At 40.8% G+C, this 72,089-nt stretch overlaps 1 protein-coding gene across 2 annotated transcripts; it reads left to right on the top strand.

Annotated features, from left to right (window-relative positions):
- The first annotated feature begins 36,105 nt into the window (after positions 1-36,105).
- On the top strand, positions 36,106-60,107 carry Ubxn2b (UBX domain protein 2B). Of its 2 annotated transcripts, XM_032906284.1 has the most exons (8): positions 36,106-36,226; positions 40,901-41,004; positions 46,824-46,974; positions 48,260-48,343; positions 49,046-49,155; positions 53,021-53,158; positions 57,426-57,587; positions 58,718-60,107. In XM_032906284.1, exons 1-8 carry the CDS (start codon positions 36,143-36,145, stop codon positions 58,878-58,880), a joined length of 996 nt encoding a protein of 331 aa, XP_032762175.1. In that variant the 5' UTR covers positions 36,106-36,142; the 3' UTR covers positions 58,881-60,107. The 2 variants fall into 2 exon arrangements, with proteins under 2 accessions (XP_032762175.1, XP_032762168.1); XM_032906277.1 differs by lacking the exon at positions 48,260-48,343.
- Positions 60,108-72,089: the final 11,982 nt, after the last annotated feature.

Raw genomic sequence — 72,089 nt, 5'->3', positions numbered from 1 at the left:
CAATAAAAGAATTTGAGGAAATCAATAAATCCCTTAAAGAAAGACATGAAAAGAACAAACAGTTGAAAGAAATAAATAAAACTGTTTAAGACCAGTGAGGTGGAAATAGAAGCAATAAAGAAAATACAAACAGGGAATTTTGGTGATGGAAAAGCTAAATAAGCCAACAGGAATTACAGACACATTCATCAACAACAGAATACAAGAGATGGAAGAGAGACTCTCAGATCAGAATATATGATACAAGAAATAGGTACATGTGCAGTGGGCCTTATGGGGGACCTCCCCCAACACAGAGAGCAGCATCACAGGGTCTTTGATGACAGGGCAGCTGGTAAAGAAGATAAGTCAGCTAAGGGAGAAAGTGAGCCAAGCGAGACAGTCAGGTCTGCTAGCAAACAGGCTGCTTCTGTGGCTCTATTAGCAATCAGACCATTTTTCATGCTCTGACCGACTAGGAACAAGGTGATTCCTTATTTATACAGTTTCACAGAACGAAGACATGATTATCCAAGTGGCATAAAATATATGTTTGACTGTTCATTACATGTCCAAGGTTACAAATTCAGTAATAATTAGACAATACAAACAGAAATTATTATTATTGTTATCATTATTACTATATATCCAATTTAAAAAACTAAATAATGTCTCCTCTAAAGCAAATACATATATTATATGACAGCCTGCTTTTAGACTGGCAGTGTTTAATGTCTGAAAGCATTCTAGACAAACAGAATATCTGAACCTGTCTTTTTATGAGCAGCAAACACTAATTCCTAACATCTTTTACTCTGTCTATATATTTTATCATCTATAATATAAAGTAGAAAATGCTTATTTTAGTCAATCTTTCTTATTTACTGAGTTTTATTTCTTCAGGAGTGTACCCTGTATAACTCCTTATCTTCATTGTACATTTTTAGAGTCGTCTAAGAGTATAATAAAAAAGAGACCTTGAATCTATAACCTATTCTCTTGGCTAGTCAGTTGGTCAACTGTCTCTGTTTGCCCTACATCAATTATACTGTTTGAATTTGCTCTGGGGCAGATGCCTCAAGAAGATTCTTAGAGTAAGGGCCTCATCTAGCTGTGTGTTTATGTCTGTTTAATGATCTCCAGGGCATAAGGAAGACTTCCAAGTAGCAGCCAGATAAAGTTAATATTAAGATTTTCCTAAAAAGACTCAGACATTAGTCCTTCAGTGATTTGATGTGCCAGGGGGGTGATACCCAGAAGAAACCTTCACCTTCTCAGAGAAGGAAATGTGGGGAAGGGCTGGGAGGGGAGAAGGTACTGATATTGATTTGTAAAGTGAATTAATTAAAAAGATACAGATGTAATTTTTCTCAGGAAAAGAAATAATATGAATCATATGTCAGAAAGTCCTGAATACTCAGAGACCAAAACACAAAAGTTAGAGATAGAAGAACAGCGATTATAGCAGTCTGCTCAGCTTTGCTGGAACGATGTCAAGCAGCAGTGCTGACTTCATGACTCTTGCCATTTCTAGTGGATATGGCTATGCCATACATGAGTAAAAAAAAAGTGATAACTCTAAAAATTCCTGACACAGACGAAACTGAAAAATAATAGAGATAAGTGAAGGAGAAGATTCCCACCATAAAGTCCAGAAAATATTTTAACAAAATCATAGAAGAAAAATTACCTGACCTAAAGAAGAACATGCTGATAAAGATACAAGAAGCTTAAAGAACACCCCATAGATTGCACCTAAAGGGAAATTCCCCTCGCTGTATAATAATCAAAACACTAAACACACAGAATGAAGAAAGAATGTTGAAAGCTGAAAGGCAAAAAAGGTCAAGAAACATATTGGCCTATTGGAATTATACTTGACTTAGAGCCTCAAAGAGCCAAAAATAAAAACAAAAAAGTAGAAGCCTGGACAGATGTGCTGCAGACTCCAACAGTGAAGAGATGTCATCCCAGACTAGTATGCTAGAAAATCTTTCTATACCATAAGTGGAGAAAACAGATTGGTCTATGATAAAGTCAATTTTAAACAGTATCTGTCCACAAATCCAGTCCTACAGAAAGTACAAGAAAGAAAACTTCAACCCAACAAGATTAACTACACCAACAAAACCACAGGCAATCAATATATTCAAACAATCATAAAACCATACAAAGGAAAACACACACACACACACACACAAACACACACACACACACACACACACACACACACACACAAAAACACACTATCACCACTAATAACAACAACATAACAGGAATTAACTATATTGGTCATATTGATATTTCTCAATATCACAGGTCTAATTTCCCCCAATACAAAGAAATGAGCTAAAAAAAATAGATGCAAAAACAAAATCCATGTTGCTGTATACAAAAAAACACACCTCAACATCAAAAATAGAAATTACCTAAGAGTAAAATGTAAGAGAAAAAAGATTTGCCAAGCAAACAGAACCAAGAAGCAAACTGGTGTAGCTATATAATGTCGAACAAAATAGACATCAAGCCAAAATGAATCAATAGAGATAGGGAAGGACAACTTTATGCTCAAAGGTAAAAAAAAATCAACCAACATTACATTTCAATTCTCAACATTTATGCCCCAAAGACAAGGAATTTAGACATTAGTAAAAGAAATATCACTAAATCTTAAATCCCATCTTGATCCTCACACATTGGTAGTGGGAGACTTCAATACCCTACTCTTGCCAATGGACAGGTCACCTAGACACAAACTAAAAGGAGAAATAATAGAGTTAACAGACATTATAATACAAATGGAACTAACAAATATCTATAAGACCTTTCACCCAAACACAAAAAACTATACCATCTTCACATCACCTCCCAGAACATTCTCCAAACTGACAACATACTTAGTCACAACACATACAAAACAAAACAAAACAAAACAAAAAACACCTCAGCATCCTATCAAACCACCATGGATTGAAGCTGGATTTCAACAATACAAAGAACAGAAAGTTTACAAACTCATGGAAACTGAACAATTCTATCTAATGAGTACTGGGTTAAGGCGGAAATAAAGAAGAAAATTAAAGACTTCCTAGAATTGAATGAAAATGAATGCACAGCAGACCCAAACTCATGGGGCATAATGAAAACAGTGCTAAGAGGAAAGTTCATAGCACTAAGTGCCTTCATAAAGAAATTGGAGAGGCCTCACACTAACAACTTAACTGCACAGTGTAAGTTCTAGAACAAACAGAAGCAAACCCATCCAAGAGGAGTAGATGGCAGGAAATAATCAAACTGAGGACTTTAATCAATAAAACAGAAACAAAGAGAACAATACACACAAACAAATCAATGAAACAAAGAATTGGCTCTTGAGAAAAATCAATCGGATGGATAAATTACTATCCAAACTAAAAGACAGAAAGAGGATATCCAAATTAACAAAATCAGAAACAAAAAGGGAGACATAAAAACAAACATCAAGGAAATCCTAAGAATCATTAGGTCATATTTTAAAAACCTGTACTCTACAAAACTGGATAAAAACTAAAAGGAATTGACAATTTCCTAAATGGATACCATTTGCCAAAGTTAAGTTAAGATCCAATAAACAACTTAAATATTCCTATAATTCCCCAAGGAAATAGAAAGTCATTAAAATCTCCCAACTAAAAAATGCTCAGATGCAGACAGCGTTAGTGCAGACGTCCATTAGACTTTCAGAGAAGAGCTAATACCAATGCTCCTCAAATTATTCTACAAAATAGAAACAGAATGATTCTCCTCCAGCTGAGCAAAATATCCAAAGGAAAGTAGGTCAAGGTGAAGAAGGTGGCCCCGGCCCACACTATAGTCAAGAAACAGGAGGCCAAAAAGGGTGGTCAATCCTACGTTTGAGAAAAGACCCAAGAACTTCGACATTGGGCAGGGCATCCAGTCCAAAGGAGACCTAACACGCTTCATCAAATGGCCCCACTACATCAGGCTGTAGCAGCAAGGAGCCATCCTCTAGAAGCAGCTCAAAGTACCTTCCACCATTAACCAGTTCACCCATGCCCTGGATAGGCAAACAGCGACTCAGCTGCTTAAGCTTGCCAATAGCCAACATCAAATTGAATGAAGAGAAAGTCAAAGCAATCCCACTAAAATCAGGAACAAGTATTCAATACAATACTTGAAGATTTACCAAGAGTAATAAGGAAACTAAACAAGATCAGAGGGATCCAAATTAAAGAGGAAGATGTCAAAGTTTCATTATTTGCAAATGATATGATAGTATGCATATATATTACCCCAAAAATCCTACAAACGAACTCCTACAACTGATAAAAACCTTAAGCAAAGTGGCTGGATATTAGTTCAAAAAGAAAAATCAGTAGCCCTCTTATATACAAATGACAAAGGGGCTGAAAAAGAAATCAGGAAACAACACCCTTCACTATAGCCACAAATAATATAAAATGTCTTGGGTAACTCTAAACAAACAAATGAAAGACCTGTATGATTAAAAAAAAATTCAAGACTTTGGGGAAGGAAATTGAAAAAGATATTAGAAGATGGAAAGATCTCCCATGCTTATGGATCAGTAGGGTCAACATAATAAAAATGTCCATCTTACCAAAAGCAATCTACAGATTCAATGCAATCCCCACCAAAACTTCAACACAATACTTTATAGACCTTGAAAAATCAATAATCAACTTCATATGAAAAAAAAAACCACTTGAGAATAGCTAAACTATCTTAAAAGAACATCTGAGATATCAACATCTGTTATTTTAAGCTGTACTACAGAACAATAGTCATAAAAACCGCATGATATTGACATAAAAAAATCAGGTTGATAAATGGAACCAAATCAAAGTCCCAGACACAAATCAATACACCTATACACCAGATTTTTGTTAAAGAAGTCAAAAATATACAATGGGAAAGAAAGAAAGCATTTTCAATAAATGGTGCTAGTCTAACTAAATGTTGGCATGTTGAAAATTACAAAAAGATCCATATCTATCACCCTGCACAAAACTCAAGTCCATGTGGATGAAAGACCCACTGTAAAACCATGAACACTCAATATGATAGAAGACAAAATGGGGAGTAACCTTGAATACATTGGCACAGGATACAGTTTCCTGAACAGAGCACCAATAGTGCAGGTACTAAAATCTACAATTAATACATGGGATCTCATGAAACAGGCTTCTGTAAGGCTAAGGTCACAGTCAACAGGACAAAATGTCAGCCTATGGAATGGGAAAATATTTTCACCAACTCCATATCTGACAGAGGGCTAATATCCAAAATGTATAAAGAATTCGAGAAACCTGACATCAACAAACTAAATAATCCAATTAAAAAAAGACGGTACAAATGTAAACAGAGAATTCTCAACAGAGGAATCTCAAATGACTGACAAGAGGGGAATCAATCTGCAGTTGGGATAAAATATATGAGAAAAGAATAAATAAAAAGGAAACAATGTCCACAAAGAAAAAAGAGTATTCATGTAAATAATGCCAATGTCCAATTGTACTAAAGGAGGTATTCATTGCCACATACCTAAAAATCCACCTTCAAGATATAAATAATGCCTCAAATTTCAAGACAAAAATTATACAGAAAAAGAGAGGATGTTCAGAACAAATTCTTTGACTTAGTGACAAAGAATATTTAGAAAGCTCTCCTGACAAGGAGGGCAGAGTGTGGGGGTGGGGCTGACCAGAATTCAAATGCTAAGTGAGTAGCTGTAGTTAACTTCTAAAATGCAGATCTACAGAAATAGAAATTAGAATACTTGTGGAGTAGCAATGTCAGAACAGGAGGGCACTATTGTTTTTAATTAGCCCTTTAATACTGCAGCTAGTTTTGCAATAATGCTGGCTTTGACAGCTGCATTAACTTTAGTTCAATTAATTAACATATTTACTCAGAAACAAGTTGACCAGCAAAAAAATTAGTCTTTTTTTTTTTCTGAATGTCTGATTTTTGTCAACAAAAATACAAATACACCTAGAACTATTCCTAGAGTAGGGTGTTTAACTTACATACTCAAGGTCTTTGGTTTAATCCCCAGCATCAGAAGAAAGAAAAGATATTTAAAAAAAAAAGAAAGAAAGAAAGAAAGAAAGAAAGAAAGAAAGAAAGAAAGAAAGAAAGAAAGAAAGAAAGAGGAAGGGGGAAAGCCAAAGCCAGAGGGGCACTATACTATTCTAGAGAAATGATAATGATTCTGTGGTTTAGAGCATTTGTTGTCTTGGAAAAGACACAAGTTTGGTTGCCAGGCCACAACTCTCTGTAATGACAGTCCCAGTCCCACTGCATCCAACACCCACTTCTGTCCTCCAGGGGTACCAGGCACGCACATGGTATACAGACATAGATGCAGGCAAAACATTCATACACATAAAATTAGATAAATCTTTCTTCCTTAAAGTCCGTTTATTCATTCATTCACTTTACATCCCTTTGCAGCCCAGTCCTACACTCACATACCCTTCTCCTCCATTACCCTGTGCCCTACCCTTGAAAGTTATTTTTAAAGTTATTTATTTTGCTTACATGTATGGTTGTTTTGCCCACTGTATGTCTATGTATCATGTGTGTGCTGTACCCACAGAGGTCAGAACAGGATACTGGATCCTCTGGGACTGGAATTACAAATGATTATGGGTACTAGGGAACTGAATTCAGGTCCTCTGCAAGAGTAGCCAGTGCTCTTAAGAACTGAGCCATTTCACCTGCCCCTTTAAAAAAAATCTTAAAGAACAGAAATATTAAGAATATCCCATCCAGTGAACGAAGTAGAAATGTGCATCCTCTCTTCAAATGCCTACCGACTATGCCCATCACTGCATGTATGAACCACACATACAGTGCTTCCTTCTGAAGGACACCATGACTCACTGAGATGAGCAGAAATAAGTCAATACAGGTGCCTTCCCTTTAACGCACCAACATTGAAACTTTATGTTGTTTGTTTAGTTTGCAGATATTATAAAGTACTATTTCTTGTCTAATTATTGTGAATCGGATCACTTACAAACTATTTGAATTCCAGTTTTTGCTATCCACAGTGTTTTGGCTATACCTGCTTATCTCTCCCTACCTCCATTTCTTGGAAACCACTATTTTTTATTATCTCCACACTTTCATCTTTTCCAGAAACTCATTTAGTTAGAATCATAGATATTGGGTTTTCCAGTTTGACCTTCCCACTTAGCAGTATGCATGGAGATTGCTTTAAGTGTGCTCAGCCAATTTCTTTTTTTCTTTTCTTTTCTTTTCTTTTTTTTTTTTTTGGCTAAATATTATCCAATTTGTGTAATACTTAAGTTCTATTATCTGCTTAAGGATAATTTATCTATTTCCTACATTTGGACAGTTATGAATAAAGGTACTTGCTATGGCTTGAAATAAAATATCCTCCAGAAAAGTTTATGTATTAGAAGCTTGACTCTTAATGAAATGTTCAGAATTTGGACTTTGAGGACTAAATTGTAAGGTCTGAGACCTAATCACATTATCAGAAGATCAGCTGATCAATGGATTAGTAAGATGGTGGTATTATGGGGAAGTGAGGGAAACTAGGATGTGGTGCCTATTTGGAGGAAGTGGATCTCCGGGCATATCTTGAAATGATGTACCTTGCCTTTTGCCTTGTTCTCTTGTTCCGATGTTTCCTGGCTTCCTTGAGATGAGCAGCTCTCCTCTGTCAATCCATCTAAGAAGATGTTTCTGCCTTGTCATAGACCTGAACTCAGTGGTGCTAACTGACCAGAAAACTCCAAAAGTATGAATTACAACATATTTTTCCTCCTTTGTCGGATTGTTTATTGTCATTGACATTAAAGACATGAGCCGCCTTGCCTAGTCTAAATCCTCCCTTTGAGTAGTATTTATCAACAAAATAATTGCCATAAACACTCACTGTGGCTTCTTGCAGGATTGTAAGCTTTCAGCTGTGTGGTTAAATACCATGGAATAAGACAGATGAGTCATACAGCGATGCTGTTCATTTTACAGGAAAATGCCTGAGCCATTTGGCCCTTGGTTCAGAAATGAATGAGAGTTTCTGGACTTGGGGACAATCAGTGTTCTTGTTTCTTACAGTATGAGGTTTAAATTGCCTTTGTTCCTAACAGCCAGAAACTGGAAACAACCTAGATGTCCCTCAGCTGAAGAATAGATGAAGAGAATGCGGTACATCTATACAATGTAACACTCTTCAGCTGTTACAAACGAAGACATCACCCTGCGGCTGCAACAGGCAGCGAGATGGCTGTTGGTTGCTATTAATTATGCTGCCATTAGGGCAGAGTGTAAGATGCTTTTCAATTCTTAACCTTACATGTTCCGCTCCTCGCCGTCTTCTTTCCCTCCCTCTCTTTTTGTTTGTTTGCAATAAACATAAGTTCTTGTGTAAAAAAAAAAATCAAAGATGTCGTGAATTTTGCAGGCACTTGGATGGAACTTGAGAATACCTGAGAGAGGTAACCCAGTCCCAAAAGGACATGAATGGTATGTACTCACTTATAAGTGCATATAAGCTATAAATACAGGTACCATGCTATACTCCACAGACCCAAGGAAGCTAATCAAGAAGGAAGGGCCGAGCAAGGAAGCTTGAATCTCACTTAGAAGCGGGAATAAAATAGTCATAAGAGGCAGATGGAGGGAAGGAACTGGGAGGGATGGCTAGAGGCCATGAAAATTAATGGAAATCTGCAGTTGACAGGGATGAGACGATAGGGAGCATCTCCAGGACAAGACAGAAAGCTGGAATAAGGGAGGAGCCCAAGAATCAATGGGATTGACCTTAGCTGTGACTCACTACATTGGGGATATGGAATCTGAAGAGGTCACCTCCTGGAGCCAAACAGGGAACCCCAGTGGAGCAATAGAGACACCAACCCACCCACAAAATTTTTGACCCAAAATGTATTCTGCGTACAAGAAATGCAGGTACAGCAGGTGGAGAAAAGAGTGAGGGAATGGCCAACCAATAACTGGTTTAACTTGAGACCCATTCCATGCACAAGCAGTAATCCCTAACACTATTAATGGTGCTCAGTTATGCTTGCAAACAGGAGCATGTTGTCCTCTGAGAGGCTCCACCCAGCAGCTGACTCAGACAGATAGAGACACCCACAGTCAACGATGTGGATGGAGCTTGGCAACCCATGGAAGAGTAGGAGGAAAGAATGCAGCCTCTGAGGGGTAAGAACTCCACAAGGAGACAAACAGTACTAACTAACCTGGACCCTCGGGAGCTCTCAGAGACTGAACCAACTGAAGTGGGCTAAACCTAGGCCTCCATATGTAGCAGATGTGTACCTTGGTCTTCCTGTGGGTCCTAAGCAACTGGGGCAGGTGCTACCAGAATAGCTATCGCCTGCACGTGGGATTTGTTCTTCTAGCGGGGATGCCTTGTTAGCCTTGTTAGTGGGAGAGGCCGCACCTAGCCTCACAGAGACTTGAAGTGCCAGGGTGTGGCACGTCAAAGGGGTCCCGCCCACTCAGAGAAGGGGAGAGGAGATGGGGGAAGGATTGTGGGAAGGGGTGACCCGGGAGGTGGCAGTGACAGTAAAGTAAAAACAATTAAATTGAGTTTTTAAAAAGTTGCTGTCCTCTGATTGCACGTGACCCTGAGCACCTTTCTGTGAGATTATTTATCATCTGGATGTCTTCCTTGGTGATATATAGTTTAAGGCCTTTGCTATTCTTTAATTGGAATATTTTGGTCTTTTAATGTGGAGTCGTTAACATTCTCAAGGAATTTGGGTGTCATTCCATTGCCAGGTATGTGTTGTACCAAGACTTTTAAAGATTTCGTTTGCCTTCTCATTCCTTAGCAGTACCACTCGGGGAGGAAAAAGCTTAAATTCTAACAGAATTCAATTGCATTTTTCAATCACAGACAATGCTGCACACTGTGTTTAGCAATTCATGTCGTGTACATGGCTGCTGGCCACATTTATCTTCTTTCCACTGGATATTTCCATTTCCATATTTCCCAAATAATACGTTAAAGGTACTAAGTAGCTCGTTAGGCTGAAAAATTGGAAACCGGGCACAAAATGTGATAAGAAACCCAAGACAGTGTTTCATATGTGAGATGCTAACATGTGCATTTTAAAAACTGGTAACATGTCAACATTCTTTAATATGAATATATGCTGGGGGAGAATGGGCGATGGAGTACGGTAGTAAGGTATTTGCCTAGCACACAAAGGCCCAAAGTTCAAGTTCAACCTCCAAATCCCCAGCACAAAAACACACACACACACACACACACACACACACACCCACACACACTCACACACTCACACATAAACATAAACACACATGTACATGCACAGACACACACAAATGATGGAAAGAATAATAAACAGTAATTAAATAACATTCACATGTTAACTTCAACTAGGTGAAACTTTATTTTAGTAAATAGAAATAAAAATCCAGGGACATGTATGAGAATAAGTAATGGTTGTGGGTGTAAAACAAACTCAAGCAAGACTGGGAGAGAGAAAGCTCATGAAGTTTCTATGGCAGCTCAGAAGAGCAGAGTCACATGACCTTGCCTAGACATAGTGGTGAGCATGAGGCAAAAGGAATGCTTTTGCCCACAAATCAATCCCTTTCCACTTGGCTAAAGCAGACCGGTGTTCTAAGGCTCCCTTCACCTCTCAATGTTGCTTAAATCAGTCATAATATATAAATACCCTTCATTATCTAATCTATTCCACTTCTGAGCCTCGATTACGAGACGGTTGATACCACTTATTCAAGCCTCTTAGGTTTGGTTATTTAGAGAGTAAATGTTTTGATAAGATGGATTTATTCCTTCCTTCTTTGAGAGGGAGGAAGAAACTATGAATGTTCTCTGAGCTCATTCCCCATCTCTTGTTTATATAATACCTCCTAAATCAGCTCAGATTACTGCCTGTCCTATTAAAAACTTTCACGGACAGATCCCATGTCTTGCCAAGGGGATGATGAATAGCAACTCTCTCTGTAAGTGATTTCTCGTTTTTAACTGATAAAAATTTAAAACAAAGCAGAATTTCAAAGAACTTTTCTAAGTAGCACCAAATAATTTGACTTGTGGCTTTTAATGTTAACTACATAAAACCAATGAGCATTCGGTTATGGAGTTTATGAGGTAGAGCCAGTTTCTGTAGAGTGTTTTAGATTAGCATTAGTATTCTACATGACATAGCATCAGTAGACATTGTACACATGGGAGGGAAGCATCATTACAGTAATAGTCCATTGTGTTTACTTCCAGGATCGCCTTTAACATTGCTCACCAGTTAACATCTTTAACTTAAAGGTGTTATAAAGTGTTTGAGAACTCATAGCAGATATGGCTGCTGTAGAAAGCTTCTTTGCTTGTGGTCTGGCTTTTAGAAATTTTCAGTATTCATTTGTACAATGTATAAAAAAGATGACCTTAGTACTTCTTATTGAGTACATACATCTATATCTAACATAAATATTAATTTCAGTTTTACTTTATTTAATCTCTATAAGTGCCTTCCTTTATTTTTCCTTTTGTACTTTATTACATTTTAATCCTTCTAAATAAATCAAACCATTCCAACAAGGCCTTTTTCACTAAACTGTAAATGGATTTAGCTTTCTTAACAGAATTTTAAAAATTTGCAGCTTTTTGTGGACATCTTGTTTTGCGTATACTTCTGGATTTTCTATTATATAATTATACCATCAGTACATTTTTATACCTGTAATAAACTTCAGTTGACTTTCTGACTACTTATATCTCTTATCCTCCTTTTGAGCCATCTTTGTTTGTTAAGTTTAAGTTTGTTTAAGGCTGGGCTGTACAGAGCCGTAACAAAGCACTTGCCTGGAATGTAAGAGGCCCGAGGATTGATTCCCAATGCTGGAAAAAAATCATTAAGATCAAAGAATTAAATCTGAATCATCCCTACTCACTTGAACCACTTCCCTGAAACCAAAGTGTTTGTAAAGCTCAGTTAAGGAAACCGTGGCACATTGGAAGTCGCATCACCTGAGGCTATTAACTGGCTTGTGCCTGCAATTTCTAAAGCTAGTAAAAGAAGAAATTATCAACTGATATCCTAAATGAGTATACAAAATGCAATGTATGTATTTTATGAACATGTAACCTTCTATAACAGTACATTTTTACTACTATGGAAAAGAATGTTTCTAAACTGAATCCTGAGGAGAAATCCCGTGCAGAGTTCCAGTCAGTAAGCTTTGTGTGTTAGGATACCACCGCCTGCTGGAGGATCAGAAGCAGGAGGTTTTCTTTTAGAAATCTTTAGTATTAGAAATGCTCCTTAAAACCAGCATTCCTTGACTCCTGCTCTTCTAAGGTGCTGAGTCCTCACCAATTTCCCATCTGTACAGAAGGAAACAGACATGGAAGGGTTACCTGGAGCCCAACTAGCCCCCCAATCATACTGGCGATTATATACACCGATGTCATGTCTGACTGATCTCATATAAGACTCATCTAGGCCCCCAGTTCTCCACCTTTGTGCTTCAGCAAGCCCTGTAAGCACGTAGACGCCATGTTGCATTGCCAGCTCTAAATTTACCAATGGATACAGCTTCACATCACAAAACTTCTCCTGTTGATAGTTTTCCCTGCTTTTCTCACCCTCGCATTTTGACTTCAGATAATAAATACGATCTGAGTTTCTAGTAAGTTCTTACATTTTCTCCTAAGGTTACCACTGGATGGATCATTTAGTCAGAGGAGTCTATGTTTTTCATCATCTCCCTCTTATTTTCTCACCCATGATGAAATAAGCAGCCAAGGTAACATTTTCAACTCTGACTGACAATTTAAAGACTGTGGAGATGAGGTGAGAACAAATGCCTTTATAAATGATTAGGTGGTAAATTGGTGTTGAAGTTTGCTAGTGATTTGAAAGCCTCTATCAAAAAGTTAAGCTACATAGCTTTGACACACTGATTCTACTTTGGGAATCTGTCCTAAACATCTTTTTTCACACATATTCAATGCAATAGTATTTGCAATGGCACAAGTATATTTGAGAACAATATGTTATTAATAGGCATACAAAATAAATCATACAAAAGCTAAGCAACAACACTGTAAAGAATATTGTGCACCTTTTATGTACCCGTTCTACCTTTTACTTTGTTTTGTTTAGGGGAGAGAATTGAACCTCAATATATTATGGATGAATATGCAAATATTCAACCGCTGAGCTATACAATCAATACATTTTTTAATATATGATGTTCTATAAAATCATATATAAATGACTCCATGTAATTCCTGAGACTTTTGAAAAGTGACTTGAATTCATTCTTCATGGATACCATTTGATTAAAAAAAAAAGATTTGATTTGTAGTTGTATGTAGTTTTATAATTAAATACTTCATAACCACAATAATATTACCTATCAAAGAACTATTTTTCATTATCTTTTCTCTTTCTTTCATTGACAATATAAATTAATGTTACTTTGGTTATGTGAATGATTTTCAATATAATCAAGTGTTTTTATATCAAGCACATCATAGTGTAGCAAACATTTCCTCATACTGCCACCTCCTCCCTGAACAAGGTCCTCTAGTGCTGCTGGAGCACAGTGTAGGCACGGAATAGAGTCCTGAGTGAATGTGGTCCATTAATATGAGTAAGGCCGTGTCAAGAACCCCACTACATCAGACACATGTATGCTGTCTAGTTTTGTGTCAACTTGACTCAAGATAGAGTCATCGAAGAAGATAGATATTCAGTTGCCTTCACAAGGTCAGGCTGTAGGCAAGCATGTAGGACATTTTCTTAATTTGTGACTAATGGGGGAGGGCCCGGCCCACTGCAAGTGGTACCACACTGTTTGGCAAGTAGACCATGCCACCAGATTGGTAAGGTTGAGTGAGCCCAATCCCTGAGAATCTCAGAATTGAGAACAGTAGGACTGGGGCCCATTTCCTGCCTAATTCTACCTGCTGTGGAACATATAACCATGACTCCCTACTGAAAGGACCAAGACAATCAGTCAATACATAGGGAAAACACCAGAAGTCCTTTCCCATGCAAATAGAGCATCACTAGCATCTCAAACTGAGCCAATGGGAAGCATCTACCTCTGGATCCCACCCAACTCTTCAATGTTTATAAAGTTCCTATCCACATGAAATGAAATGATTTCACTGAAAATCATCTTAGAATGGCAGTTTTACTGACCCATAACACTTTGGGGAAGAGCTTTCTCTCCCAAAGCATTCATCGCTGGACCTTGAATGCTCCTGGCAGGCCAGGCTCACACCCCCTGCTGCTTTGCCCCTGCCTCTGCCCCTGCCACTGCCCATGCTGTTGCCACTGCCATCACCACATCCCCTACTGCTGGCATTGCCACTGCCACCACAGTAGCAGGCAAGACTCAGGACCCCAGCTACCTACCCTGCATGAGCTTCCCTTCTAAGAGCTGTAACACGTTGGCCATTTCCAGCCAGACCAGAGACCAGTGGCACCAATTCTACAGAGAATGACACCACCCCTGGGCTGGCGGTCCTGGGTTCCATAAGAAAGGAGACTGAGGAAGCCATGTGGAGAAAGCCAGTAAGCAACAAACATCCATGCTCTCTGTACCAGCTCCTGCCTCCAGCTCCTGTTCTGCTTGAGCTCCTATCTTGACTTCTTTCGATGATTAACAATGACAGTGAATTGAGAGCCAAATAAAGTCCTTCTTCCCCAACTTGCTTTGGTTTCATCAAAGCAATAACAATCCTGGCTAAGACACCATGGATACTGTAAGGTCAGGTTCAAGTGATGGGGATCTGACGTTGACTGTATGTACGGAAAGAACCTGCTACACCTCCTCCTCCTGCATGACTGAAACCTGCTACTACTCTCCCATACAAAGACCTCCTATCCAGATTAGCTAACCTGCAGACTCCTCACTCACACTCTCACTCATGCTGTAGATAATAAATGCAGGCTCTCAACCAGAGCACACACCCCACTCCGTCCTGTGTATTTCCACATGCATTTTCTCCATTCCTCCTTGCCTGGATCAGGGCAATCCCAGTGCCAAGAGAAACACAATAGTTTAGGGTAGAGAGAAATTGACAAGGGACTTTCTATCAAAATGGCTTTTTCTGAGCTTCTTCTCCCCATAAGAAGAACACTATCAACCAACCAGATCCCCCAGAGCTCCCAGCAACTGAACTACCATCCCAAGAGGGATGGATCTATGGCTCTATCAGCATATGTAGTAGAGGATGGCCTTGTCGAACATCCATGGGAGGAGAGGCCCTTGGTCCTACAATGCTCAATGCCCCAGTGTAGGGGAATGTCAGGGCTGGGGAGTGGGAGAGAATGAGTCGGGGGATGGGGAGCTCCCTCATAGAAGCAGGGGAAGATATTGGGTTTCTGGGGGGGAGGGGATAACATTTGAAATGTAAAATTTAAAAATCCAGTAAAAAAAAAAATGGCTTCTTCCATATACAACTGGATGATCTTGGTTATGTGTCATTTGCTGGGAGCATGTTTTCTAGGACGGGAGTTTGTAAATCAAAAAGTGCTGAGAATCAAAAAAACAAAAAAAAAAGTGAAGACTGAAAACATGCCTGGAACTGAGGAGAAATGTTTGTTAGGCAGATAAGGACGTGGACTCAGAATGTGTCCAATGTCAAAAACCCAACCGATGCCATGCTGCACTTGCTTCTCTCTCTCTCTCTCTCTCTCTCTCTCTCTCTCTCTCTCTCTCTCTCTCTCTGGCTCTGGGTACATTTCATTTCTTTCATCCGAGGAGTTTATTGGAACTCCTTGTCCAGACAATGGCTGCCTTCTGCCTTGCATGTTTCCAGCTCTGTTTCGGGCACATTTTCTATCTGATACATTTGAATCTAACTCCATCTTTTAAAAGACCAAAGTAACTGTACTTGGTCATAGATGCCAGTCAGCTGGACTGTGTTCACTAGTCAAGCTCCATGATCTCAGCCAGGAGAAATGATGTATAGACTATGACATGCCCAAATGAGCTGGCGGCTAAAAGATCCCCGAAGGGAGACCCTTACCCAAGTCTTGAGAAATCCAGGCCCCAGACACAGAGAGACCATCTTGGATGTAATATGCAAAGGCAAGGTGTATTACAGAGATCTCTGGGCTGACACGTATCCCACACAGGAGACAGAGGTGTCGACCCCGAGTGGCTGGGAGAAGGGCTTTTTAAAGGAAGAAGTCCCAAGTTCCAGGAGATGAGGGGATGTCAAAAGGAAATACCAAAAATGTCACAAGGGGAAATTCTCAAAGTCACAGGATTGTTCTTAAGACTAGGGTTTAAATCAGGGGAAAGGTCAAGCATTCTCCTAAGAACAGATCTTGATTGTTGTCCTTTAGAGTAAATGTTTGTCAGAGTTGACAAGGCATTTGCATCTGATACACCTCTGGTTAGGCTTGGGCCCCGTTTTCAGGAATACTCTCTGCAGGACACAATGGCTGGAACATTATCTGTAGGGCACAATGGGGGCTTGAACAAACATCACAGGGGCAGAACAGAACCCGTTACTCATTTACCCCCATCCGGTGATATCTGGAGGGTCAGTGAGTCTGTACCAGTCTTCCTGAGTCAGATCCTGTTGCTGAGTTTTGAGCTAATTTAAAACTCTATCTCTCAGCGGCCACTTACAATAACCTGTCTTCCTCACATCTCACTCCATACTGTCAATATAAATTGCTGGGTTTCCTTTGAATTGTAAAATTCCATGTTCAAATGACTTAGGAAGTACAGCCAACTTTAGGAGGGTGAGAATGGGGAAACAAAAGTGCACAGCTTGATCCAGATAGCTGCGTTAGACTATCTGTAAATGATGACCATCCCCAAGGAACACAAACTAGAGCATGTCTGCTTAAAGTTCCAGAGAATCTCACAACCCAGGCAGACACACATCGGCAAAGCTTTGCCTCAGTGGCTGATGCTCATGATCAAATAAGCTAAGAGTGTGTAACGTGCATCCCGTGGTGTGCACTGACATGAAGCCAGCTGGAAAGCAATGACAGAACAGGAATGCAGGACCCTATTGGGTTGGTTGCCATAATCTGCCCTGATAAAAGCAAGGTCAGTTTTCCCAGGTCTCTTCACCACAGAAAAAGTTCTCAGATCGTCTGGGTCTGGAAGCCGAAGATGAGTGCTGCTCTGTGAAGCATCTGGACATTAAATGCTGTCTTCAGTGACAGTTGAAGACCAACTACCTCTGTCCCCAGTGAAGCCATGGAGACCATGGGAACCTAGGGTAACCACTCAGGTAGCAGGAATTCACTCATTCTAATTCTAATTGATAGGCCATTTGGATTATACTCCTGCTATAAATAATAAACTGAAAATTCTCAAACATAGGGTGGTATTGACTGGCTAACTGTATGCTTCATGAACAGCAAACACACCAGCTCATTCCCTGAGGCTGTGGTTGCCTTGTTCATTAATTTAAATCAGGTCTCAGACCTCACTTTTCCAGAGCTGCTAGCGTCTCCTTGCTAAGAAAGGCAGACAAAGACAATTTACCTTGCTGGGGTCCTTCACAGTGATAAAGAGAGACTTACGAAACAGGTTTCAAAGTAACTTTTTCCTATCCTTTTATTTAAAATAACTTGCTTTGTAACAACTCCTCCCTGGAATCTAACTCCTACTGGATGAAAAAGGAAACAAGCAAACAAAGAGAAGACTTAAGTGCTCCTAAGGGGTTGAGGCTTTTGTTATGCAGATAAGGGAGAGCACCAGCAAGCACCCGCAGGCGGGAGAGAGTTCACTCCCTGACTCTGGTGGGCCGCATGCTTGTGTTAGGTGGAGGGCAAGGGAAAGAGGGAAGAACATGGGGGAAACAAAGGTCCCTAGAAACAGGTGGAGACTCAAGGAATTGCTGATCAACACTTTTCACTAAATCGATAAACGAAATAAACATGCAGTTATACTGGCTGCTTTAAAATCGCTTTTTAAACCTTAAGGTATTATGAAACACACAACAGCTGCAAATTTCACGTTAGCAGTTCATCCTTTTGTTAATCGAACTCTCCTTTACAATTCTACATACCACTAATCACAGTAAGATAGTCAATCCCCTCTTACTGTGTATTTTATAAGCACTGTTTTCCTGGAGACGTCATGTGTACAAAAACATTAGAAGTTTGAGGCGCAAATTAGAGCTCAAGGCTGTGTGTCGGTGCTGGTGTGCCCCCTTGTGGAAATGATTCACAATGCACAGCTTTGGGGTTTTTTATTTCTTGTTTGTTTTGTGTTTTGGGAGTGGTTTTGTTTTGTTTTGTTTTTTCTGTTTTCTTTGATGTGGGAGCACAATGACAAGCCAAAGAATACGTCTAACAGTTAAGAAGTGTCTTGAAATACCTTTTCATAGTCACACACACACACACACACCCCTGACTGAACTTGTATTCACTTCTGCATATTTTCTTAAAGAGAAATAACCAAGCCAGACATAATTGTGCCCAAGGCTCTTCTAGGCAACACAGGGTAAAAACAGCCAACAATGGAAAAGGGAAGCCCCAAAGATAACTCATTAGTTAATGTTCTTAAATGCTCGTTCTGATTAACGAGAGATGGTGTACTAGTTAGTTGTCTTGTGCAAAATGATAGCAGCAACCTGTGGAAGGACTCTGTGGCCCAGTTTCAGGAAGGAGTGGGTCCATGGAGAGTGCGGAAGGTTAGTTAGCAAGAGATAAACAATTGTTGGTAGTGAGAGTTTGGGATGTAGATTGTTCACATTAGCAGATCAAGAAGCAGAGAAAAGGTCCAGACTAAGGCTTAGCAGGAGTGTCTAGAATCTAGTCCTACTGGCCTATGTGTGACAGCTCGGCCTGATAACCCAAAAGTTCTAGCAATCAGTTGGAGACCAAGTATCCAAATGCACGAACTTGTAGCAGAACACTCTTGATTCAGCACTAACAGATGGGGAACTTGCATTTGAGAGTTAGAGAGAGAAAAATTCCATCCTCACCGTGGGACAGCCTAATATTGTAGATAACAGGGAGAAAATGAATGTCAAAATGCTCACACTGTGAGCCTTACTTGGGACTATGCAGATATTCAGTAGAGAATACATTGAAGATGTGAAGATGTAGAGTCTGAAATTCTATATCACGCAGGATTGGGGGAGCTGCTGTGGACTACACTGTGTTGTACTGATGATTCATAAATCGAAAATAGGAAGCTCTAGTCCCAAAGAAAACATTAGGAAGTGGAGATGTGAGAGGCAATTCTATCCTGTTCACAACATTAATATCCTTATTCTCATAGACACTACAATATGACATGCATCTTTTCTCCACACCACAGTTCAAGGACACAGCAAGAAAGCAGCCATCAAAATTTCAGGAAGGCAGCCTTTGCCACAACCCACTGACCATCTTGGCTTTTCAGTTTCTAGAACTATGAGACAGTAAACACCAGTGCTTTAAGTCCACATGTATGGTGTTTCGTTAAGGCATCTGGTAATACAGCCCCCAGCCCGAGTCTAGAGAAGCCCAAAGTTGCCATATAAGCCACCATGGTCCTTCACTGGGGTGATCTGTAAGTGGGGGAGGCTCAGTCACCTCTGTCTCCTACTGTGTGAGGGTTGAGTAAAGATGAAAACGGTGCTCCAGGTGGCTGTTTCCCTACCTGTCTCAAAGCCAAATTGACACAGGACATGAAGGTCATGAAGGACATGAAGGACAGAGGTTCGAGGCTTGTACCTCCACACACCACATGTCTTCACTAGAGCTGAGGACTTCAGAAGCTCTGCCCATCCTCAGTCTATCCTGTTGGGAGTCTGCGTAAACTCAACAGATGTCAGAATCTTTTGATCAAAAGGAGCAATAGAAATCCCATAGACTTGCTTCTAAAACAGCTCTCTCGGGGCCATTGTGCACAAGGGGGTAGGTAAGCCTTGGAAACAACCAGAACAGACGATGCAAAGCCCCTGCGTAAGCTTGACAGGATGCTTGTGTTCTGTCACCATCCCAACAGAGGGAAGAGCTCAGTGGTCTTAGGTCATGGCCTCTTCTAGTCTGAAACTTTTACTGCCCATCACACTTATGCCTCAAAATGTTTATACAATTCCAGGAAATAGATATATAAAATAGGTATACAAGTAAAAAAATGTTCTTAATAATAAACCAGAATTTTATTTTGAAGCAATTATTTGGTGTGTGTGTGTGTGTGTGTGTATGTATATATATATTTATCACTAATTAAAAGGGAAAGCAAATTCATATACTGAGAACATGGATACAGTTGTTTTATATAAAAATAAACTTTTGTTGTGTGTAGTTTTGAAAATCCATGACCTTTGCCCAGGAGCTGCCATACTACCACCCCCTCCTGAATTTCGTTTGTTCCACCTGGCAGAGCTTCGGGATTGGCCACTTCCAGCCCTAACCCTGCCTCTATTTCTACCTGCCTTTGCTCTGGAAGGGGTCACTCTATCAGCTCCTACAGGAGACCATTGAATCCACAGATAAAACACACACACACACACACACACACACACACACACACACACACACACACAGCTTGTTGCTTTTTAACTTGCCTACTATGTACAGTTGTTGGGCACAGATATCTCCCGCTTTAGGAAAGTGTGCCCTTACCAATTTATTATCTCCATCTCTCCTTTCACCCCAGACTTAGTGGCTTGTTCCAACTAGCCCCCGCCAAACATTTTTGGCCACCCACTTGTAGCAGAGGCCACAAGCACCCAGCTGCCCCAGAGACCTTACATGATTGCTGCATCCTTCTTTCTCTAAAGCAAGGCAGAAAAAGGCTCTCTCCACCTTTAACTCCCCAGACCCAGAAGTCCCGCCTGGAGAACTAATTCTTAGTATCAGAACCTTCCCTTATACCTAACCTTTTCTGTCCAAAAATAAAACAAAACAAACAAACAAACAAAAAACCAACTCTTCTCTCAGATATAAATTGGACAAAACCATAACAGTCAAGTAAATTATATGACATGATACAAATGACACCTAGCCCATCATATTTGTCAATAAGATAAAATATCCTACCATCATTCCTAACTGAGTTATGATTTCATCTCTAGGTTATGTTTAGATTTTAGCCTGTAAAGTATCTGAAAACCATGCCATCCATTCTATCCTCTCTCTCTCTTTCTCTCTCTCTCTCTCTCTCTCTCTCTCTCTCTCTCTCTCTCTCTGTTAAACAACTTGAGTTTGATTATGATACTAAAACTAATTTTCAACCCTGTCAAGAATCTGAGAACAACTTAAACATTATCTGGGTATATAGGAAGCACTCCACATAGCTTGTCAAACAACTGGAGAGACAGCTGACTACCTGGGCAGCCCCTTCCTTTCTCAAAGCCTTAGAACATTTGTCTTGAGCCTACCAGCCCTGGATCATCTATCTGACAGACATTTGTAAAGTAGAATTGTTTAAGGAAGGCTCACCCTGTCTTGGCAAAGCCAACAGTTGACTATTCTGTATAAAGTGTCCTTTCCCTGGACAGTATTGGTCTACAGATGAATTGGGCAATTTCTGCCCAGTGGGCACCCACCCACCCACTCCCTTCAACTTCCCACCCAGACATCCCCCCCTTGGAACATGAAACCTTGACAGGACCCCTATCCCCAGACATGCCCCCTTTGAACCACGGGGAATACTGTCAGGGGGTTTCAACATCAAATGATTAAAAACATTAAATGTCACATTTCTGAATTTTTTGATGTTTTAGGACAAGGGCATCTGAACTGTTCCTGACCCAGTCTTTTTTTTTTTCAATTGCCAGACAAGGCCATCTTCTCCAGCTATATCCAGCTGCCCCTCCCTTTGGATGGAGCCACCCAGGTCCATTCCTGTCTCACCCAGTTCTCTTGACAGGGAAGGGTTTAGTCCCATTGGGATGCCAGACAAAGGGGGATGGAGCCATAGGTCCATTCCTGTGTTCTCTTGGGATGGTGGTTTAGTCCCTGGGAGCGCAGGGGGGCGGGGGGGGTAATCTTCTTATGGGGTTGCAAACCCCATCGGCTATTTCAGTCCTTTCTCTAACTCCTCCATTGGAGACCCTGTTCTCAGTTCAACGGTTGGCTGTGACTCTCAAACATTTCTAATGGAAATATCTTGAAAACACCCTTTCATAATTAACTTAGAATCTAACATAACTGTGAGTCTGCTATCTGGCCCTTAACTCAAATTGCTCAACATCTAAAAACAGTTTGTAATAACAGTTATAGTTGTATCAATATAAGAAATGAAAACTTAAATCTGTATCAAAATACATTCTGTAACAAGGTAAGAAAATATAACTTCAACTTGGCAAAAAAAAAAAAAAAAAGGTGTTTAATTGGACAAAAAGGGGGAAATGTTGTGGATTGCCCTGGTGCTGTTTGTATTTTGATGCTAATTCTGCTTCTGAAAGAGGGGCTGCCCTGAAGAGGAGTGGATCATGTACTCAGGTGATTTCATGTGAACCTGCTCTCCATTTTAACTGGTCAAATAAACGTTAGAGCTTGTGATTGGACAATGGAAGGAAAGGGTGGGGCTGGAGGATTTAGAGAAAGGAAAGAGAAGGAGGAGAGAGGGATGGAGATGGAGGAAGAGAAGGGAAAGTAGAGGAAGAGGAGGTGGAAGAAAGATGGACTAGAACCATGTGGCCCAGAGAAGCCACAAGTAGCAAGGGGTCTCATAGCTGGGGAATAGAGTAGTGTAGAAATAGATCTGCCCAATCTAGGCGTGGAGCTTATAAATATCATAACCGTGTTGTGTGGTTTTTGCATGGGCTTACTGAGGTTGGAGATTTACAACAACAAATTTTCATTAAATATTTGATTTTAGAGAACATACAATATCATCAATGTTTTTAGAAATTGATCACTATTTTGATTTTATCATTGTCAATACTGAGAATACTATTTTGTACAAATATGTAGTATAAGACATAAAAGTATTTTTAGGGCCACTACAGAAAGTGTTAGAAATTTTGTCTGTCCTGATTGACAATTTTTTCATGTGTTTCAAGTCAGTAACTCAAACCAGTTTTTTAAGTCAAACATTCCAACGTAATAAAATCCAAAGACATAGTAATCTAATATTCCATGCTGATGAATGATAATCAGAAACTACAAAGCCTTTGCCTTCCATGTTTATATCACTATGTTTGACAAGGACAGGAAACATTGTATGTATAGTAATTGTCTCAACTCAGGGTCAAGCTACTTCTGACATCGTTGTTTGGCATGGCATGGCAGGACAACAGGCACATTCGTGATCAGAGCCAAGGCTGCAGTGATGCTACATGACTCAAGGAGGGACAGGAGTGCCAGAAACACCTGACTCATTCTGCATTTGGTTTTGAATTAATTTTTTGTTGATATATATCCAGAAACTGTCACTCTTGTTAAATTTTTTTGGCCCACAGTTCAGTTACTAAGCAGCATAAAGGCTGTGCTCTGCTCAAGGAAATGTGGATGGTACTAGCCCGCATGACTTGCAGGCTGAAATTCTCAGCCCTGAGTTGGATTAATGTCTTAGGGTCTCCTTGCTGTGAAGAGACACCGTGATCAAGGCAACTCTTATCAAGGACTGGCTTACAGTTTCAGAGGTTCAGTCCCATTATCATCACGGTGGGAAGCATGGCAGCTTCCAGGCAGATATGGAGCTGAGAGTTCTACACCTTGATCCACAGGCAGCCAGGAGGACACCGTCTTCTCCAGGTAGCCAGGAAGAAGGTCTTTTCCACACTGGGTTGGAGCTTAAGCACTGAGACCTCAAAGCCCACCCCCACAGTGACATACTACCTCAAACAAGGTCATGCAGACTCCAACAAGGCCACACTTCCTTGTAGCGACATTTCACATGGGCCAGGAATATTCAAACCACCACAATTACCTATTCCTTTTGCTGTTATGGAGGATAACCGTGTAAAGGAATCTAGCATTTATCTTCAGTGGATTTTATATCTTATATGTGGTCCTTAAAACTCAGATGGCCTAATGTTCACTATCACAGCCAATTTAATTGTCGCTTCTACATGTGAGTCAACTAACTCATTGCTTGTAAAAGGAATAGCAGAAACAGAGGCAGTTATATCAGTGGGGGGAGGATACAATGCCACCTCACCAGTGTGTCGGTGTTTGTAATCTTAATTACCTTCAGCCAACTGTAACCTATAGTATTAGTAGAAAGTTTTCAGAAATAATTTTTTTTTTTTTCCGGGGCTGGGGATCGAACCGAGGACCTGCGGTGAAATTGCAGACACATCTGTACAACATATGGAGACTTCAGACTGTTCAGCTTTGTCCTGCCTGTGATCTGCATCAGTCCCTTTTCCAGCTTATTAAGATAGCATGTTGCCCACTCAGCACCAGTTAGCCACTGAGCAGCCATCCCATTTCTCAGAGCATCTGTCCCAGTATCACGATGCATGGGTTCATGTCACCTTCGATTTACATAAGGGCTCCAGTGTGCAAGAATGATAACACTGGCCATTCGGACATGCCAAAGAGAAACTGCAGTATGCATCCTTCAGGTAAAAAGGTAAAGGTAAACAGGATTATTTTTTTTTGAGACTATATGCACTTAAGTTTTCTTATAGTGCATTAATAGTTCTTAATATTACATTTAATATCTTACAAATTTGTAAACTAGGTTTACTCCATCTTCAGTTGTGGGAATTGGCTGGTGTCCTTGAGCATGAATCGCCATTGATAAGGGTGAGGGCTATTTATTGTCCAATAAAATCACTGAGCTGACTGACTGTGAAGGTAGCCATAACTTCATCATGAGTGTACTAAACCATAGAACCCCTAGAATCCTAGTTGAGATAATTCTACTCCTGTATTATTGTATGTCAATAACAAAAATTTAGATCCAGCATATATAAATGGTTGTTCATGCTTATTAGAGGCACTTTTAAAAGAAAATATTATATTCAGGGAATAGAACCGGGTAGCAATTCAACTGACTTGAAAATATATATTTTTAAATAAACCTTTGGTAATGAGCCAAAGTTGAGAGTTTAGCATCTGTAAAATCATTCGTTTTGGATGTTGGGGGTTGGAGGCATTTTTACATTTTTATAGAGTTGAGGATCTCCAAGTGAATTTTGACAAATATTTTGATTTCTGGTTTAAAAGTTCCAACAGTGGAAGAATGAGAGAGAAAGAGAGAGAGAGAGAGAGAGAGAGAGAGAGAGAGAGAGAGAGAGAGAGAGAGAGAGATTTTTGGGTTATCCTGAGATATATTTGTGTTTTGAGGGGGACCCTGGTGACATCTTTGAGTCACTTGAGAGGCATAAGGGTTCATGTGGCATGGGAGAAATAAGTTTCATTCCAATGATTAGAGTAAAGACCCAGGACATTCCCATCCCATCCCCACCCTTCTTTTTTTCCCCTTACTGCTGTTTGCCAACCAGAAATGAGGCTTGTCAAAGCTGCCAGAACGGAAGTGACAGCTACTACAGCCCTGGTCCTGTTTCATGTGGGCACTCAGGACAAAATGTGACATAGATACTGAGGCCGCACACTGGCCTCAGCAAAGGGTACCCAAATGCCAGTCTCCTGACCACCCAAGGTCTCACAGAAGAGATTCTAAATGTCACGATCTCTGGAAAGTCAAATGAACTTTTCTAGATTTTCAGAATACCTGGTGCAGAGCGGACATATTCCCACTTGACGGGGAGCTCTAATCTCCACACTTCATAGTGTAGCCGTAGGCTTGTCTCCACTCATTTACTCACGTTTGAGTCTAATCACATATTTTCAGAATGTAAATTTGTTATATCTGACATGGAAAAAATAATGGCTTAAATAAAGTCCAATTTTATTTCTCTTTCATATTAAATTTGAAGCTGCTACATTCTCAGGGGGAAATATATGGCCATAGCACATACAAAATGAAGGGACACTTACTAAATGCCACAGAGCCATCCACGTTCTATGCCGCATCCCTCAGCATTTCTACGAGTTGCCACTGCCAACCCACCAGACAGATTTAACCAGTCTGGTTTGGGCCATCAACTAGAAACAAATAAAATATCCTGCAGAATCAAATGGATTTCATTATATCCTGTTTCGAATGTATCAGACCATGGCTGAATGACCTTGCATTCAGAAGCTGTTCCAGATGTTCCCAATGTCTGCAGATGGACACCGAAGAACTCTGATCTTTTCACAATCATGCCTAAGGATGGAGGGGGAAAAGAATCAAGCAGTGATATGCAGAAGTGAGCCAGAGCTGGAAACCCCTCTGCAGAGGCTGGGTGGAGATCTGAGGTGAACAGACCATTTTCTTCACTCTTGTATTGTCTCTCCACCAACAGGCAGAAGGACCACCATGTAATCGTGGGCCAAGAAGTCATGATTATAAACCTCCAAAATTGTGAGTCCAAACAAATGTTTTGTCTTTTTAAAATCCCAGGAACTTATTTGTGTGGGAGTGGAGCATGTGTCACAGAGTCCCCATGGATGTCAGAGGACGTGTAGTAATAGGCTCTGTCCTTCCACCATGTGGGCACAGAGGACAAAACTCAGCTCATCAGTGTTGGCAACAGTGAGCTGTCTCTTACACCCAAGATATTTGCCTTTATTTCGGGTATTTATTAGAATAATAGAAAGTTCACTAACATACCATTTAGGCCAACAAAATATAAATGAAAAAAGGAGAAAAAATAAAGCTGAGCTAAAACCAGGTAATCCAAGTTATTTCATAACTATTAAAAAAGTTATTTAATTTCAATTTTTCCCCATGGGAAAAACCTGGGCCTGAATACCCCTTCAAATAAACTCTAGCCTCACATTTAAGAGAAAGAATAATGAATAATATTGAATAATGAATAATGAATAACGAATAATGTGGCCGGAGAGATGGTTTAGTGGTTAAGACAGCATAGTATTACTGCAAAGGATAGGGTTCTATCCCCAGCTCCCACATGGTGGCTCACTCCTGTGAGCTGTTTATACATCCACTTTCTTCTGGTCCCCACAGGCACTTACGGAATGTAAAACACACACACACACAGAGAGAGAGAGAGAGAGAGAGAGAGAGAGAGAGAGAGAGAGAGAGAGAGAGAGAGAGAAATACATGTACACACAAAATAAAAATATCCAATTTTTGAAATATTTAAAACAACAAAAAAGAAAATATACCTTAAGCTTTTCTATAGATTAAAAATAAAAAGATGACCAGAATCCTCCCTGCATGTTTGACAAGCTAGGATAAACCTGGCGCTAAAACGGAAGAAGGAAATTGTTAAAAGGAGAAACAATGGGCTACTATTATTCCTTAACATTCAGTGCAAAGGCAAACAATATTAGTAAACTTGAAGCTGAAGAGCCAGGGCTATTAAAACAGGTTACATAACATTAATCTCCTAATAACAGCCTTAAATTCAGGACCAATGAGGAGCCACGTGTGAACAGGTATCTGGAGGACCATACACCCTAGAAGAAGGGAACACACTCAGTGGGTCCAAACTCACTGGCATTCCACAGGGCTTCTCTCATTCAGACTTGCATATTAAAGATGGAGGAGAAGAGGGAGAGGGAGAGAAAAAGGGAGAGGGAGAAAGAAAGGGAGGGGGAGAAAGGGAGAGGGAGAGGGAGAGGGGGAGGGAGAGGGAGAGGGAGAGGGGAGAGGGAGGGAGGGAGAGGGAGGGAGAGGAGAGATGTGTGTGTAGAAAGCAATATTCCTTTTGGACTTAGGATTCAGATACAGTGTCTGCTGCTGAAAGTGATAGGAACATTAAAAAAAAATCCTAGTCAAAAAGGTATCCCCCTGTAGGCAAAAACAAGTATTCCTAAAATCTTCAACTATTCTCTAATATAAACAAAATCCAAATAATAATAATAATAATAATAATAATAATAATAATAATAATAAAACAAATACCAACAAAAAGTCACATGAGAAAGCAGCAACTTTTTCCCTCTGGAGGCAGCACTAGAAATCAAGCCATGAAAATGAGAGATACTTGATTCTCACTCTTGGTTTTCCATTGAAATACCCAAGAGCTACAGGAGCACATTTAAGACTAGTAGATATGTTGGAGAAATAGCTTAAAGAAAATGGCATCCCTTTCCCTAAAAAGATGACAGAACGCATAGAGACTCTACAGTATCCTTTAAAAATGTTTAATAACAACAAAAATGCAAGGAAAGGTGACCCCAAGGCTTTAAAGTTTTCAGAGAGCTAGTCTAAACAGAGAGTGATAGGACTCAGACATGGAAATCACCAATTGATAGCTGTAAAATAGAAGCAGGGCATGGATGCTATGCACCTGTAATTCAATACTGGGATTGACTTGGGTTACTCAAGCCTAGGATTTCAAGACCAAGCTATGCAACTTAATCAGACCCTGTCTCAAAGCACCACAAGTCAGGATTAGCTAAGAATGCAGTCAGGTTTAGTTGTGATAAATTGTTTTTCCATATGAAATTGAGAATTGCTGTTTCCATGTCTGTGAAGAATTGTGTTGGAATTTTGATGGGGATTGCATTGAATCTGTAGATTGCTTTTGGTAAGATGACCATTTTTACTATGTTAATCTTACCAATACATGAGCATGAGAGATTTCTTCATTGTCTAAGGTCTTCTTTGATTTCTTTCTTGAGAGACTTGAAGTTCTTGTCATACAGATCTTTCACTTGTTTGGTTAGAGTTACCCAGAGATATTTTATATTATTTGTGATTATTGTGAAGGGTGTTGTTTCCTTATTTTCTTTCTTAGCCTGTTTATCATTTATATAAGGAAAGGGACTCATTTGTTTGAGTTAATTTTATATCCAGCCACTTTGCTGAAGTTGTGATAGAAAAAAAAAAACAATTCTTAACAATAAAAAAATTCTGGGGGGAATCACTATCCCTGACCTCAAGCTATACTACAGAGCAATAGTGATTAAAAACTGCATGGTATTAGTATAGAGACAGACAGGTGGATCAGTGGAATAGAATTGAAGAGCTAGTGTCTTAGTTAGGGTCTTATTGCTGTGAACAGACACCATGACCAATATAAGTTTTATAAAGGACAACATTCAATTGGGGCTGACTTACAGGTTCAGAGGTTCAGTCCATTATCATCAAGGAGGGAGCATGGCAGCATCACAGCATCCAGGCAGGCATGGTGCAGGAGGAGCTGAGAGTTCCACATCTTCACCTGAAGGAAGCCTGGAACAGACTGAGCATCCTCAGGCAGCTAGGAGGAGGGTCTCCAAGCCCACCCCCACAGTGGCACACTTCTTCCAACAAGGCCACACCTTCTAATAGTGCCACTCCCTGGGCCAAGCATATGCTAACCATCGCAGCAAGAAATAAACTCATACACTTATGGACACTTATCCTTTGACAAAGAAGCCAAAAATACACAATGGAAAAAAGAAAGCATCTTCAATAAATGGTGCTGTTCTAACTGAGTGTCTGGATGTAGAAAATACAAATAGATCCATATTTGTTACCTTGCACACAGCTCAAATCCAAGTGGATCAAGGACCTCAACATAAAACCAGACACACTGAATTTAATTGAAGAGAAAGTGGGAAAGAGCCTCAAACTCATTGGCGAGGGAAGGGGGAGAAGGCGAGGATGGGGAGGGAGGTTCCTAAAGAGAATTCCAATGGCTTAGGCTCTAATATCAACAATTGATAAATGAGACCCTTAGGAAACTGAAAAGCTTCTGTAAGGCAAAGGACATAGTCAATAAGACAAACTAGCAACTAACAGACTGGGAAAATTTTTTTCATTAACCCCTCCAATAGAGGGCTAATACCCAAAATATTAAAAAACTCAAGAAGCTAGCCTCTAAGAAAACCAAGCAACCTAATCAAAAAATAGGGTATAGCGCTAATCAGAGAATTCACGAGAGGAATCTCTAACAGCTAAGAACCACTTAAAGAAATGTTAAAAGTCCTTCATGATCAGGGAAATGCAAATCAAAATAACCCTGAGATTCCACCTTACACAAATCAGAATTGTTAAGATCAAAAACTCGGGTTACAGCAGAATAAATAGAAATTTACAACCTCAGGGCGTGGGGTCTGGGAGATCCTCTAAAAAGTACCAGAGACCTGGGAAGTGAGAGAGTCTCAGGACTCAAAGGGAGGGGCCTTAGAGGAAAGGCCCGACCATGGGGAGAGGGAGTCCATCTCCAGTAAAATGAAAGGGCATCAAGGGATGGGGTTGCCATCCCACACTCAAAAAGTCTGACCCGAATTGTTCCTGTCTAAAAGAACTGCAGGGACAAAAATGAAGAAGAAACTGAGGAAAATGAAGTCTAGTGACCAGCCCAACTTGGGACCCATCTCATGGGGAGGCTCCAAGGCCTGATACCATTATTGATGCTATGGTGTACTTAAAGACAGAAGCCTAGTATGGCTGTCCTTGGAGAGGTCCAACAAGCAGCTGATTGAGACAGATGCAGATACTTGCACCCAACCAATGTGGACACCTGTGGTTGAGTTAGGGAAAGGCTGGAAGAAGCTGAGGAGGAAGGAGACCCCCATAGGAAGACCAGCAGTTTCAACTAATTGGGCCCCGTGAGATCTGTCAGATACTAAGCCACCAACCAGGCAGCATACATGAGCTGGCCCAAGGCTCCTGACACATAGACAGCTAAGGACTGCCTGGTTTGGCCTCAGTGTGAGAAGATGAGTCCTGGGGCCCCAGGGAGGTGGGAGGCCTGGTGGAGGAATAGGGGGTAGGAGTTGGGGGGACATCCTCTTGGAGACATGGAGTGGAGGAATAGGATGAGGAACTGTGAGAAGGTGGACTAGAAGGGGGGAGGGTCAACGACTGGACTGTAAAAAGTAAGAGTAATAAAAAATAAAAATAATAAAATTTTTAAAAAGACATCAAACTTGAGATTTAAATAGTCACAGTGCCAAAGACATATAATATCTTCACAAACAATGTTCCAGGAACAAACCTGGCACACCTGAGCTGAAACCCATCCTACCTCAAGCTGACTTGATTTACAGCCTCACTGCCTCCACTCCAAAGGTACTCAAAGGTCTCTGCCACTACTCTGACTTCCAAGCTTGCCCTCGGCTGATCTGGTCAACCAAGTTTTATTGCTAAACTGCAGGGGTATCAGCATTCCCCCCACCAAACTCTTTGATTTCTGTAAATATTGTTGTAGAACTAAGAACCAAACTCCTCAGCATGACATTTGTGGTCTTTCCTGGCCATTTCCAAGCCATCTCTTTTCTCCTTGGGTCTTCTATTGAAGCCATGCTGCATGCTTCTCCAATCATTCCCATGTAATACATTTCCTCTTTGAAACCTCGCCCTTCTGACTGACACCTGTCAGACTTTTCCATGGTGCCCAGTGACCTTGGGTAGGAAGTTGTCTACTATATAGCCTCTCCCTTGACAACTCTACTGCTTAGAACACGTTGAGTGTGTCTGGAGCTATACTTCCGCTAGGAAAAACACCGAAACTTCAGCTCCTCACCATAATGTCTACTTCAAGAGCCCTTGTTCTAGCCATAATGGTTCCAGCCTACATCAGCACTGGAAATTCTAACTTCAGCCATGAAGAGCCTCAGTGACATCCAGATGACTAATTTCCAATAGATGTTAGATGGTTGTGGTGATTTGAATATGCTTGGCCCAGGGAGTGGCACTATTAGGAGGCGTGGCCTTGTTGGAGGAAGTGTGTCACTATGGGGGTAGGCTTTGAGACCTTCCTCCTAGGCATGTGGGAGTCAGTCTTCTCCTGTTTGCCTTTGAAACAAGGTATAGAACTGTCAGCTCCTCCAGTGCCATGGCTGCCTGGACACTGCCATGCTTCCTGCCATATGATAACCTCTAAACCTGTAAGCCAGACACAATTAAAGTTTCTTTATAAGAGTTGCCTTGGTCATGGTGTCTGTTTACAGTAATGGGAACCCTAATTAAAACAATGATGATAATGTCAGGGACACAATGAGAAAAGCAGCAGTTTGAAGGAGAAAAGGGAGAGTTTGGAGTTGAGGCAGCAATGTTTTTGAGACATCCAAATGGAAATACAAATTTAGAAAGCAATTAGGAGTGTAGATCTTAAGTAATGGGAAGAACTGGATGAGTACTGAAAAAGTAGACTGGGAAATTCTATATGCACTCAATCTACATTATTTGCGAAGTGCACATATGAAAATTCTGTACTTGTTGCAACTGGTTGTATACTGCTGTTGCTCACCCCATACCATGGACGTGCACAGGGAAGCAAGCGTTTGATCCACTGGATCAGCTCATTTCTAAAGGAAGTCAAACAAGGTGAGGCTCTGCTTTTTCAGCTCTTACACTGTCTGCTGGCAGTCTGCTTAATGCCACATCCTTCAGACTCTGTGCTGCTCCTTTTGGATCTATTTAAAACTGCCTGCTAGTGCAGCGCTGATGTGTTGCCTAGGGTTCCTAACTGGATGTGCCTTGAGGAGCTTGCATGTAAGGCAAACTTCCTTCAAGAAGGAATTGCAGTGCTAGGACAGTGAGTTCGATTTTGATGCAGCCATAGTATATATTACATAAAATGTCTCTATACAGAAACAGACAAAGAACAAGACTATGAACCAATCACCTGATGAACATAAACAGGGGCTTCAAGGACATAACCTTGTATCCCAACAGCGATAATTCGGTGATCAATAATATAGTGTTCTTGGCAAGTTCATGGAACAGAACTGTGGATAATGAGAACCAGCTGTATATACACGATAGGTACAAGAACAGATGACACTGAATAGTGGAGTTTCATACAGCAAGAGAATAAAAAAGGCTAAAGCAGAACCCAAGGGGATATCACTGGCTAAAGGCTGGATGTTGATGAGGGATGGCCAAAAAAGTGGTATGAAACATACCGAGAGGTCCTTAGGCAGTAACGCTGTGCAGTCTTGCCAGGAGCTACAGAACAGCTCCCAGGGGGCAGGGAGGGGTCAAAAGAAAAGCATCAACTTTACAGTATAATGCACCTGAATTTACAACTTAGTTCTGGAGCTTATTATTTCTCTCGCCCCCACCCCACCCCCACGCACTTACGTCTAAAGTACGAAGAGGATACCTAAGCCAGAAGTTATTGTAGAGGCTATAAATAGTTTATGCAAGCCATGAAAATTACCGGCTGTAAACATATGCCATTCTGTCAAATGTTTTAGAAACAAGATAAAAATGTCTCAACAGATGAGACAACAAACGAAGGCCAGTTCTGAACCTCGCCTAGTGAAATTCAGCATAAGTAAAATTACACAAATATGAGTTTTATGTAAGTTATGAAGTTAGAGTTGTCTGTGCCTGATGAGGCTCTCCACTGAGTCATCTTACTACTGTGGTCCATTTTCAACGTCTTGTGCGTTGGGGGCCCTGGATACGGTCGCACACAACCAGGACACAGGGGGTGCAGAGCAAAGGCAGAAGTAACTGCGCTCAGTTGCAAGCTTTATTAATCCTTATGTAGATATGAATATGCATTACTACAATTTCCATTTTGGCAAGATACCATAAGATCGTTGTTCCCACGATACCAGGAACAACTGAGGTAAGATTAAACGAAGAAACATGACTAAACAAAGGCTTCTTCTCAAAATATTCACATAACAAATCACCTCTCTTCTTATTATCAAAATGTACTCGCTATTACCAAGAGAGTGTGAGAACAGCTTCCACAGAAACAGGACACAGTTTAAGGCCAAGCGAGAAAAACATTTTCTTCTCAAGGGCGCTTGCACCTGTCACCAGTCCTTACTTGACCCTGCCTGGGAGCTGCAGCTCTATGCCTCCACAGTCCATGACTTACCAAGAATGAAAAAGGTGCTATGAAGACTGGCAGGCTCGGTCCCGGTTATAGATCACCACTACTTCTATTCATGGGTTCCCTCAGACAGACCGTAAAACTACATTCCCTTCGTGAGGGGAACCAAGAAGTTGGCCTGGCCTAGCTGCCTTGAAAGGCACATGTCACTGGTTTTTTGGATTAGAGTCCATGGCTCTTGGAGCACAAAGTACCTTCCAGATGTTGAGAGACTGATATGTTCCCTCAGGCAGTGAGGTGTTTGGGCTGTTTCTTTGTATGGTCTCTCAGACATTAAGGAAGCATGGAAGCTTAGCAGGATAACTGGTCTCAGGTGATAATTGTGGAGAGCTTTTAGGCTACTTCTAGAAACTCGACAAGAGTTTGACATTGGGCCAGGACAGAGAAGTGGACCCAGTAGGAATTTGATGTTGGTTTAGGATATGGAAGTAGGCTCAGATGATATTTACATTTGGGCTAACACAAAGCTCAAGGTAAAAGGTAAACTCAGCTGAGGAATGCGTGTCCTTCCTTTTATCTTGGCCATCCTGATGAGCCCTCTGAAACAGTGATCACAGGACTCTGCTTATAGCCTTGTTTATTCCTTGACCTAGAACTGCCCTTATCATTTGCCTGTACTTAGAATGATATAAAAGCAGGCTGGAGAAAAGTAAGTCAACCCCAGCCTCAGCGCTGGCTGGAGTCATGTTATAGAGTTGTTTAATTGTCTTTTTCCTTTCAGTCCTCACGCCCTCCCTTAAGACCTGGTTGGCTGACTGAGCCGGCTTGGTCAATTAACCTGGTGTACCTGTGGAGCTTGCGAATGTCGTTATATCCTGGCAACTACCACTGCCGTTAGTTGAATTCTATTTCTGACAAAGGTATAACAGTCTAATGGCTCTTGATAAAACTATCACAGTCTCAGTCTTGCTGTGGCCCCTCCAACCGGACTGATTTTCATTAGTCAAGGTCGCATCCTATGACCTTGGCCCAGGAAGTAAGCATGGCTGCTTATACTCTAGAATCTAACTTAAGCCTACATCTCTAGTCTAGGTCTCTTACTGACCACCTCATCATTGCTTATAAACATAATCATTTCTAAACACCCATGTAGTGTTTTGCTGGCATGGCTAAGATAGTTCCCATTATCTGTCTTAGAACATATTTGTGACCTATTACTCATGGTCCTTCCTGGCCCAACAACTGTGGAAAATACTTCTCCTTCAAGGCCCAACATTGAAGCTATTGACTCTCTGGGGTATTTTCTTGTCAAAAAAGTGATGGGAACTTTTAAGGCAGAATGTATATTAAGAATATCAAGACAGCAGTGCAAGGTTTGGTAACTTGTACTGCTAGTTTCTAGTTTAATTATCATTTGCCTTGCTCAAATACAACACTGCATATTCAGCAATTCAAGTGGAAGACTCTAAACTGAGGAGAGGGACCATCGTCCTTTGCCCTCTGAGTCTCAAGCTGGGCTTGAGAAAGAAACTGAGCTAAAACAGATTTACAGGAGAAAAGGGCACAAATTTCATTTTTAAAAAAAGTATGTGATTAGTGTCTTCATAGGAACCTGAAAGCCTATGTGGGTGTATCATACTGTTGGCAATCAAGAAAAGTAGCTAAGATGTGGTAAACAGACCTCTCAGTTTCATCTTCTCTAGCTTGTAAAAGTTGTTGTTTTTGAAGTGCCTGGGATTCAAAGAACAGCCAAGGCAGCAGGCTGTAGGCTCCTACCTAGCATGGTGCACACGACAGGCACCAAGAGAGTATTCTCCATTCACATACAGGCCTCGCATAGTACTCTCTGCAAACCTTATTTACAAATTGTTCTCTGTTACCTGTTTAGCTTATAATTTCATAAAGACCCAGACTTCCTTTTTCTTGGGAGGCAATTCTTGGAGGTGTGTCTGGAATAAGACAAGAGTTAAATCAATCCCAGCGGAAAAGAAGATGGCTAAGAGTCTCCTTTCTTGTTGCCAAAAGCTTTACTGTGTTTCCTGTCTTCAATATGGATCCACTCAGAAGGACTAATTTGCAATCCAATGCTGGATAATGGAAAATGAGAGATAAGGGGAAATGAACGGTGAAGTTGCAATGTTCATCTGTTAAGATATTGCACTGTTGAGTTAAATAAACTTGGAAGACAATGCTGCACTCTACAGCATCTCCTACAGCGAGTTGCATGGTGACTGCAGACAGATCTCAAAAAGGGGAAAACCGGTGAGTCGGAACCCTACAGCGAGAGCCCACGGGGTGGTGGGGGAAGGAGAGGGGAGAAATCTAGCGAACAAGGCACGGCTCCGCCCCCTCTCGAAGGAGGTGGGAGTCACCAAGTGGCACTGCCCCTCCCACAGTCGCTAAGCAACCAGCCCCGGAAGTCGCGGGTCCGGGGCGGGCGCCGCGAGCGGGTGGAAGATGGCGGAGGGTGGCGGCACGGAGCCCGAGGAGCAGGAGCGGAGGTCCTCGAGGCCGCGGCCCCCGAGTGCGCGGGACTTACAGGTGCGGAGGCACAGAGCGCGCCGGTGGGCGAGAGGGTGTGGGCATGGTGGGCGCGGGCCAGAGCCACTTTGTACCTCGCCTGAGCCTTTCCTTGACCCTGTCTGCGGAGAACTGGAGGGTCTCTCCCGGAGGCGCATTGCGGGGTGGTGCGTGTGGAAACCAGTGCCCTAGCCTCAGGCGGCCATACAGGATTTCCCTTCACGCAGGATGCACAAAGCAGAAAATGTCATTTTGCGGAGCCATCAGGGTGGCTCCCAGTTGTTGCTGCCTGCATCTGGAGAGTTTCTGTGGCCAGTGGTCAATCGGCTATCACTTAAAGTAACTTTAAAATAACGCATGCAGGTTTGTTCTCTTAGATCCTTTTTTTTTTTTTTTTTTTTTTTCACATTTGGTGACATATAGATTAAAAGCGCTTTCTTCCTTTCTTAGGAAAAAGCTTGCGTTTTTTTCAGGGGAGAGCTTAAAACAGTTCAGGCGTTGGTCACAGCCCACTTGTAAGAGGTAGCCCACAAAACAACTTAACAGAAATAAAACTCAGCAACGTTATGATGCTGACATTCGTCAGCTGAACACTTCTCCACCGGATGCTGTTTTATCAGATGCTTTTTCCATCTCCTCATGAAATCATTGATAAAATCCAACAATTAAACGTATATTACGGGTTAGAGTTGAGAATAAATGAGCCTGAATTCACAAACATTGACAGAGCATTTTTAATAGCTGGTCTTCATTCTTTAACCAGATGTACTGACCACTTGCCATTTTAACTTTGGGCCGAAGCACTGAGGGGAATTAGTATATAAATAAGACATCAAATCCATAAGTATTAATGGATACTGTTGTAAGCTATTACATTTTGGGAAAGGTCACAGATTTGAAACAGACCAAACCAATGCAAAGTTATAATGGTACTAATTGAGCAAGTTATAATGGTACTAATTGAGCACTGGTTGGTTTCAGGTGACCCTGGAGCCAGTTAGCTAGCTGTCTTAGAGTTATTATCACTGTGAAAAAACACCATGACCAAAGCAACTTGAGGAAGGGAGACTCACACTTCCACATCATGGTTCATCTTCAGAAAAGGAAGTCAGAGCAGGAATCTGGAGACAGTAGCTCATGAAGAGGCCATGGAGGGGTTCTACTTACTAGTTTGCTCCCCATGGCTTCTTCAGCCTGCTTATAGAAGCCAGGACTCTCAGCCCAAGTGTGGCACCACCCATAATGGGCTTGGCCCTCCACCATCTATTTCTAAGAAAATGCTCTAAAGGCTTGCCTACAGCTTTAAGAAAGCTTTTTCCCCCCAATCAAGCTCCCCTCCCTCCCCCAATATTTCTAGCTTTGTCAAGTTGATGTAAAACTAGCCAGCACATTAGGGAGGCAATACCCATCTGACTGGTTGACCAAACTTAAGTATTTTCTATGTGTGGCTTGCTAGTTTCCACAAAGTCCCATCTCATTGCCAGTTTGAATTTTCCCAACCTCTTCTGACCCAGGGGGCTGCCCCATTCAGGAATTCCGTTTTGTTGAACAAGTAATCTAGGTTTAATTGACCTAAACAGTCTCTGTTTAACCACGTATAACCTTTTAGACGCCTTCATAACTTTTTGGAGAACTAAGCACAGTTTCAAGTTGAAGTGTCACTGAATGCCAAAAAAAAGGCAGTTCCGAAGATGAACTTGGAGAATGCAGGGATCAGCATCAGGTGAGGGGTAAACACTGGATAGTGAATTGCCAGCTGAACAGAACGTCTCTGCTGCTATGCAGAATAGTCTGTCAGCTTCTAAATCAGGAAGGAGTGTTTTGGGAACCACCAGAAGAGGGCTACACAGTTATCTCCTAAAGTGTCTATGTTGTGTCTTCTGGGCTGTGTTTAAGGCTGGTGTTTGGTCCTTCGGGCAGTTAGAGGGTTTAAAGGTGTTGAAGGTGGTTAATTGCATGCTTCCCAATGCTCCTCCAGAATAATATCAACAGGATTACTGTTCTTAATTCTGTGGTTCCATCCAGATTAGCATTGGGAACGAGTAAACTGGTCTGAGGCTAATAGTTGCCACTATGCCTGGTCCTGTTGGCTGTCATTCCTCCAGATCTCTGGTTCTCAGAGAAGTAATGTCCCTGGAAAGGCTAAATAATGTGTGGAAAGCCCTCACACCAGCATCTAGTCCACTAGGTACAGAGTGTGGCTTGAGCATTATGTAGTTCCCAGAGTTTTCCCAGGTTTGGCCAGTCTGTACAGGTAACTTTACTGTGTTTTCTACAGTGTAGCATGAGAAGGCTGAGAGTTCTAGTTCTCTTTTGCTGTGTTTCTGCCTTTCACAGTGACTTACATCCAGGTTTCCTTCCAGGCTGGAAAGATGATCAGTCCCTTACTTGAGAAGAGTTGAGGCAAGACTGTCCCTTACTTAATCTCAAGGGTGCTCAGTCTGCTACGTCTAGTTATCTAAATTTTAAAGATTTAATAATAATCATGAGTAGCCCTTGTCAGAACCTGCAACTGGTACATAACTTGTTCACCTCTGAGGAAATCACACTCAGATAGCATTCTCTGTGTTCCCTTTCTACTTTCCGTAAAGTCATAGCTGCTTTATTTATTTTACAGAAGAAAAACATTTTAATTGGCAGCAATCAAATAAGTGGCTAAAAATAAGAACTGGTGAGGCAGGCATGGTAGAGTTCATGAAGGAGGGGCATTCAGCTAGGTTCCTCAGATCTACCTGGATCAAGAGAGCAGAGTTTGGAAAGCGGAAACGTAGCTGCTTTTGCCTTTTTATTCAGGCTAAGACCCTAATGCTCAGGGTAGGGCTTTTCTCTTTAGAAATAATGCAGAAAAACACACCCAAAGGTCTGTCTCCGAGAAGGTTCCTAGTCCAGTTGACACTGACGGTTACCCATCACAGTCAGCACCTAAGGTAAATGTCACTAGGAGGCTAGCGTATGGTATATCAATTTAGAAAAAGATATTTAAGAAAATCTGAAGCCTTATTTACATAGGTCACCTGAAACAGGTGTTTGACTACAGATAACATTGTATGAGATACATTGAGCATATAAATCATTCGTAGATCTGAAATAATACAATTGGCTCAGGAGGAAGCCTCTCAAAGAAGACTGTTTGAAAGATGGACACTTACTGTAGTCGTGGTCCTTCCCCTATCCTGCTTCTAGTTCTGTTTGGGGTTTTGGAGGGCGGAAGTAGCAAAGCACAGCAAGGAGACATATAGAGAGTGAAAACCGGAACACTGACACACGCAGGGTCACAGTTTAAAATAAGACTTTGTAGTGATGGAATGGACGTGGCTTGTGCTCTGTGTGTGCTCCTTTTTCAGCTGATTTTCAGAAGAATTTTGATAGGCATTTATAGAAGTAATTTGTTTAGTAATCCACCAAATGTTACACAGTATGTGCCTGAGATTTGGTTCCAGTTGAGAGAGAACAACGTGGTGTGTGAACATGGGGTGGAGGTCGGGAGGGAGGAAAAGGAAGGGAGAAAATGATAGAATTGCATTTTCATTTCGAAAACTTGTAGCTCTGTAAAATATTTGAGTTCAGTTCTTAGGTCAGAGGCATTGATTTGCATTTCTAGGGAAATAGCCACTTTAGAAATTCACAAGTTGATGCCATCTCGGAGAGTGAGGGAGGAACAGGAATAAAACAATTAGGGGAGTGGAAAAAATTCTGCGCATCTTGAGGGTGTACTCTAAATGTGTTTATCTAAAGGCCATGGAATCTTCAAAGGCGATGTAGCTGGGTGTCACAGGGCTTGTCTAACATGTATGAGGCCTGCCTGTGTTCCTAACCTTGGAGTGGAACCCCAAAGAACAATTATACCAATGGAATACCGACTAGCAGCATTAAGGAAGTTTGTTTTATTGTTGATTTTTCAAGACAGGGTGTCTTTAGACTGTCTAGGAACTCACTTTGTAGACCAGGCTGGCCTCAAATTCACAGAGATCCTCCTGCTTCTCCCTCCCAAGTTCGAGGACTGAAGGTATTTACCACTGTGTTTGACTGAAAAAATTTAAATTATTGCCAAAAATAGCAAAAGGAAAAGGAAAAGAAAACTATAATAATTGATAATTTGGTTACTATTTAAGTTCTATTTCAAGGACAAATGTATTTTTACTTTATTTAGAAGGTATCCAGCTATACATCTACAATACTTAATTTAACAGTATTACTTTATAAATGGTTAAAACCTATATTTAATTCATCTCCTTTCCCTAAACTTGATGAAATTTGTGTCTTAATAGACTTTTACACAATACTTTTGAACTCATTTTATGTACTTAGGTTTTGAAAACAGCTAAGTGAAGTTATAGTGTTGATTGAATTAGAGAAAGTGTCAATAGCTTGAACTGTCTTCAAAAAAATCTTTAAACCTTGAAGAAAGTTACACAGGTCCACAGCAAAAATAGTATGTTGCCAAACTCAATTTTTCAAAGTGTTAATAGTTAAAGAATTATTATAACAGTTTTTTTTCTGACATAGATAGTTTGATTAGTTGAATAGTATGAGACCTGGTAACTTAGTCTTGGACAGACATGTTTTGAGACAACCACCCCATTTTCTCATAGGCCATTGCCATTGCTCAATTTCAAGCCAATATCTGTTCCTCAGGTATTGTCTAGAAGTCTGTTTCCAGTGTCAACTGTATAACAAACCTGTCGTTGTGTGTAGTTGGCCTTGGCAGAATTATATGAAGATGAAATGAAATGCAAGTCTTCCAAGCCTGACAGATCTACAGCTACAGCCTTTAAGAGCCCACGAACACCGCCCCTTCGGTGAGTGTTGCTTCCAAACACCTACCCTGCTTAGCTCACTAAGCCCAGAGTACTTTAAGTGACCTTGGGACTTTTTAAATTAAAGTTTTTAAAATAGATACGGAAGTACTATACCTAAATTTCTTACAGTTACCTGAAGTTAAGAAACTTCAGTTACCTTAGTATATGATATTATCATAGGCACCACGTGAAATTATGTCTTGATCCTGCTTTCTGGGGCCCAGTGGCTCTTGAGTAGCTTTGTCATAGCCCCATTGAGGTCTGATGGTGTTTTCAGGCCTCACCTTCCCAAGCAGCCTTCATATGCAGTCCTGTCAGTTGAGGGCCAGAGCTTTCTCACCACCCGTCATGGGACCGAGGTGAATCTTAAGTTTCTGAAGTTTCTGTGTATGATCCTGTTGTGTGATGCCTAGTCTAAGAGATGATTTCCTGGGATGTTTTTGTTTTGTCATTAAAATCTATGAACCATAAAAAGAGTGGACTCTCACATGCTCTCACTTTTCTTTCACTCAACTCTGAAAGCACAGGATAGCCATTATGGCACTCGCTTCTAGATAGTTCGTTGTGCATCCCCTAAGAATGAAGTATGTAACGGAAACTGTCACTGTATAGGTTAACAGTTAACAGTGGTGCCATGATGTCATTTACCATGTAGCCTGTGGTCAGCCATTTCTTCCAGCTACCTTTGGGGATTTGGGGACCCAGTTAGAGACTACTCATTGCATCTGATTTTTCCTATGTTGAGTTTCAGTGCAGGGCATCCTCTCTTTTCTGTCTGTTTTTAGCTCATCTACATAATCTAAAATGTATTATATTCAGTTTTTAAAAGTATACACCAGATGTCTCCAAACTTCCCACATTCTAGATCGCTGTTTCCCCATAATTAGATTCTTGTTAAACATTTTTGTCAAGAGTACTAGATAAGTGATACTGTCTGCTTTTTATTATATCACATCAGGAGCCATATAATTTCAAGTTTTCCCACTATTGGTGATATGCTCACTTGGTTAAGGTGCTGACCACCACATCTCTCCATTGTCAGGTACAGTTTGCTTTATAATCAGCAGGTTGGTATCTCGGCATGGTTTGAATATACTATCCTTTGATTTCATGCTTACTTATTAGATAAACGAGTATATATAGATTTGTATGATATGTTAACTGACTCCTTCATGTATGTACTCCCCAAAGTTTTTTACTATTTAATGTGTTCCTAAACTTACATTTTACTCATTCGGTATCGTGGTATTTAATGTTTTGCTCCCTGGTTTGAGCACACGCAGAATTACTTAATACTCCCCTTAGTGCACTAAATCTAATATTTGAATTCGTATAAGATTGATGTGTAAATATTTTCCTTGCTCTTCGAGTGTTAATTCTGTGATCCTGAGATCAAGGTCTCCCTCAGCTGCCAAGTAAGTTCAAGCCAGTTTGAACTGCCCCTAAAAGCTAAGGTCTGTGGTGGAAGTGGCCCAGTGGGAGTTTTGCCTAGCATATGCAATGGGTTCAATCCCTAGAACTCTCTCTTCAGATGAGTATACTTGTACAGCCTGAAAACTTTTGTTGTTGTTAGCTTTACTTTCCTAACGCTCTTTGGTTTGTTTTTGTTTGGGAATGCGATAGATTAGTATCCCACACATATTAGCCAAATACTTCTACTGCGGAACTAGACCTCTCCAACTAGTGATGTAATTATTAAAGACTTTTTGCCTCAAGTTCATCTTCTTGAATTATTTACTACACAAAACAATGAGTCTCTTTAAAAGATAGACAGCCGTTGAATCACTTAAGGTAGAGTGTGTGAAGGTCATTGGCCGTCCTTTTTTTGTAAGCACGATACTGTTTTCCACTCAACAGAGCAATTCCTGCCTCCTTGCTCTACACTCAGTAAGAACGTTTCCCTGTTGTTTTCACTTGTACTTTGTACAGGCATCTTTAATTGTTCTGTCCTCCTAGGGCAGTGTTAGAGACCAAACCAGTTATATGTTGCTTGTCGTTTTGTCCTTGTGGTTTTCAGGGTATCATTGTGTAGCCTAGGCAGGCCTGGAACTCAGTGTCACTCAGGCTACCTTCCAGCAGTCAGTCCTCCTGCTGGAGCATCCCAGGTGTCAAGATTTCCAGAGTCTGCTGGCGCCACCACATGTGGCACACTGGCTTTTCAATCCAGCTGCACTGGTTGGTTTTTGTCAACTTGATACAAGCTAGAGTCTCGTGGGAAGAAGACTCTCATTTGAGAGATGACCTCCTTCTGATTTGGGCATGTCTGTGGGGTATTTTCTTGATTAATGAGTTATGTGGGATGGTCCAGCCCACTGTGGGAAGTGCCATCTCTAGGCAGGGGGTTCTAGCATGTATAAGAAAGCATGTTGAGCAAACTTTAAAGAGCAAGCAAGTAAGCAGCATTTCCCCATGTCTCTGCTGCAGTTCCTTCTGGGTTCCTGGCATTACTCCTCTCAGTAGTAGATAACCTGTATAATGTAATAAAACCCTTTTCTCCCCCAGTTTGCTTTTGGCCAGTGTTTTATATGCTGACAAAAGCTAAATAAAAGGTCCAGATAGTCTTCATTATCTACCGTATTAGACATAATGTGGTCCATGTGTTTAGACTACAAGAAGAGGTATGTAATTTGTAGAAACTTCAGGACACTCTGACAACTTCTTTAGCAAGTTCACTCATGAGAGGCATTAGACCACAAGCAAAACTTTGGACACGTCCTCTACAGGTCATTATTTAGGGAGCATTGTTTTAAGAATTAAATGAGATGGACTGCAATATGCCTAGCATGAGCCTTAAACAATCACTACAATCTAAGCACCAACAAGCAGGGACAAAGAGTCATAGAGGAAAACAGGATAAAAGGATAGAAGAGGACAGAAAGAGAAGCTTCAGAACATTGCAGACCATGGCAGATAAGCCATGTTGGTTAAGTGGAGGTGCAGTCAGGTTGAGCCTCATGGAGATTTTACCTGTGCTGTCATGCAAGTCTACACTTCCTAAGGACCTGTGGTGGATTTAACACTTGACTCCTGAGTGAGTTTTAGTGAGGGTATTTACATGTTTGTTTTGTAATTGGCCCCCATTATTATGTTGCATTCATTTGGAAATCCTAGTGTACATTAACGTTACAGAGCTATAGTGACAAGACCTGGCTCTAAAATAGTTGCCTGTCAGCCCCATGTTTATGTGGTGTGTGCATGTGCATGCATGCGTGCATGTGTGGGTGCGAGCGTGTCAGTGTATCTTTTTCGTTAATCTCCCATAGCCTCAGTTTTCTCGTTTGAAAAATGAGGATAGTTTAGTTAGAAGAATGAAATGAACATATATTTGCCCTTTGGTCATATTAACTGTTAACTCTTTTAGGAAGTAGGAAAAGTATATCATTTTAGAAAGATGTGTAAAGTTGCAGCAGAGGGAGAAAAGAAAGGCAACTCAAGAAGATGACACTTTGTAATCTTAGATTACGAATGACAGTAAAAACTAGGATGTGGTGACTACACTGGGATGAAGGAGAGAGATGGAACTGCTCTAGTACTTTTTAAAAGTTGATCATAGAAACTACGACAATGCATGGCATGAGCCGGAAAGGACGGTTTGGGATCTGTGGTAGAAGAGCTGTGCTTGCTGACGAGAGGGATCCAGCACGGAACAGAGTTAATGGGCTTCATTCATGCAGAATTATTGAGTAGGTGCTTTGTTTTCGTTTTTGTTTTTTTGTAAGATCTTTACAAACTTTTAAAGGTCAGTAAGTTGTGGCACAGCTCTACTTCTAGCACTTGGAAGGTAAAGCAGGAAAATCAGGAGCTGAACGTCAGGGTCAGCTATGTACTAACTTCAAAACCAGCCTCGAGTACTCATGTACATGAGAAACCCTGTCTCATGCCTGCCTCAACCAACCAGGCAAACAAAGTAAAAAAACTAGCTAAGCATGATGCCGTATGCCTATAATGCCAGTGCTTGCGTGACTAAGGCTAGAAGTTCAAAAGCATCAAGTGTGCTTGGGCAGTATGGTGAGAGAATGGAAAGAAATGAGTCTTAGGGAAATCATACCTTCAGGTTATGTTAGCAGAAGTTGTAATCTGAAAGGATAACTATTTTGTTGATCAAATAAGGAGAACAGAAGGCAAGGGTGTCACCATCTTATTGTGGAAAAGGGAAGGAAGGAAATGTAGTAAAACCAAATCATGGCTGGAACCCACTAGACAGAGGAACAAACAGTTTTGCTCTCGGGAAAGTCAGAGAAGGACAAGTTCAGATGTGAAATGAGAAAAAGAAACTGGGAAATGTTGTTACTGTGCCAGTTGTAAATACTCTTGGTGCCTGTCTCCACAACAATGACATGAAAAATCTATCAAGTTCAGGACTGAAAGGACTGGATGTGAAGACGTACTGAAACTTCAGAGAACTGATGGGGACTGACCAGTAGCCAAGGCCCGAACTCAAGAGTCTTATTAGACCTACAGAGAAGGCTCTTTGGCTTATAACAAAGATGCCACTACAGAGTAACAAGGAGAGAGAATTTTGCTACAACTATGCAACAAAAGGAAGAAATTAGGGCCCCTCCCTTATGCGATATGTAGCCATCAGTTCCAGGTAGATGTGGATCTGAATATAAAAGTTCAAACGGACAAGCTGCTTGAAGAAATACAGTGTTTGCATGATCGTACGGGAGGCCATAAAAACTGGCAAATCGTTTCCTCTGGTCAGTTTTCTCAGGTCTTTCTCACCAAGACACAGACGAGTATCAGTTACGTTGCCAGCTTGCAGACAGAGACAGGAGGGGAAGAAGCTATAATGGGGGACAGGCACAGCAGGAAGCTTGCTCTGCTTTTCTGTTTGTCACAATTGCCTGAGGCCATGTGCTGTCCAACTCTGCCTCTCTAGCTCTCCTGATCTCAGACAGGCAGGCTGTTTCTCCTCTGCTTGCTGCACTCCCCTTCCCAGGTATGCTGTGTAAGCATGGGAGGAAAGCCTTGTGGGGTCTAGTGTATTCAGCGACACTGACAAGATGGTAGCGCTCTCCCACAGCTGTCGTAAGGTGCTGACGGTGAGCACACTGTGTCCAGGTGGATGTTCTTTCCGTTGCAGGAGCTGAGAACTGCCGATTTCTCTGTATCTCATTTGCTAGTTTAGGAGAAAACCTTGAAGAATACCTTTGCCCCTTCTTCAGGGCTGTAGTAGTTTCCACTATTGCTTTGTGAGTGTGAACTGGGAATTGGAGGAGAAAGTATGGGAAAACAAAACATGAACTCTGCACATACTGGAAGCATCTCTGTTTCTTCCTTGACTCAATTTTCTCAGTATACTGGGCAAAAATAAAATCAATCTTGAAAGAATATTAATCTTAAGTGGATAGAAATGTATGTTTAATAGCACTTAGAGTCAGGCCAGAGATCTTTGTTACTACACAGAGAATATATGAAATTATTTACACTGGGAATTGTGCAATTTTTTTAATTCAAGAATCTCCAAAGAGTAAAGCTTCTTGTGTAATCATATGTGCCTGGTAAATGGCTTCCTGTAGATGAGTGCTTCACCACAGCAGTAGAGGACAGTGGTCTGAGAAAATAGAATTTCCTAGGCAGCCAGGGTGAAGGGAGGAGCCAAGGACCCCGTTACCATGTTGCTAAAATTGTTGGACTCTGCACAGACTCAGAAGGGATACAAACTGTCCCATTTGAGTTTCATTTTAAGGTTACACCTGAAGAAGTCAGGTGAACTTCTTAATAAATGAAAGTTATTTCATAAAGCTATGTAGCTTCTTATTTTAAATAGTTTATGTCTACTGTGCGTTTGTATTTATGAGCTCTGATGTTTAAAGGCTTTATTCAGGTGATCAGGAATATGGTGGATTACATATAGCTCAACCTCCAACTGGGAAAATTGTGAACGAACTTTTCAAAGAGGCAAGGGAACATGGGGCTGTCCCTCTAAATGAAGCCACAAGATCTTCAAGCGATGACAAAGCTAAGGTCAGTGCTGTCTTAAACCTACAGTGTTTCTGTCTGGACGCGAGTCTGCACACAGCCTTCCTGATCCTTTTGGCACCCACTGTTGACGGCTGCTCTCCGTGTTCTCTGTGAGGCTCGACTTCTAGCCTTTATTTGGCAGCAGCTGGACAACTTCCTTCAGTCAAGCCTTGGCCATTTTAACATCTCGAAGTTATCCAGTTCTGTTAGAAAAGTATGGGTTTGATTTAGTTTGTAAAACGAAGTGAGGTTATAATTAAAAGTGCATCTGTGATGAAAATGGTAACTAAAAGAAGAGCCAGTTCCCCTCATATTATCCTAAGTGTGACCATAGCCAGTTTGCTGTAGCTAAGAAAAAGCCTTGAAATGGAGGCCATCACAGAAAACAAATAGGCACAAATGCTGAGATCAATGTGTTGTGTCGAGCCCAACCCCAACAACTACATCTGTATCACAGCCCTGGCACCTGTGACTCAGGGAACATCAGGGAAGAGGGGGCCAAAAGATCGTAAGAACCAGAATTCCACGGAGTCTACTGAGAATCAGTCTCTCCTAGAAATGGCTGCTTAACCTAGACTGCGTCAATGGCAGTGTCAATGGACACATTTACACTGAGGGGGAATTTCATGGGTCATACTCCTGAGAACTACAGACACTGATGACTGCAGGGAGAGGGAAATCAGCTCTCTCAGGGATGAGCCCTTTATTGGTCCAATACAGTGATTACCCTTGAAATCACATGCATACCACCAACAAAAACATTCAATATATATATGTATAGTGTTTGCGTACATATACATTATGTAACAATGTATGTATGTAACAATAATAAAAAAGGTTATCAACTTGAGAATGGGGGTGTGGGAGGAACTGGAGGGGAAAGTGACATAATTTCTATTTTAATTAAAACCATTAAAAAATGTAAAAGCCTATTAAATACATATAGAATTCTTTGTTGTAACATTTATTTGTATGTGTCCACATGTCCACAGCACACATGTGGCAGACAGAGGACAACTTGCAAGAGTCCGTTCTCTCCTTCTACCATTGTGGCTTCTGGCAATCAAACTACGTTATTTCATATTTTGAGTTACTGATGTTTTTATGAGAAGATATTTAACTTCTCACACTTCTTTCTAACTCAAGGTCTTATTCCAATATGTTTTCCTAGTCAATATGAATTTGGTCAGTTATTATTTGTCTAATGTGTCAAGTATAAGAATAACATTTTGAGTGTCAGCCGTGGAGAACTCTTAACCCATTTTTACCCGTTTGTGGTGTATTTTAGTCATTTACAGGCGGAGGGTACAGACTGGGCAGTTCCTTCTACAAGCGGTCAGAGTATATCTATGGAGAAAATCAGCTGCAAGATGTACGTACTGCCCCAAAATGGTCAAGCATTGCCTCTAATGCTGCTTTTCCCCCTTTCTGAACTTAACACTTGACATTAAATATACTCTCGCTTATTCGTTTCGAAGCATGGGTTGAAGAACCTGTGTGCTTCCAAACTCTGTTTCTATCTGCTATGTCTTACATTTAGAGATGTATAACTATTTGTGACAGGAATATATAATTCTTGTAATTCTTTAAAATTGTATACCTTCATAATACAAAATGAGTACAGTTTTTTAAAAAAAAGTGAAACCATTATTTCTGTTGACTTTGGAATGTTAGTTAAAATAATAATTTTTTAGATGTTTCGAAGGTCTGCCTTGCGCCTTGTCCTGATGTTTAAGCTGTGCAGGACAGGAGAGCTTGGGTGTGGATGGGAAAGAGGGGTCTGAGCCACGGGAGCCAAGCAGAGTCCATCTTCTCACTGTTTGTTTCCTCGGTGACCTCTGAGCGACTGCACAGAAGCCAGGCTCCTCCTGTGGGACTTTGATATTTGCAGCTTTTATCAGTGTTTTAAGCTAAAAATAAACCTCTTAAGTAAACACATGAGCACACATATTTAGCTTTGAATAAAATATCTTCATATTTTAAGATAAATCAATCAGGTAGTAATTTGGGAAATACCACACTGAAACTTAACATCGCTTGGAGATGAATTCTTCTCTTTTTTGTACCTGCAAAGGTTCAGATTTTACTGAGGCTGTGGAGCAACGGTTTCAGTTTAGATGATGGAGAACTGAGGCCTTACAGCGACCCAACAAATGCTCAATTTTTGGAGTCAGTTAAGAGAGGGTAAGAGGAATTATTTGTGTTCTGTTTATCATGTTGAATGGAACTCGTTTAGTATGTGCGTGCATGTTCCTATGCCTGTATATGTATGTGTACAAGTGCATGTGGGGACCATAGGTCAGCCTCAGTGGTTTTCTCACTTGCTGAGAATTTGACAAATAGGCCAGACTGGTTGGTCCCTGAGCTCCAGGGTCTGTGACCCCAGTGCTGGGGTACAGGCTCACACCACCACATCAGCCTCCTTCCCTACGTTCTAGAGGCTGAGCTCAGGCTGTCATGCTTGTGTGGCAACTATTTGACTGTTTCTCTCTCTCTCTCTCTCTCTCTCTCTCTCTCTCTCTCTCTCTCTCTCACTGTTTTGTATATACTACTAGCTTTCAAGAATTAATTACGGTGACTTATTACACAAGTGATTTGGGGGAGATGGATCTTTGTGGAGAAAGGATGTTAGATGATTGAATATCTTTTACCTATCATGACACTATGGGCTTTGCTCCAAGAAATCTCTCTCTTTTTTCTTAAAGATTTATTTATTTTATGTATGTGAGTACACTGTTGCTCTCTTTAGACACACCAGAAGAGGACATTGGATCCCATTACAGATGGTTGTGAGCCACAGTGTGGTTGCTGGGAGTTGAACTCAGAACCTCTGGAAGAGCTGTTAGTGTTCTTAACTATTGAGCTATCTCTCCAGCCTCCTCCAAGTAATATCTTAATATAATAAATCAATAAATTGAATGCCTACCTAGCTAGCTAGCTATTAAGCTTCTTCCCCACTTCCTGTTGACAGGGTGCCATGACAACACACCATGACTAATGTAACTTATTTAAAATAGCATTGAATGGCGGCACAGTTTCAGAGGTGGGACCATGATCGTTATGGCTGTACACAGGTAGGCATAGCACTCAAGTAGTAGCTGAGAACTTAAGTCTGAGCAACAGGCAGGAGGCAGAGAGAGACAGAGCCAACCAGAAGTGGTGTAGGGTATAAAACCTCAAAGCCCACCCCCAGTGACACACTCCAAAGTCAGGCATTCTAATCCTTCCCAGGCCAGGTAGTTCCACCAGCTGTGGACATGAACCAATGGAAGCTATTCTTAATCAAAACCACCAAATTCTACTCCCTGGCTTTCATAGGCTTTTAGCCATATAATAATGCAAACTACAATTAGTAGAACTAAAAGTCCTCATAGTCGTTAGCAGTCTCAGCATTGTTTCAAAGTCTAAAGTCTCTTCTGAGACTCAAGGAAATCTCTCAATTTTAACTCTGTAAAATCAAAAGCAAAAAGCAAATTATATACTTAAAACCTGCAGTGCTACAGAATACAGATGACCGTTTCAAAAAGGAGGAATCAGAACATAGTGAGGAAGAACTGAACCAAACAAGACCACAACCCAGCAGGGCGAACTCCAAATCCTGTACTCCTGTGTGTGACCTCAGACGGCTTGGATAGCTCTTTAGACATCCAACTCCTCCCAGCTTTGTTGACCACAGCACACTTCTCCCTCTTGTCTCGATCATTGCCTAAAATATTCTTTGGCAGACATTCCATGGTTCTGCCATCTCCAGCATCTTGGGATCTCCAAAATAATCCAAGCATCACTTTCACAGTCTCACATAGTATCCTCTCTGTGTCTCCATTCAGGAAAATCCCCTGCCATGCACACACTGTCCTAAGCAACTTGCCTTAACCCCTTTACTTCTGCACCCTTTTTACTGTAAGCCCAGAACCCAATGGCCAGAGCTCTCAAATTCTGTCTACTTGGGATAGAACCGTGGCCCCTACTGGAATTACGTTTGCATAAGCTTTGATTTGCTGTTGCCCTTTAGGAATAGATAATTCCTTAGGTCTTTTCATACGTGGCAAGATGGAATCTCCTTTTCTCCTTATTTTTTTCAGCACAAGCCAAGACTTCAACATCCCATAAAGAAATTGGAGGTAGAGCCCCTTTAATGAAACATGCCCAAGGAGAATGGCTAAATAGCTGGGGATAAATCCTTTGAAACAAAGGAACTCTAAAAGAAAGACATTGTAGAAAGTGAGTTAGTATGTAAATTTAAATTTTAATTTAAATTGGCATAGATACTATAAGGATCCCAAACAAAGGCACGATGAAATGCTGTCCATGGAGTGCTGAAGTCATTGGTGGCAAGGACTTGGATATAGCAGTTAAGACAGTGTTAAACAGTTGAAAACTAAGAGTAACAAGGCAATGGAATTATTCAAATAGTATATGAAAACCAACATTGCTGTTCAAGAAGAAAATGTTAATTATTTGCTAGAGTTAATTTTCAGGCAATTAGGACATTCATTGGGGTTACACAATATCATCAAGTACAAACAGTGAGCAAAGTCTCCTTTCTGAGAAGAATATCAGTTTGAGGTTCTCTCTGATATACTGTCTTTCTGGTCTACAGGAGCAATGATTAGGTAATATAATCTGCTTATACATATCATATCTCCAAAAATTGATATGTTCTCTACATATATTAAATATAGAAAAGTAACTTTCCACAAGTCAAAAATGTCTGTCAGTGATATTTATATTATTTCTTTAATATAAATTCATATTCTAACATATATATGCCTGATTCATCCATCTAGCACTTTCTGTGTAAATGTGACAAGCAGAAAATTACCACAATGAAGTGTGTGGAGTTGTCAGCTTAATTACTATTAGTGGTGCTCATTCAAGGACTTGGTAATTTAAATAGTAAATATATTCTGGAATTGCAAAGTATGTTAAAAAATAAACTAAAAACCTCCAAAAGTGCTTAGTACTTTTTGCTTATTTGTATGAGAGAAATAGACGTAGGCTCTGACATAAAGAGAAGAGTTGTTCCCCGTGTGAATATCTGGCACACGCTGATTTGGTGTAGCTGTGATAGTGTCCTCAGTTGATAAAACTACTCTTCACAGCCTCTGCCCTTGACCCTGAGGTGTAGTGGTGTTTACCTCCTACCTGATAATCCAATAAACCTTTACCAGTTTCTAGCTCCCTCCAGGATGGGGTTAGAGATAAACGTTTGCAGTCAGGTGTGATGCTTCTGTGTACGCCATGACTAGTCCTGGTATGAGACACAGCAAATAGAGAACCCTTATTTACTCAGTGTTGTGGGAGTATGAATCCCTGGAGCTACAGATTTCCTAAAGAACTCTGGGCAACATACCTTAGAAATGCCTGTATATCCATGCTTATTGGTACACCATTCACTAGCCCAGAGACTGGACTAGCATAGACGTTCATTAACAGATGGATGTATTAAGGAGATGTGGCTACTATACATAATGCAATTCTGAACTGTTAGGTAATATCAGCCAGGCCCACATATCATGTGTTTTCTCTTATGCATCATCTAGATTAGATTTTATATATGAGTAGATATATAAATGTTTGTGCTTCTGTATGAGTATATAGACTAGAAAGGGGTCGTGAAAAGGGAAAAAGAGCTAGTCAAGTAGGAAGAGAGAGCTTAGTACATGTGAGATGACAGAAGGGAGGCCGTCTATCGCAAGTAAAGAAGAGAAGGGCATGGGGAGCAGAGTCGGGAGAGACACCAGGAGGAACGAAGCACCAGGGCATGTGTGCATGCAGACGCCGTCATGAAATCATTTGTTCCCAGCATCCACACAGTGCTTTTTAGCCATCCGTAACTCAGGGGCACCAGGCGTGCACGTGGAGCATAGACAAACAGAAAACAGACAAATAAACTCTCAAACTTGGAAAGGTGTGACATAATCTATGTGAACCCCAATCCCCATGAAAGATTTTATATTAGCACGTAGCTCTGATTTAATTACAGTCGTCTCAGTGGAGCAGTATAATTTCTAACAAGCTTAACTTAAACCTTCTTCCCTCCTTTAAGAGAGATTCCTCTGGAGCTTCAGCGACTAGTCCACGGCAGCCAGGTGAGCCTGGACATGGAGGATCATCAAGACCAAGAGTACATAAAACCCAGATTGCGCTTCAAGGCTTTTAGTGGAGAAGGGCAAAAACTTGGAAGGTAAAATTCCTCCAGTGAGAAAAACACTTGTTTGCTCAAAATGACATTCCTTGGAGAATAAGAAATCAAAATGACTTGTAAAAACTGGTCTGAGTTATGAAGTCCTTCCTGCTGGAAGTAGGTGTACAACTCGCATAATATTAGTAGCAGGTACCCAGAGGTCAGTACTTCTGACATGCATTAAGCTCACTTGAGAACAGCTCTTTAAACCCACACTGCTCTTGTAGAGGGCCGGACCTCAGTTCCACACACCCATGCCATGCAGCTTGCAACTACCTGTGACTCCAGTTCCAGGCATCAGCGGGCATCTACACACGTGCACACATAGCCACATAGGCACACACACATAATTAAAAGTAAATTTTTAAACTCATCAAAGTTTAAGTTTAATGTGTGGATACTTATTACTTAATTTTGAAATAACAGTAATTGCCCAAGGTCTGACTGAGCTAGAGAATTTTTAGAACTAAGTTCCAGCCAAGCACTGTAGGTGGTGTGCTTTTCACTGCCGTGCCATGTTCTCTGGTTCAGTTTTGTTGTGTAGGGTTACATAAGGCCATTTTCCTGTAAGTATATAATACATAAAATGCACAATGTTTTGAGCTTACCTCCCTGCACACACTGCCCTCCTCCCCTTCTCCACGAGTTCCCTCTTCTCTAATGTCACTTTTTTTTTCTGTTCATTACTGCTTCCAATCACATAGCTTCAGAAGAAAAACTGTATGGAGTTGCTGCATGGAGAGTGCAGTGGCTGTATTTTACCTCACACTTTTAAGTGGGCGTATCGGCCATGAATAAACACTGAGGAAGTGCAGCAGGTAGTTTCCTGTGGCTTATTAAGGAGCCCTTAAGTTCCGTCTCCAGTACTACAACCCCACCCTGGTGGTCTACACCTGAAATCCTAGCACTAAGGAGATAGAGGCAGGAAGAGCAGAATTCCAAGGTCGTCATCAGCCTCTAGCCAGGCAGTGGCCTGTCTCAGCTGTATACCCACTCGTGCTGGCCGGGGATATCACAGCCTGAATTACTTCAAACTAGAAAAAGACGTTTGTTCAGGTTTATTATACAGACAACACTAGAATATTAATGTAATATTATTCAGTACTCAAACTCTCAATCATTACATTTTTAAAGTAAAGAATTATACATTTTATGATGAACATCCAGATGAAGAACTGATATGGTTTAATTCCTGGCACCAAAACTATTAAAAAAGAAAGAAAAACAGACAGACAGACAGACAAACCTATTAAGATAGCAGCTTAACAGTTATCATGTTCCAAGAGATCCAGTCAACTGCTTAACACAAATAGAAGAGGATCATCCATTTTCCTCATAGGTGGTAGTCTATTCAATAAAGACAATACAGATGGATGCTACCCATGTTTTGTGATACACAAGTAGTCATGGAGTAATCACAGAGTAAAGATGATATCCAATTGTATAATAGAAATAAGGAAGTCAGGAGAGAAATGGTAGGATAACCTGAGTTGAGCTGGAGTCTTTTGTTGGCAGGAAGGCAAGAGGTGACATTCTCCATAGGTTTGTAACTGATGCACAATGATGAAACTTAATAGCTATCTTTGTGTCTAAAGGCATTCTCTGTCCATTTGTATGCTGCTTAGAGAAGATTCTGCTTGCCACATGGTCATCTGGCACTGAATCTGAGGTTCTGTTTTGCCATGGTCCCTAGTTCTCAGGGATGCTCTTTTCGAATGCCGAGCAGCCCCTCTGGCCTGCCTTCTGTCTCCTGGTCTTGCTGCTTGGCCAGCCCTTGAAGGCTCCGTCATCAGAACTTCTGCCTCCTGCAGCTGGGACCGCTTACAGTGTGAGCTCTGCAGAGCAGGCAGTGCTGCCTCCCGGACCCCAGTGGCTGATCCCAGATGCTCCCTGCTTCCTTCCCTCAGCCCCGGTTCTATTCCTGCACATTTTTTTGGTTTGGCTTCAAAGAATTTTCCAGCCTGATAATAAGTGTTTTCATCATGTTACTTTGAGAGCCCTAGTCCATCCTTCTGTAAGTTTCGACCTGCTCAGAGGACTCTTAGCCCCAACCTTTCTTCCTGCCTTCCTAGCAGGATTTTATATGTCAGTTGTCCTCTTTAAATACATTGTTTTTAATTAACCTTAAAACAAAAACTGTACATGAAAGTGTCACTGTAGGGCTGCAGAGGTGGCTCAGTGGTTCAGAGTGTGTGCTGCTTTTGTAGAGGACCTGGTTTGGTTCTCAGTACCCATGTGGGGCAGATGACAACCATCTATAAATGAGATTCATAAGAACTAATGCCTTCCCTGGTTTCCACAGGCACAGGGCATGCTCATAGTGCGCACACATAAATGTCGGCAAAACACTTGTACACATAAAACCAAGTCTTTAAGTAACTGCCACTGTAGTGTGGTGGTTGAATAAGGGTGAAGTTTGCTGTAATCCCTGCAGTAATGAGGCTGAAACAGGATCAGTTCAAGGCCACCCTGAGCTACAGAGTGAGTCACTGCCACAAAAGATTTCAACAGCAAAGAAAAGTGGCTCTGAAAGTGAACACTGAGTTTAGCAATATAACCACAACCCCTGCTTACCAGTACTGAACTTGGCATTGGACAGACTTCTGGTCTACCTCTGACTCGACTTTTCCATTGACATGGTGCCCTACCTATTCCGAAAGTCCATCCATTTCAGTTTGTAAATAATTCATTTTCACACACCTGCCTCTTACAAGGAGACACATCCAAGTGCTTTCTACCTAGATTTTTGCCCCCACTTTGTACTTTATTTTTGTTTCAGAAAAAAACTAACCTCAAATTTTTTCTCCAAAGGAAAATTTTGCATGGCGGAAACAGCATTATGAAGTAGCTTTGTATTATAGGAGAGAGCTACGTCTGCTTTCTCATGTCTCAGTAGGCTCCAGCTTTAGGTAGAGTAGAAAACTACCTTAAAGTGCCTTTGCGCCTGACAAAGTTAATCTGCACTCACAACAGTCCTCTCACAGACAGACTCAGGTCAGTGAGGACGGCTGACTTGCCAGTTCACACAGGACAAGTGAGGGAGACGATTGTGCAGTGGTGTTGATGAGGTGTGCACATGGTTATTGGTGAGAAAGGCACCCTGTGTCATCTTGTACCTCCTTTCTGATCTCCATCTCTCTCCCCCTAGGCAGTAGCATGACAATGTAACTGCTTAAGTCTTTGGTTTGGAACTTGAACTTCCTTAAGTTTTTAGTAATTTGCTGTTTTCTACTTCTGCTTATTTTTATCACATTTTTTTCTCAGATTGGTTCAAAATCTGGAAGTGTGAAAAGCAGGGGCAAGTGTTGGTGTAAAGATCAGTTAACTTTACTATCAGTTAATAAACTAAATAGGGCTAAGAGTCAATCAATGTCTAGTGCTCATAGCAGGAGCTGTATAAAGTAAAATACATAGGAATCCTGAAATCTTAGTATTGGAGAAAATAAACAAAAATATAAAAACTCTCTTAAGATGCTAAAGGATTGTTAGATTTTCAGGTTTGATTAAATTTGCTTTAATCTTGAAAGCTCTCTCTCCACAGTAACTTTTAGTTTGTGTCTGATCATCATTAGAAGCTATTAAACCAATAAAGTCACTATTAATCAAGATCAAGTGGTATTTTGTCTTGTAAGCTTCAATATAAATTTATCATCGTGAATAAAGCTTTTCTCTAATAGCTTAGAGTTATTTTTCTTTTGCAAAGCAATATCTTAAATCGAGTGTTCTAAAACAGTCTTGACAGTGTATAAAGTAGCAGTTGAGTTCTGATTTTATAAGCAAAAGCAGCTTTCGAGCTCTGTTCTAGGCAGTACCCGGAAGGACTTTCTGGGATAATAGTGCATTATGGGATGCAGCTTAGAGAATTAGATGAGGCTTATGGACTTCCTCAAGTATATCCGTCATAGCACACTCGGAATTTGAAATCTGTTTTCTTCATGTTCCTGGGCACACTGATATTAACTCTCTGATGTCTGATTTCTCTCCAAACTGTGAGGAAAACTCAGAGATGAAATTGAAGAAATGTAGCTAGTCTTCTAAGAGATCTGGAATTAGTAAGTAGGAATCATAGGCTCCAGACTAATTTTAATATAATTAAAGAAGCCAAAAGAAGCAGAGGAAGCTGGGAGGAAGCTGTGTCTGCTTGTTTGGAGGTCGTCCGTAGGATCGTAGCACAGTTGACTGGAGAGCTGAGGCTTTGCCACCTTGCGTGTGCCCTGTGGCCTGCATACTCAGTTCATGCTCAGATTCTTAAACTCTGCTTTTGTAGCCTTACACCTGAAATCGTCAGTACTCCTTCCTCCCCAGAAGAAGAGGATAAATCAATACTGAATGCAGCTGTTCTTATTGATGATTCAGTGCCCACTACAAAAATTCAGATCAGGCTGGCAGACGGAAGTCGTCTCATACAGAGATTCAACAGCACGCACCGGTAAGCTTCTCTGCCAGCCGGGGGTCTGTGTTCTTACACTGTTCATCCATAGGACACTGCACAAAACATACTGAGTAGGTGAAGGTATGACATTTTTAAACTAACTTAAAAGGATAGCAACTATTTATAGTACGTGAAATAGATGGCCATAATCTTTGTAAATTATCCAGTTCGTCAGGTATAGAGAACTCACAAGGTAAGAGTGTTAGTTTTGCATTGTGACTAAAACTGCATCAAATGGACTCAGGTTTAAGATGATAAGATCCTAAGGACTTTCTCAGAATGTTGGTCATTGTCAGCGAGGCACGGTTGTACTCAAATGTCATCCTGTCATTTGGAAACTCAAAATGATTACAAGTTCAAAGTAAATCTTAAACTATGTGACAAGACATTATCTCAAATTGAAAGTCTAATCAGACCTTTCTGTATAGCAACTTCATAATGTAAATGCATAACATACGTAGTTTATTTTGTTGGTAAGAATCTTTAATACACTGTTGTGTTATCTGTTTGATACTCATTTGAATATAAATATTTCCCTGAACATAAGAGTACTTTTGTTTCTCACTAATTATAAGACCCTAATGTGCATTTATGGTCTTAGTTAAGTTACTAGGTACATGTGATGATAGTTTTTAAAATTCTTTTTTGTTACTATTTTTAATGATAGAATTTCGCTGTGTGACTATGTAGCCTAGGCTAGCCTCAAACTCAGTGATCTTGACTTACTCTTCCAAGAGGTTGAATTACAGCCTTGTACCACCACACATAGCTTTTATATGTATGGATGCATGCACGTAAAATCTTGTTCATAGTGTTAGATGACTTAGACACTTAGGCTGCTAACAGTTCTTACTCTGAAAACAGACTTATACTTTTAATATAGCAATATTGTTAACACTATTTTATACATAATTCACTTTAAGATTGTTTTGTTTCATGATAAATGTATACTCCAAAGTTATTTTTCTTTTAAAATCTGATGAACTTTCCTATCAAAATAATGTATATTAAAGAAAATTAATAACACCTTTAAACAAAAATTGGGATTATATAATTTTTATTGTGAGAATGGTTTAAACTAAAAATGTCCCTTTTCTACAATAAGCCATTTTTACTTATTCCTTCAGGATTCTGGATGTACGAGACTTTATAGTACAGTCACGTCCTGAATTTGCAACTACTGACTTTATTCTTGTGACTTCATTTCCAAGTAAAGAGCTAACAGATGAGAGCGTGACTCTCCAAGATGCGGATATTCTTAACACTGTGATACTCCAGCAACTGAAGTAGTGCTGCTCCAACCCGGAACAGATAATGCTGTGATTATTAGTAAAATACTTCCAGCATAAAACAACCAAATGACTTCTATTATTCAGATAAATTCTGGTTTTGCTGTTACGCTGTTTCAGTCTTTGTCTAGATAAAAGGATGATTTAGACTAAGGGTAGATCTTGATGTTTGAGTTTTTAGTTGTAGGGCTGATTTATATTGATAGCTTGTAAATGTTTAGATCAATCAGCTTATTACATGTTCAGTGCTAATGTAATAACATTTTCAAATGAAACAAAAAGAGGCCCTTTTTGGTAAATGCATTTGATAAAATTTGCACTCAAGTTTCTTAATGTAGCAGTGTCCAGTAGCCAGAACGGATACTTTGTTTGTGATATGTGCCATACTGTCTCCTCTGATTTTGTAATTGTTCATACAACAGTTAAGAGTTTGCATATCTTTTTGCATATTGTTTAAACTATGTTAGTACCACAGGACATATTTTGGCCTTATGTTTTGTAGAATTATAACTGTCATGAACTAAATTTTAATAGATATAAGTCATCAGCTCTTGACAAGATGTGGTTAACAGCACTTTATATAGTCCCTTACAGAGCCTGTCGGGATCACAGTCATTCATTCAGTCAGCGTTTTTATGGGGACTCTATTACACACACATTGTTGGAAGTGTCCGACACATATGTGTCCAACCCATAATGAATTCTTCAGTGTGTGAACTCAGTCTGAGAGACTGAAGTAAAAATTACCAGCAAGAAGTTGTGTTTCCCTGGTCCAGGCATTTCTTGGATAGCTTGGGTAAAACCAATAATGACAGAAAAGCTTGTTTGCCCCCCAGGCTCCCTTCTATCCTTGGTCACCATTTCTGTGTCATTTCCTGTTGACATAAGAAAATACAGAATTTGTGACTGCAATAGTACAGCTTTATTATCTTAGAAGAATCTAAGTTGAAAACGGAACACGAGTTTCTCTGTGCTAGAATCTAGGTGTTGGTGGGACTGCATGGAGGCCCTAGACAATCCCTCCTGGCTCCTCAGCTCCAGAGGCCACTGTGCCCTTTCCCCATGGTGCTCTCCTTCATCTGACAGCCAGCACTGCGTCTCTCTGACCTGTGATAAGATAGGATGCACACGCAGTCCATTGTCACTGCCCAGTGTGAACTTTATAGGAACGCTATCATTCTTCAGAGTCGCTCGTTCCTGTCTCAGTTACGTGTTCATGTGGTTGGAGGGATTGGCATGATTCCTTACCCCAGTCCACTATCTCAAAGACTCACTTGCCAAATAGACTCATCCCTTTCACAGGTGCTCAGATATCCCAACCGATTACACTAATTCAGGGTCCAAAATCTTATCTGGATTTTCTCGACTCAGAAGTCCCAAATCTTATTATCTAAATGAAGTTGGGGCTTCCTTTCTACCTATGAACAGTAAAAATGAATTATCTGCCCACAAGAAAGTGGCAGCACAATTATAAAATATGCTATAAGCCTTGACCCGTAAAGGGGCAGGAAGCAATGGAGCGCAGAGTCATGGGTACCAAGGAACACACAGACTCATCCAGACATACCATGCACTGCCTAAGGCCCAAGGTGAATATGTAGCTTGCATAACTCAGTCTCTGAGTTTTGACTGTTCCCATCCTCTTCTTGCACAGAAGCCACATTGCTCGGTTCGTCCTTCTCCTGTTGTACTGTGAACCCTTCATGCTAAACTAGCAAAGGTTCGTCAAGAAACCTTAAATTAGGTCCATTAAACAGGATGCTCTTCCAAGCATCCTTCTATGGAACAGAAACAATCCCATCTCTAATTCTTACTTTTTCAGAGAAAACAACTGTATCATATGCATAATCTCCTCAGAGAGCCCTTTGTCTGACTGAATATGCAAGCCGTTTTGTTATGTGTGTTTGCGTGTGTTTGGGAGAAGCCTGAGGTTGATGTCTGAAATCTTCCTCAGTCTCTTTTCACCTTATTCAGGCAGGGTCTCTCAGGTAAACCCAGAGCTCACCGTTGCACCTAGTCTGGCTAGCCTGCCCTAGGGATCCCGTCTCCACCTTCAGAGTGTGGAATGGTAGGCAGCCCTCCTACCCACCCAGCATGCCGAGCGCTTTAGCTACTGAGCCGCAGTGTAGTAGTTGTTTAAATAGAGTAAGTACTCCACCAAGCCCTGCTTTCTCTCTAAATCGCCTCTCCACACAGTGTGTCTATCTACTATCAAACTACTATAACCAGCGAAGAGAATACAGGTTAACGTTTACTTGAAAATTTCAGCCTAGTCCTAAGCTCATCATATACAAATTCTGCTTTGCACGTACCTGTCCAGCTACACACTAAGGCTACTGTATGGAATCCAAAGCCACATCTACCTTTTGGGATTGTCCCAGCAGCGGACCCCACTCTCTCCCGTGGCTAGAACGTGCTGTACAGGACCTAGGGTTCTCTGGTTATTGCTAGGAAGTGAGCTGGGAGTTTTGTTTCATACAGGGTCTTACCTGCCTAGTCCAGCTGGTCGAGATTCATCAGGTAGACCATGCTGACCTCAAACTCAGATCTGCCTGCCTCTGCCTCCTGAGTGCTAGGGTTAAAGTCCTGGGCCACCTGAGAACTGAGATTTTTCCAGTACTTGGTCTTTTACAACAAGATCTCTGTGGAGAACTTTTCTCAGTCATATAGAAAACAAAGACTTCAGAATCTTTTCCCTCACTGTCAGGCTCTGCCTTGCTCCTTTTTCTGTGTTAAACACAATGTGGGTAACAATCGTAGTTCAAAAGATCACCAAAACCAGCTGTGGGCACACATGCCTGATCCTACCACTACGGAAAGACCCTGTGACCTGGTGCCCAGCCAGTGTGAAACTGCCTTTAAAAAGGGGAAGGGGGAACACATAATTTCAGATGAAGGAAAATTAGGGCTAAAGAGATGAATTAATAGATAGAGCAGAGGTGAGGAGCAGAAACTACATGCCCAGAATCCACATAAATCCCACCAGGCATGGTGGCCACCTGTAGTCTCAGGACGGGCAGGCAGAGGGGGCGATATCTGCATCGGGGTGGGGGGTGGGGTTAGCTAGACTAGCTAGATGGGAAAGTTCCGGATTCCGCAAGAGGACCTTCATCAAAAAATATGAACAATCAGACAAAATCAACTTCAGACCTCTAGGCACACATGGGCATGCATGCTCATGGGTTTGCCTCCTCTCCAACATACATGTGCAAAAAATAAATGGAGAAATAATACTTTAATCATCGTAAACAAAAGGGCATTACCTGTTTCAGAAACAGGAAAGCGATATCTCAATCTCGTAAAATAATTTGAAATCTTCTTGTAGCTTTTCCATCTATTACATGGAATGCCCACAAAGGCGTATACAGAAGAATGACTGCCATTTCTGTGTCTGTGACTGCCTCCAGAACACGGAAGTGTGCATTAGGACAGAATTGAATGCCACAGGGATGACTAATGCTTTCACAGCTACTACGGCATAGGTTTTATTGAGGATCCGTTTACATTTACTCTGACTTTTAAAATGTATGGCTGTCACAAGACAAGGTGGCCACGGTGAGCAGTCAGAAAAGTGTCTGAGGACTGTTTTGCATGATTATGTAATGAAAAGTTTGCAGTATCTGCTTACAAATAATGTTTTCACTGAAACTCATTGAATATGATTGTGAAATTATTCATCATGTGTGGTTTGACTTACGTGGTTGACTCGGTTTCTTTTAAACTTGAGTATTTTCATATGATTTAATTAATTCATATGGCTGAGTTTGCCTTTGCTCTTTCGGTTTTTATTCTACCACATGAATAGAGTCAGGTACTTTTGGCTGTTTGGCCCTGTGTAGTTCCGAAAAGATTGGCATAAAGTATATTATTATAAGGTTACATTCAGTTTCCCCTTAAGATTTTGTATCCGTGTTGATAATACGGATATTTGGCCAATATTGCCAAAAGCTAAGGAAATTTTTATACGCTGAAATATCTACTGTTCTCTAATTTAAAGAGTTTATAAAAAAAAAAAAGTCCTGGTGTGTGTGTGTATGTTTGGGTGTGTGTGTTTGTGTGTTAGTGTGTGTGTGTGTGTGTGTGTGTGTGTTTGTTTACATAGTCTGGAACACTGACTTCTGTGACTTACAGATAATACCATGTAACTTAACAATTTTGCCTCTTAAAGACCACATTGCCAGGATTTGGGGCCCTGGGGCTGCTCTTTGGAAGGTTTGTACTTGATATGGTCCCTTCTCCTTTAGATGAATGTTTACGTAGGAAGCAGACTCAGAATCACTTTAATCCGCAGCTTCCTTAAGAGCTCCCTTAGATGCTGCAGTTGATTTCAGAGAAAGCTCCTTAAAGGAACGACATGGAGAAAGCTAATGAGTGGCCTCTGGTTGTATCATAACACTTCCTTTTGTTGCAGGACCAAGTAAATGACTAGCAACACAGTAGGATGGACTTGCACAAAATTAGCAACACAATCCCTTTTCTGTTGGCAAATTAGGATATTGTCTAATTTGTAACACACACAAAAAAGGGGGGGGGCCAAGAGACTAAAGGTGAAGAAGTGATAACTGCCCCTGTGTTAAACAGTCTTTGTTGTCCTGCCTTTTCCTCCTCAGTCTGCATTCGCTTGGTCCTGTGTTCGGGTAGGAACATTCAAAAAGATCAGTAAACACCCTTTTTACTCTTTGTCCTCTTTGTGCTCTTCTCTACGCAGTGTTCATTGGGATGTGTCTTTCAGAACACAATTATAAGGAGTTCTTTAATGCGGTTTTCGTATTTAACGTCTTCCCCATTTTATTTTGATTTTTACCTCTATGACAAAGTCTTATTTTCTTGCTAACCTTGCCGCTTTTAGGAAATGGTAGACTTGAAAACCATTGTGAGCAACGTTGACAGCAAGTAGACAAACCTGCTTACAGTGTCCTGCCATTTGTACTGAGGTTTAAAGCCCTAAGAGAAGTAATGTCTTAAAGAACTGTTCATGTTTTCTGTAGATGGATATGGTGTTAAGTTCAACATTCCAACGCATGAGGTATTTATTTTTATTCATGTAATAAAGTTGTATGTAAATAGTATGTTTTTATGTTTATAAAAATGCATAATAATGAGTCTAGGAATGCCCCTTAAGATACATAAATATTTGTAATGGAAGTGTTTGAAATATTGTGCACATAGGTACTCCATAGCAGTTCAAACTATCTCTGTATTCTGTAATACTAAGCATGTATGCCATTCCTTTTTGATAAGGAGTACATGAGATGTGTGGGTTTATTTCTTATTGAGGCCTTACTGAGATCAGCATTCTCTACAGCCACGTTATAGCTAATGTCACTGTGTTATATACCTTGTCCTGATCTTAGCTTAATAAATACAGTTTCCTCAGAGAAGCCTCATTTTGTGCCTCAGTGTGACTGACATCCCTGCCTGCATAGCCCCCTTACCCTGTCTACAGGAGCTGCTCCCAGTCATCCTAATTTAGCTTCTCATCTGCTCCCGCTTCTCATTCCCCAGCATCTCAGAAAGGACAAGGACTTTGGTCCACTGTATCCCTAGATCACATGACACTACCTGACAAAGAGTGGCTCTGAATAGCCAAGTGGTAAGTTAGTAAGCAAACAGTAGTCTCTGGCCACTGGATAATGTATGCACTTATGTTTCTAAACAGAGATTCAGAATGATACCAAGAACCGATACCAGTAATAGCAAATGTTTGTAACGTAACTGGGTCTGGAAAGGAGGAAAGATTCTGGAAATGCCATCTTGGTTCATTTCCAGGACTAGTTGCCTGTAGCATAGTGAGAGTAAAGTGCCCAGTGGCTCTCCTTGGTAATGGCCAGAACCATCCAAGGAACACCTTCGTGGGGAATGCACAGTGTGAGAAGCCTGGGTGTTTCTGAGTGCCAGTCAGTGTGTGCTGATTCCAGGAGTGTGATAAGGGAGATCCTGCCAACAGCCCTGTCTGAAAAACACAGTCTGTGTCTAAGAGTAACTGACCTGTGATACGCTGACGGGGGAGAGAAAGGTCTGTACAACAGACATTCCCCTTCAAGGACAGAGGAATGTGCAACTGTGATGTTCCATGGAATTTTCCATCTGTACTTCCTTGTCTTTGTTCTCTTTGTCCATCTGTTAATTAAAACCTTCTGTTGATGAACTGAGCTCTGCTCTCTGCAGCCAGAGCCAGTGGAAAGTCCTCAACCTGCTTAATGGTTTCTATTTGTTTACTCAAAAGCAACCACAGGGTCACTACTATGGTCATGTAGTCTGATAGAAATCCGTATCTTTATACAGACCTAGGTGCTAAGCTATATTTCACATGACTACTGATTCCCCTAAAATGTGAAGGAGCAGTTAAGAAAATGTAACTGTAGTAAATTGAGCATGCACTAAAATATATTTAATAATCTTTTCAATTAGAAAGCTACAGAAAATCCAGTGATGATAGAGACTTAATCATGTGCCACTGAGATGTCTTACATAATCCAGCTTAGGGAGATGTTGACTTTGGCCCGGCCCTAAGTTGGCTGCACCTATAAAGACTTCTCACTTTCATTATACATTGTTCTTGTTCCCTGACTTAACTCCATTGTGCAATCTCCCACGCAAGCAGGGGCAGCAGAAGTGACCTGAAGTTACGGATTTCCAAATGACCTTTTCAAGCAGATAAACTCTGCAAACATGCATGTGCTTCAGTGTTCTTGGAATTATTTTGAGAAGGATGATGTGGTGAAAGTCTACGTTTGGATATCCCAACACAATTATACATATAAACTCAGCTGATTTCATTTTTACTTATAAATGTGCATTTTAATTATTTTTGTCAGAAATTAGCACCGAAGCTTCTAATGGCAGGAAGAATTCTCTGTACAGAATGAAATAAATCCCTTTTAACACAGCTGTATCCCTTCACAGGCATCTGGATCTCTTTCTGTTTATTTCATCTGGTTTTGTCTGCTTACTGATGCAATTCCAGGTTATGCCCATTCCTCGATGATGCTTGCTGTGCGATGACTTTAACTTGCACCCGGATGCAAAGGCCGCCAGACAAGTCACAGATTATTTTCCACTGCTCCTAAAGTGGTAGTCTTTTTTTTTTAATAAAGAGTATCCATCTTAATCCATTAGTGAAAATAATGAGATGTTTACACTTCTAGAACTTCAGGCCTTTTTATTTCATACGTGCAAATAAGTCTCAATTTCACTTTTACAAATGATTATGGAAAGCCAATTTTTTCTTAGCCAATGACATTTTAAATCCATGGAAAAGCATGGTTACTCACTCTTTATATTACAAATACTAGTTGATGCCAGCCCTCACTCTGTCCTTGTCCAAATACTCGGGAGTTCTGCTTTGATTTGATCGTATACCGTGACATCTCCAACTTAGAAACGTTCACTTCCACTCATTGTCCTGCTATTTAAAGCATTTTGGGTGCTCTGTTGTCATTGTTTTCAGAACTTGGAATTAAACTGTAGCTCGGTACATGCTGGGTCTGTGCTCTGTGACAGACCGGTCTGCACCACAAGCCCTTCATAGACTTCTACATGTGACTTCCCTGGACTTTTGGATTCCTGGGAACTTTGCTTGGAACAGTAAGTTCTTGATTCTAAACGGTGTAGGGAGAGGAGCCAGGTGTGGTCAGAGCTGTGCCAACAACAGGGACAAAGCAGGGCATAGTTGGTTCTGATAAGCTCTCCCTGAGGGTTATAGACCTGTATTACAAACATGCCCTCTGTCAAGAACGTTTCTCATATAAAATTAGACTCACACTGGAGCCAGTTCAGTTGCCAAATGCGTGTTAATTGGATGAATCTCTAGACCTTATCATTAAGTATATTCTGAAAAGCTCAATTATGCAGATCAGCTCATGCTAAAAGCACGAAGGACATGGGATTTTTAAATGAGATGTCTACAAATAATAGTAACTTAAAATCCTTTCTCCATGCATCATTATTTCATGCAGCCATTCTGAGGTCACTGAAAGGTGAGAGGAACAACAAAGATTTTCCTGGGAGACATGCTAACTGACTTACTTCAAGATCACTAAGTGGGGGTGTCAGCAGTCCCTTCATCCTGGGTGTGATTGGTCTTGCATTGCTCTACCATTTGGGGTAATTGGAGATGGAGTGATGAGTTATTCCTCACACAAGGCTCACAGCTGTCACCTAAGGCAAAAGACAAAGGCGTGTGCATCTTACTGCAGTTTTTATGTTACAGTTGCCTGTAAATACAAAGACCCAATCCCCATGGAAAGCTTTTTGCTTAGGTTCCTTGAGTAATGGGCAACTGTAATTGAATGAATAGTCATAGCAGAAGCAAGAAGTCCAGCAGGGCCTGAGGGTTCAGGGGGCCTCTCCCTGCATAATCCAGGGCCTCTGGTACCAGAGCTTGAAGGAGAAAGAAGAGACTGCTGTTTTCATTCTGGAGAAGACTTCAAGTCTTACTGTTTTGGAGAAGAGGACTTCCGGCTTTAATGAGTCACATCTGGAGGACTTGTGAGTCAGCAGCCAGAGAGTTAGCTTGAAGAGGCTTCTTGGACCTTACAGTTCCCTTTGAAGTTCTTTGTATTCCAAAGCGCCATGCTTTATGTTCAGATCCCCCATCTTTTGTGTGCATGTGTACACGCATGTATGTGAGTATAACCTAGTCCAGGCTTGAGCTCACTGTGTGGCCGAAGTTGCAAAGCTTTTATTTTGTAGGCTATATTCTGTTTGAGCAAATATGGTAACTGCTCACTCAATTCACTGTAATTTGTTTCTCTTAAATCTCCAAAACTCACCTACCTAAAGCTGGACAAGGTCTCTTGTGCCTGATCTTGCAACTTCTCTCCTGAAATTGGAGGGCTAAGATAGAGAACTTCTGAAGCTCATAGGACAGCTAGCCTGGACTACATAGCTATGAACAACAAACGGATCCCATCTCAAGCAAGACGAGACCAGCATTGAGCTTGTCCTCTGATCTCCATAGTCAAACATGCCAGCACACGCCCATTTCTTAAAAGTTTGTTAACTACATTTCACCTCTTTTTAAAAAATGACATGTGACAGTAGGCACAAAAACCCTGCATTTCTACTGACAATGTGTGTGGGGAGGGGCTACATAGCATAAGTTAGTGACGTAATGGTCACAGTTTTCAACATCATCTGGAAATGAATCCTTAGGGTCAAGGGTCCTGGTAGCCTCGGCCCGTGTTCAGGTACTGACTGCTAATGGTAAAGCATTATGGGTATGTGTTTACCTGTTTTCTCCACCAGGGGGTGTGAGACACTAGGAAAGAATTTCATCAGTACCATTGTCTTTGCTGAAATCTACAAATGGAATCAAAAGTACTTGTTAGTCACTAGGATCAACCCAGTCACAAATAATCATTTAACAATGCCATTTGTGACCTGCACTGTCTGTCCTCCCTACCGATGTGATAGCCTAATGTGATTGACATCTCAGTAGTTTAATAATACTTTATATACACGTTAGTGCTATCACCTCAGTAGGCCCTGGGTTCTTTTCAGTGTGAACATCACTTGAGTGAATGACTTAACAAAGCTTTCTCCCTGAAGATCATGTGACTTGCCTCACTGTGTTTATTATCCATTCAAATACACCAACGTAAAATATAGTATTTTTTTTTTTTTTTTCTTTTTTTTCCGAACTGAGGACGAACCCAGGGCCTTGCGCTTTCTAGGCAAGCACTCTACCACTGAGCTAAATTCCCAACCCCTTAGTATTTCCTTTTTTAAATCCACATCATATCTCTCCCCATTTGTTTGCTATTCTGTTTCTTTTATATCTCTGCAATCATTAATTCTTGCCAAAGTCAATTACTTTAATCTGCATCTCTCAAAGCTAATGATGCAAATTTATAATTACCGAATCCAGTCACAAACAGAGACTTGGGGGGGCAGACTTGCAAAATGAATGGGGATTAGGGTAGGAGTTGAACATCCTAAATTCCTCATACCACCAATGTGTTAGGGTCTGTCAGAGAAAGAGGACTAACGTTTAGGAATAACATTTAGAGTTATTAAACCGGCTTATGAAATCATAAGCTAAATAGTACTCCTGGGTTTTCTGTAGCCTAGAAAGCTGGCAAACATAGTAGCTGCTCACTTGGGGAAAGGGGAATTCTGAAAACAAGAAGAACCAGTGATGGAGCCAAGTTCAATGCTGAAGGTCCAGAAGCCCCCTCAGGAGTCAAAGAATGAGTCTGTGTGTGGGCAATGGCAGTGGAGAAAAACATGCCTATTCAGGAAGAAGTAAGCCACATTTTCTTCCAGTCTTCTAGCTTATTGGATGCTCTCTCACCCGTACTTCATCGACCCACGCACCAATTGTCTCTACAAATTCCCTCACAGACATACTCAGGAATGTCTTTACCTGGACAGCTCTTCCTGGTGAAGGTGATGACCAAGAGGAACCATTCCCATCAGCATTAAGGTTCCAACTCTCTCTTCTGCAGAGTGCAGCCATCAGACATTTTTATTTTGTACCGCCCCTGTGGAAAAAAAGTCCAGCTCCTCAGCCACCATTCCTCAGCATATAGCCTAAGGGAATAGCATCCCTGCTGTGAAGTATATTCATCCCTCTGTTCAATGCAGCTGTTTGCAATAGACAGAATTTAGTGTAGCATTAAGTGTACTACAAGAGATTACCAGGTAGACTCATGCATACTTATAATAAGACCTTTTAAAGAAGGGAACCATTTGTGATAACATAGTCATGCCTGGGAGATGCTGTACTAAGGGAAATAAGCCTAAGGCCAAAGACAAATACTACCTGGTGTTTTATGTATGGGAAGGAAAAGCATGAGCTCATCATAACAACAGAACTGTTATTACCGATGGGGATGTAAATGTCATTATACACTGGAATTCTGACTCATCTCCACAGAGGGAGTTATAAGAGGAACAGGCGCTGAAGAACAATGTAATACTAAGTGTATGCAATTACGGAGCAGATCTCAACTGTTTTCAACACAGTGTGTGTAACATGCTACACTAATTTCTTTCACCGTGGTAATCACTACAGTCATGTGTGTCTGTCAATATGTCACTCCGTACACCTCAAACACATACAATTTCAGTAACGCTGGAAGATGGAAGCACAGTCCTTCAGTTCTGCTTCCATTTCACCAAAGTGGATACGCAACGTGTGCCAGAAGATGCTCCAATGGATTAAAACTAGAAGAATGATGCATGGCATTGAGAAGTAATAAGCGAATTATGGAAAATGTAGTTTGTGTTGTTCTCTTCCTTGTTAGTTTTCTCGTAAGAAAATTTGACAAGTCTTACTGGAAACATTTTAAGGGATGTGTATCTTACTGTTCAAGTGCCTGTCTAGCACATACAAAGTCCTGTGTCCAATCCCTAGCAACACACACACACACACACACACACACACACACACACACACACACACACACCAGTCTAGTTAGTTACATGTGTGGGATACCTTGTAAAGAATAACATTCACAAGTATAGTCAATGAAAATTTTTTCAGGACCACTACAGTTTTTTCTGAACCCTAATGCTTTCCAAACCATACACACATGCCTATGAAAGGATATGATATCCTTAAAGCACGGTCTTCAGTGATTTTAGAGTGTCTTCTAGAATACAAGGAATTAAGGATAGATTCATGTGAAGAAATTCCTGATTAAAAAAGAAAATAAACTTACCTTAGGAATATGATTTATCTTAGTTTGGTGGGTTTGTATGTTTACTGTTTCAAAGCAAATTTGATTCAGCATCTTCACCCAAACTGGGTATAGAACTTTGAATAAATGACAGGCTTGAGACAGGAAAACACAATGTAAGCTCAGATTCTCTAGTCACCAGAAGACCAACAGACTCATATCTTAAGGGCACAAGATTGGGTGGATACCTTCCCTACCACCTACTTTGGCATCCGTTGAGAACATGGAGAAATATATAACCAATATATATACTGGGTCATGAGAATGAGTAAGCCCTCCCTGACTTTCAAGCCAGTAAGACTTCTCACCATTGAAGTAGCCTTTAAACCAACTCTGTATTGACAAAGAATATGTGGAGGGAAGTGTTCACCATGTTTCCTCTCCACCTGGACTTGGGTTTGTAACATGTAGGCCTATTCTCCCCTAGTCTGTATTTTACAGCACAATGCCAACTATAAATAACAAAGGACGTGATAAAAATCATCATTTTGAAGCCTCTAGTGAAACTGATTCAGCAAATGATTACCAGTGTTAAAATCGTGAGATGATAGGCTTATAGGGAAATAAACTTTGTGTGTGATTTGCCCAAGTATTATCAAAGATATTATATTCTTATCACTAGATAATGGCAGAGGGAAGAGGAAGATAAAATTGTACGTGAAAGATAAAGTCATCATTGTTATTATTATTTTAATTCACTGGCCAAGTCTAATGGGGTGATGAGCGGCCATTATTCCCTACCTCTTACTGCACTGTATGTATGTATGCATACATACAGCCTGTAGTATGTGTACATCGGCTGGGTTTTTTGCTTGTTTGCCTGCTTCCTTCTTGTAAAAATCCTGCCGTGTAGCCCTGGGATTGCAGCTGTGTGCCTCCACACTCCACTCATCTTTGCTACTATTGTCTTCAAATTAAAATCTAGCAGCCTTCTCTGGAAGTTTCACGCCATAAAGAGGAACGAGATGACATCATCTGCAAGAAAATAATATTCAACGCATCCAGAAAGACAAATGTCATGTGTTCTCTCTCATATGCAGGATACAAACTGTAAAAATATATACGCATAGGATATGAAAATGGAAGGAAGACCGAGGGAAAGTAGTCAAAAGGATACGGAGAGGGACAGGTGGAACAAGAGTGGGTCATGGGGAAAACAAAATATCTCATGTTCTTCCTCATATGTGGAATCTACAGTTAGCTATTATATAAGCATATATGTGCATATGTATCATATATATGAATGGAGAAGAGTAAATTACACACATATATACATATAAAATATCATAAAATCTATTTTGTAAGACTACTAAATATATATTATGATTCCTATATATATTAATTAATGATTCCCCTCCATTCCAGTTGTCAGTAAGCCTCAGTGTACAAGGTATAACTTTATGGAAAAGATGATAGATCAAGACTCCTGTTAGAACACCCAAGTACCTAAACCTCCCTGAATCCAACATCCTCATAGGGAACAGAAACCCTCTAGGCAGCACCTTATACATCAGGACTCTCAA

Source organism: Rattus rattus, chromosome 1 (assembly GCF_011064425.1).
Source record: "Rattus rattus isolate New Zealand chromosome 1, Rrattus_CSIRO_v1, whole genome shotgun sequence".
In the NCBI taxonomy this organism is placed as follows: domain Eukaryota; kingdom Metazoa; phylum Chordata; class Mammalia; order Rodentia; family Muridae; genus Rattus; species Rattus rattus.
Note: the sequence above shows the minus strand (reverse complement) of the source record. Positions and strands in the feature narration are given on the sequence as shown.

Excerpts from the sequence above, each read along its gene's own strand:
- Ubxn2b (XM_032906284.1), top strand. The coding sequence starts at position 36,143 with ATGGCGGAGGGTGGCGGCACGGAGCCCGAGGAGCAGGAGCGGAGGTCC. Across the intron at positions 46,975-48,259 it reads CAAGCGATGACAAAGCTAAG|TCATTTACAGGCGGAGGGTA; the intron begins GTCAGTGCTGTC and ends GGTGTATTTTAG. Across the intron at positions 48,344-49,045 it reads GAGAAAATCAGCTGCAAGAT|GTTCAGATTTTACTGAGGCT; the intron begins GTACGTACTGCC and ends GTACCTGCAAAG.